Source organism: Stegostoma tigrinum, chromosome 35 (assembly GCF_030684315.1).
Source record: "Stegostoma tigrinum isolate sSteTig4 chromosome 35, sSteTig4.hap1, whole genome shotgun sequence".
In the NCBI taxonomy this organism is placed as follows: domain Eukaryota; kingdom Metazoa; phylum Chordata; class Chondrichthyes; order Orectolobiformes; family Stegostomatidae; genus Stegostoma; species Stegostoma tigrinum.
Genome location: NC_081388.1, coordinates 2,483,416 through 2,554,686, shown reverse-complemented (window position 1 = coordinate 2,554,686; position 71,271 = coordinate 2,483,416). Strand labels below are relative to the sequence as shown.

The 71,271-nt window shown below is 49.0% G+C and overlaps 3 protein-coding genes across 3 annotated transcripts in view; all 3 read right to left on the bottom strand.

Annotated features, from left to right (window-relative positions):
* Positions 1-8,165, bottom strand: part of LOC132206309 (zona pellucida sperm-binding protein 3-like) — an 18,908-nt gene extending 10,743 nt beyond the window's left edge. The window contains exons 1-2 of the mRNA XM_059639901.1: positions 8,116-8,165; positions 5,601-5,697 (exon numbers count right to left, since the gene is read on the bottom strand). Of these exons, the coding sequence (XP_059495884.1) occupies positions 5,601-5,697; positions 8,116-8,165 (147 nt within the window). The remainder of the gene's footprint in view (positions 1-5,600; positions 5,698-8,115) is intronic.
* Positions 8,166-14,357: 6,192 nt separating this feature from the next.
* Positions 14,358-16,887, bottom strand: LOC132206308 (zona pellucida sperm-binding protein 3-like). The gene is made up of 8 exons (XM_059639900.1): positions 16,702-16,887; positions 15,811-15,926; positions 15,613-15,716; positions 15,344-15,521; positions 15,134-15,260; positions 14,966-15,054; positions 14,761-14,882; positions 14,358-14,479 (listed from the first exon to the last, which is right to left on the bottom strand). Exons 1-8 carry the CDS (start codon positions 16,885-16,887, stop codon positions 14,358-14,360), a joined length of 1,044 nt encoding a protein of 347 aa, XP_059495883.1.
* A 33,605-nt stretch (positions 16,888-50,492) lies between these two features.
* Positions 50,493-69,399, bottom strand: LOC132206307 (zona pellucida sperm-binding protein 3-like). Its single transcript, XM_059639899.1, has 11 exons — positions 69,350-69,399; positions 66,836-66,932; positions 53,354-53,545; positions 51,971-52,086; positions 51,778-51,881; positions 51,507-51,684; positions 51,297-51,423; positions 51,128-51,216; positions 50,919-51,040; positions 50,713-50,847; positions 50,493-50,626 (listed from the first exon to the last, which is right to left on the bottom strand). The coding sequence occupies exons 1-11, from the start codon at positions 69,397-69,399 to the stop codon at positions 50,493-50,495; spliced, it is 1,344 nt and encodes a 447-aa protein (XP_059495882.1).
* Between the last annotated feature and the right edge of the window lie 1,872 nt (positions 69,400-71,271).

Sequence of the window (71,271 nt, the reverse complement as noted above, 5' to 3'; positions counted from 1 at the left end):
GCATTCCAACCGGAACTCCATCAACAAACACATTGAGCTGGAGCCAATCTACCATCCCCTGAGAACAAGAACAGAAAATGACATCTGCAATGCAGGAAATGACATCACCAACCTAAGGAAACCTAACAGATAAATAGAAAGCGGGCCGTAACACCAGAGCTTCGTCGGAGGCTCGCTGATGATGTTACCTAGAATGATGACGAAACGTTTGGGAACAAACTGGCAAGCTCAGAGAACCAGCTTACATCTGGAACAAAGTAACGACCCACTCTCTTGTGGGCCGAGAGGAGGAGAGTGCTGTCTTGGAGGTGAAAGGAGGACGTCGGGTTGGCTGTGCACCCTTGCAACCAGTGGTCTTAATGCTGGCTTCAGCCTAACGTTGGTTCAGGGGAGCAGCCAACCTGCAACGATGGCTGCGGCAAGTGCTCGTGCCCCAGGTCAGGGGGTCCGGAACACCATCCGTGTTTCCGTAAAGAAGGTGGATGAAGGTGCACCTGTGGACCGCACCTTCTTCGTGAAGAGGGTCCTGTTGGGCTGTTGTGGGTTCGCTGCTGCGGACATTTACTGCCTGCAGGATTTCCCCGGAGGAGGTTTTTATGACGTGACCTTCAGGAGTTCAAAGCTTTGCGAGCGCTTCCTGGAGGTTTTCAAGGAGAAAGGAGGTGAGGGCCCCCTCTCTGTATTGACCGCTGTCCCGCTGTTTGTGATGCCAGCGCAGAGGAGCCGTATGGTGACTATACACATGTACAACCCGCATGTGCCAGCGGTTGATGTCCTGACCTTCCTCGGAAGGTACGTGAAGGTGGAAGGTGACCGAACTGACATCGTGGACCCCTTTGGCATCTGGACGAGTAAGAGGCAGGTCAAGGTGACGCTGAGTTAGGGTGCAGACGGGAATGTCACACACCCACTGTCCAGCTTCGCGATCAGCGGGAGCAGGGGCTACCTGACCTATGCAGGGCAACCTAAAGTCTGCCATGCCTGTGGTAGGTCAGGTCACATGGCGGCCGACTGCAAAGCCACCATCTGCAGGAACTGCAGGGAGGAGGGACACCTTGCAAAGGATTGCCCACGAGAGAGAAGCTGCAATATTTGCGGGGAAGCGGTCCACTTCTATAAGGCATGCCCGCGGCGGGTTACCACCTACGCCCAGGTCGCCGGCAGGGGAAATGCGGGGCCAGCCCCCCGGAGGAGAGGAAGGCACCAGGGCCCAGCAAGGACCCCACTAATGTGCAGGAGGGCCAGGCCATACAGGAGGGCCGAGCCCTGCAGGATGGGCCCGAGGCCAGCAAAGCACCCCTGCAGGTTCCGATCCCCCCCGACAACCCGGAGCCAATGGAGGAGGCGGCAGGCGACCCAGGGGAGTGGACAACAGTCCGGAAAGCGAGGAGGAAGGTGCGTCAACGGGCCCACGAACCGCAACCATCAGGCGGGAAGAGGCAGCTACAGGGGGGCTATAAGAGCTCCTCTGACGAGGAGGATTCGGAGAGGGCCCACCTGAAGCAGAAGTTAAAGGTCTCGAGGGTGAAGGAAAGCAGCACCCCGCTTCCAGGTGACGTGAGGAGTCCTGAGGCTCCCTCCGACACCAAGTCAAGTGCCGCTGAGCACTGGAGGGCCCCCAGGAACTTCCAGGCGGGAAGGATAAAACAGCGCGTCCCCAGCCTGATCCGGAGCTGGACCCTCCTGCCTCCGCACCCATGGCGGGGGGATGCCAACCGGAAGGCAGCACGGACGGTTTCCTGAGCCCAGAGAGCGTCCAGCAGTTAGCCCGGGCAATGGGCATGGAGGGACAGATGGAGGGGCTGGACCTTGGACTTGGGGAGGGTACTGTGGTCACTGCCTTCAATGGGGGTAAGAGTTGCGAGCATTCATGTGCGCAGCGTCAAGTCAACCGCGAAATGTGTGTACACGTTGGCCTACCTCACCACCATCAAGGCGGACCTCCTGTTTCTGCAGGAGTGCGGGATACCGCACCTCGGCAGGCACGGGAAATGGTCCGGAGCCTGGACCTGTGGGCCTTTGATCTGGTCGGGGGGTAACGACTGTCGCTCCTCGAGCGTGGCTATTCTGCTGCGGGGCGCGACTTCACCATCTCTCAAGTTCAGGAGGTGGTGGGGGGGCGCCTCCTAGTGGCTGACATCACCTACAGAAATGCTCCCCTGAGGCTGGTCAACGTTTACGCCCCAGTGGTACGGCGTGAGCGGTTGGCCGTCCTGCAGCGGCTTCCACCCCCGCTGGCTACGTCCAGGCCGGTCATCCTAGGCGGAGACTTCAACTGCATCATCGATGCAGATGGAAGATCCGGCGTGGGGACAGCGGGTGGGGGGAGTCAACTGGACGTCACGCCCAGATTCCTGATGGGCATGGCGAAGGACGCCAAGCTGCTCGACGTCTTCAGCACCCCTGCAGACGGAGCGCAGCAGAGGTACACCTGGTCGCGGCCAGACGGGTCTATCCGCTCAAGGATAGACTTGCTGTTTGTGTCACGGACGTTCTCGCTGAGGTCCACCGGCGTCGAGCCGGTGTTCTTCTCTGACCACTGCCTCCTGCTGGCCGACTGTCACTTACAGGACGACCAGCCGGTCGGCAAGGGGACGTGGAAGCTCAACACGACTCTGTTGACCCCAGAGAACGTTGAGGAGCTTAAGAGGGAGTTAAGAGCTTAAGCCGGTTGGAGAACCGTGAAACCCCTCTTTGAGTCTCCAGGCGACTGGTGGGAGACGGTGAAGGAGAACATCAAGAGGTTCTTTGTCCTCAAGCGTGTTCGGAAGGCAAGAGAGAGGCGGGCAAAGCTGTCGCGACTCCAGAAAAGGGTGCAGAACCTGCTCCTTCTGCAGTTGATGGGGGTCGATGTCACGGAGGACCCCCGCGAGGTGAGGGGCCAGCAAGCCTCGCTCTTCACCGCGGAGGCCTCCAGGATAATCTTCCGGTCCAGTGTCCGCTCCGTGGAGCAGGACGAGACGTGCTCGCGTTTCTTCTTTCAGAAGGTACACAAAGAGAGCTCTGTGCTTAGCCGGCTGAAGGAGGACGACGGCCCGGTGACGTCGTCGCGGCCTGACATTTTGAGGATCAGCAGATCCTTCTATACCGGACTGTTACACACGAAGCCCACGGACAGCACGGCCTCCGAGTCGTTCCTGTCGTCTATCACGGAGGTCTTAGATGACGGCACGAGGGAGTGGCTGGTCCGGCCGATACCCCCGGACGAGCTGGCCAGAGCCCTCAAGTCCTTGCAGAGGAATAGGACTCCCGGAAGCGACGGCTCACCGGTCGAGCTGTATTCCGCTCTGTGGGTCCTGGTCGGCCAGGACCTGCTGGAGGTGTACAATAGTGCGCTTCGGGCAGGGGAAATGTGCAAGTCCATGAGGAAGGGCATCATCACCCTCATTTACAAGAGGAAGGGGGAGAGGGAAGAAATTAAGAATTGGCGTCCCATTTCACTTTTGAACGTGGACTACAAAATCCTGGCCAAGGTCATTGCCAACCAGGTCAAGTCTGTCCTGGAGTCAGTGATTCACCGTGACCAAACCTGTGCTGTGCCGGGCAGGAAGATTGCTGAGAGCCTCACGCTCATCAGGGATACGATCGCCTACGTACAGGACAGGCGGGTGGACACCTGCCTCGTCAGCCTGGACCAGGAGAAGGCCTTCGACAGGGTCTCTCATGCTTACATGAGGGACGTCCTCTCCAAATTGGGGTTCGGGGAGGGCATCCGCAATTGGATCCGGCTGCTCTACGCCAACATCGTTAGCGCAGTCTCGATCAAGAGTGGGAATCAGACAGTTTTCCTGTTAGATCTGGAGTCAGGCAGGGCTGCCCACTCTCTCCTGCCTTGTTCGTGTGCTGTGTGGAGCCCTTCGCCGCCTCCATCAGGAAGGACGTGAGCCTGAAGGGCGTGACTATCCCAGGCAGCGGAGGCCTTCAGGTCATGACCTCCCTGTACTTGGACGATGTCGCCGTCTTCTGCACCGATCGTCGGTCGGTGAGTAGACTGTTGGACAGCTGCAGCCAGTTTGAACTGGCCTCGGGTGCCAAACTCAATAGGGGTGAGAGCGAGGCCATGTTCTTCGGGAACTGGTACGACCGCTCCTTCATCCCCTTCACCGTCAGCACAGACTACCTGAAGGTGCTGGGTGTTTGGTTTGGGGAGTTGGGGCATGCACTAAGACTTCGGAGGAGCATATCGCCAAATTGAAGCAGAAGCTGGGCAGGTGGACGCTCCGGTCCCTCTCCATCGCGGGTAAGAATCTGGTTGTCAGGTGCGAGGGGCTTTCGGTACTGTTGTATGTGGTGCAGGCCTGGCCTATTCCCCGGACCTGCGCCGCTGCGGTCACCCGGGCAATCTTCCACTTCATTTGGGGGTCGAGGATGGACCGGAACCGCAGGGACACCATGTACAAAGACCTGGGAAATGGGGGAAAGGGCGTACTGAACGCCACCCTCGCCCTGACGGCTACCTTTGTGTGCGGCTGCATCAAGCTGTGTGTAGATCCTCAGTACGCAAACACCAAGTGTCACTACTTACTGAGGTTCTACCTGTCCCCGGTGTTGCGAAGGATGGGCCTGGCCTCGTTGCCGCGGAACGCTCCGAGTAGTTGGACCGTTCCGTACCACCTGTCCTTCGTGGAGAAATTTTTGAAAGGAAACACCTTTGACCACAAGGCCGTCAGGCAGTGGTCAGCACGTAGTATCCTCGGGACCCTTCGAGAAAAGGAGAGGGTGGATCCCGTCGTGTGGTTCCCCACGCAGACTGCCAAAGTCATTTGGCAGAATGCCTCATCGCCAGAACTTTCAAACAAGCACAAGGACATTGCTTTGTTGGCGGTGATAGGGGCTCTGCTAGTGAGCTCCTTTATGCATGCCCGCAAGCTCTGCACCACCGCACGCCGCTCTCGAGGTGGCTGCGGGGGGGACGAGACTGTCGATCACCTCCTTCTGGAGTGTGCCTATGCGCAGGAGGTCTGGAGGGGGATGCAGTGGTATTTGTCGAGGTTCGTCCCGAGCAGCTCCGTGACGCGGGACTCTGTGCTCTACGGGCTGTTTCCGGGGACGCACACCGAGACCAACATCAACTGCGCCTGGAGGACTATCAATGCGGTGAAAGACGCTCTTTGGTCTGCCCGCAACTTGCTGGTCTGCCAGCTGAAAGAACTGACCCCGACCGAGTGTTGCAGACTGGCGCACTCCAAGGTCCAGGACTACGTGCTGAGGGACGCGCTAAAGCTTGGGGCAGCCGCCGCCAAGGCGCGGTGGGGAAAGACCACCGTATGAAACCCCTCGTCCAGAAAAGGGAAAAGAACCCTATCTGGTAACTGGGCCCAGCTGGCGCCTTCCCCAACTGGTCAGGGGGCCAACTGGGTCTGTGCGGGGTGACGACTGCTGGGGCGGTTTCTTTGCTTTGTTTTTTTTTCTCTGTTTTGTTTTTCTTTCCTTTCGTTGGTGTATGTACCCCCGGGTAACCCGGAGCGGCTTGCATGACTGGCTAGGTGTATAAATGTTTTATTTTTTGTACATTCTCTGAATAAAGTATATTTCTTCAAAACAAAAAAAAGTGACGAAACGTCTGAAAATGAACCTTCCAGCTCAACGAGCAAACTCACATCCAGATGGTAAAGGGCATTGAGAGACGTGGACAGGTGCTTCTGCTCACGGCTGGGGCCCTTCATAATTTTCAGGGCCCGAAGGAAGCCAATGACCCTGTGTCTCCCAGAGATTAAACCACACCAGAACCGAGATGCAGTGAGTTACAGCACAGGATGGAAGGTGTGGGCCCGATACGAGGGGAGACATGAGAATCTGTCACATTGGTACCTGGATATCGACATGCGCAGGCAGTCTTTAATTTGACTGAAACAAATACTCCCGAATGGTGCCCACCTCCTGAATGAACAATTGAGCAGGAGTGAGCTTATGATCAACGAGAATAGAAAGGAAAAAAAGACTGTTGGAGTTGGCCAGGGGCAGGATATGCATCAGGAGAGGCAACTGTCAACACCTTGGACACAGCAGAATTACAAAGTCGGATACAATCCCTTCAGCAGAAAATGCAGCTCATTACCGGGGAAAGTAACTTCATCCAGATTCAGACCAACGAGAGAGGTCAGGATCAGTCACAAGTGACCCTGGACTCGGTTGAATGTCTAAAACTTTTACACCCATCGGCCGATGGCGAATACTTTTGAGGAGGCCCACAAGCCCGAGGGGTGTGCCATATACACCAGCTGGACATTGACTAAGCTTGGGGCTGATGTGCGACAACTACATGGTCACAATATCCCAGACAGATGAACAATTAATAAAATGGGATGGGGAAAGTGAAACTCGGCGTTACCTCAGAAGTTTGGCCCTTACCAATAGGGTGTTGTGTACTTGTGACAGAGATAAAGGGACGTATTATGTTAGGGCAGTGATTCATATGCCCCGACTTGAAAATAAACTGAAATGTCCTTTAAAAAGAGTCCATTATTTCGGAAAGCATCAAAGTACTTGGATATCTTTAAAATAAACGACCATTTCAAGCCAAGGTAATGGATGGTGTTGAGAAAGTGTGAGACTTCTCAAAATGTCACCGACGAGAGGATCACTGGGCCTGCCCTGACGAGATAATGAGACAAAGATCTCCAGAGTGCGCTTGCAGCACCTATGAATATTGTTCATTGTCTATTCTCCTGGTGAATAACCCGTCCTTGTTACAATGTGCCCTTGTGGGGTAAACAGACTGCACAGCCACACCAACAATGAATCATACCCAGGGACGGAGACAATTCCCTTTGGAAGCGCACAATGTGGCTATTAATAATGTGATCTCTGATTTGAAGACTGGTGAGCAGGTGCTGCCCCAGCCACTAACTGGTGCAGTGATAAGGGAAAACCTCACGCTCCATCATACAGATACAGAGCAGGACCGACAGAGGTTTGTTCCCCCAGAATTACAACCCATTCCACACCTGACAGCAGATTGGACACGTATAGTGAGGGGAGGCGAGAGAGATAATTCATCAGTGGATGAAACATCTTAAAATAATGAGAACTCATGTGGATAAGGAAATCTGTAACCCAGATTGTAAGACAGCTTCTGGATTGGGGATCCAATGTCCAAATACATCCATGGATCAGAATTCTATTACACATTGCTATTGTGGTGATCCTGGGTGCGTTAATAATTGCCATATTTAATAAATGCCAGCTTAGAAGGTGGAGAGAGGAAATCAAGCCAAGAGTGGACATTGAGGCTATAATGTTACACAAGAAGTGCTGCAAAACGGCAGTGTGACTAAATTATTTGCTTGTTGTTGCTCCTCCTAAGATTTTGTTTGTTCTGTAACATCATTGTCCAAAATATGTTATTCATATTTTCATATATCAACATTTATATGCACTCTCATTTCTGTACCTTATTGTAATGGTATAATAATGTCAATGTGAAAAATCCATGGGGGAGTCACTGACGGTTCCAGTAGCAATTCATAGAAAGGGGCAGAAAATGATCCTAAGATTAGTATCTGGGGTAAACTGCTCACAATTTATATAAGTAACTGAGATGGAGGGATGATAGGTACGGTCAGCAAATTTGTAGATGACACAAAGGTAAGTCATTAGGTTGTGAATAATTCATGAGGAGGCGACAGAGGCTCACATGCATGCAGTGGGAGCAAAGATCAGGCGAATAGACGACAATGTGAGAAAGTGTGATATTATCCTCTTTAGCAGAAAGAATAAAAAATAAACATTTTATCTCAAAAGTAGAGAGATTATGATTCACCAGTGACCAGAAACTGAACTGGGCAAGCCCCTTAAATATTCTGATTACAAGAGCAGCTCAAAGGTCAGGAATACCGTGGCAAGTTACTCACTTCCTGACTCTTCAAACCCTGCCCACTATCAAAAAGGTACAAGTCAGGGCAGTGATAAACTCCTCCTCAGTTACCTAGATCGATGAAGCCTTATGAGGATCGACACCATCCAGGACAAAGTAACCTGTTTGAATTCATGCAATAGTGAAGGGAGTCAAACACAGCTAACTATAGATCGGTTAGCATAATTTCTACGATGAGAAAAATATTACGAGTCTCTGCCAAAGGGAGTCAATTCAATTCGCGCACTGTCTGAGGTTACCATGAAGTTTCCACGTTCTCATCCTGGCCTCTTAACCTGGAGGTCACCATGCCTCACCAATCACCTCTATCTAATGAGACAGCAGCCATGCAGTTCTTTGGGACAATGACAATGTCACCTTCAATTGGAGAACTTTCAGGAATACATTATATGGGCAAACAGGGTCAGCCTGGCTGCGTGAAGGGGGCATTGTTCCTGCTCAAATTTATCGTATTTTGAGAAGAGGATACAGTCAGACTGGATGAAGTGAAATCAGTAGATATAGCATATATTGGGATTTTTAGAAGGTTTTGACAAGCTACATGTCAGGCAACTTAATAAGAGTCTATACTGTTGGGGATAGCACATCAGCATGGATAGAGGATCGGAGAACTGATAGAAGACAAGGGGTGAACTAAAGGGAAACTTTCAGGATGGAAATCTGTTTCTCGTGTCGTGTCACATGGGTCAGTGCTGGGTTCACAATTATTTAAATTAGACATTATTGACCTGGTTTTGGAAAGTGAAAGTATTTTAGCCCAGTTTGGAGATGACGCAGAAATAAGTGGGAAGGTAATCGGTTGGGATCATGCATGGGAATCGTCGAGCAATATAGATACGTTAGGTGAGCGATCAAAAGCCTGCGGTTATATTTTCGGAGAAGGAATAGACAATCTGAATATTGTTTGAGTGGAGAAAGACTGCAGAAAGTTACTACACCAAGGGATTTGGGAAACCTCCTTCATGAATCACAGAAAGCTTTCAGCCATCAAGTAACTGGAAAGGCAAAGGAAATGTTATTCTTCGTTTGAACAGATAAAAATTTGCAACTCTTGCTGAAAGAGTACGAAGTCACACGTAAAATACTGAACAGTTTTGGTCTCATTATCTGAGGAATGATATGTTGGCTTTGGAAGTTGTCCAGAGAAAGTTCACCAGGCTGATAAATATGAAAGCATTTTCTCATGAAGAGTTGAGTTCAATAGGCTTCCACTCATTTGAATTTAGAGAATGAAGAACTTAATGAAAAATAAGAGACTATTAGGAAAATTATCAAGATAGCTGCAGGAAGGTTGTTCACCCTTATGTCATAGCCTAATAGCAGAGAACACACTCAGCAGCAAAGAAACACAGAAACATAGCAAGTAGGAAAAGTGGTAGTCCTTTTGGACCTTTGAACTTGCTCTGCCATTCACTATGATTGTGGCTGATCATCCAATTCATCCCTGTCCCCATTTTCTCTCTGTACCGTTTAACAGAAATAAAGGGAATTACAGTGAAATGGGGACAGATTGAGGAAAGTGGAACTTGTCTGACAGAATAGCAGGAATGACAGTAAGAAAGCAGAGGCAGAGATTTCAGAATGTAATTCATGGCCCGCAGTAATACTACATCCCAGTAAAGAGGAAAAATTCTGTGATCACAAGGTGTAGAACTGGATGAACACAGCAGGCCAAGCAACATCAGAGGAGGAGGAAGGCTGACTTTTCAGGCTTAGAACCTTCTTCAGAAAAGGTGGAAGGGAAGGGGTTTCTGAAATATATAGGGAGAGAAGGGATGAAGAGAAGATGGACAGAGGAGAAGATAGGTAGAGGGAGACAGACAGGTCAAAGAGACAGGAATGGAGCCAGGAAAGGAGAGCGTAGGTGGCGAGTTAGGGCAGGGATAGGTCAGGATAGACAGGTCAAGTGGGTGGGATGAGGCTGGTAGGGAGGAGATAGGGGTGCAGCTTGAGGTGGGAAGAGAGTTTTGGTGGGCAGAAGGATAGGTGAGGGAGACGAGACAAGCTGGGCTGGTTTTGGGATGCAGTAGGGGGAAATGGGAGATTTTGAAGCTTGTAAAGTCAACTTTGATACCATTGGGCTGCACTGTTCCCAAGCGGTATATGAGTTGCTGTTCCTGCAACCTTCAGGTGGCATCATTTTGGCACTGCAGGAGGCCCAAGGTGGACATGTTGTCTGAGGTAATGGGAGGGAGAGTTGAAGTGATTTGCGACTTGGAGGCGCAGTTGTTTCGTGCGAACCGAGCGTAGGTGTTCTGCAAAGTGCTCCCCAAGCCGCTGCTTTGTTTCCCCATACAGAGGGGGCCACATCAGGAACAGCGGATGCAATATACCACATTTGCAGATGGGCAGTCAACATCTGCTCAATGTGGAAAGTCTTCTTGGGGCCTGGGATGGGGGTGAGCGGGGAGGTGAAGGGGCTGGTGTAGCACTTTCCCCTGCAGCCGCAGGAAGTGCTGAGGGTGGTGGGGCAAGGGAGCGCGGAGCCGACAAGGGTGTCACAGAGAGAGTGGTCCCTCTAGAAAGTAGACGGGGCGGTGATGGAAAAGCGTCTTTGGTGGTGGGGTCGGATTGCAGATGGCAGAAGTGTCAGGGGATGATGTGTTGGATCTGAAGGTTGGTGGGGTGGTATGTGAGGATGAGGGAGGTTCTGTTTTGGTTCTTGTTGTGGGGAGGGGGTGTGAGGGAAGTGTGGGAGACACGGTAGAGGGTGTTCTCCACCACTGAGCGGGGGTGGGGGTCGGCAAAGTTGTGGTCCTTAAAAAATGTGGACGTCTGAGATGTCTGGGAGTGGAATGCCTCATCCTGGGAACCAGGTCTCCATACCTGTGCTGCAGGTCCATGAATTGGGAATAGGGAGTAGCATTTTTGCTGGAGGGAGGACGGACGTTTATTCTAGGTAGCTGTGGGAGTCGATGCGCTTGAAATTGATATTGGTTTCTTGGTGGATTGCAGAGATGGAAGCAGAGAGGTACAGGAAGGAGAGAGAGGGATTAGAGATGTTCCAGATGAACTTAAGGTTGGGGTGGAAGGTGTTGGTGGTGAAGTGGATGAACTGTTTGAGCTCCTCATGGGAGCACGCGACGGTACCGAAACACAGTCCATGTAACAGAGGAAGAAGTGGGGATTTGGGCCAGTTTAGCTACGGAACAGGGATTGTACTACATAACCTACAAAGAGACAGGCATAGCTTGGGCCCATGCTGGTACCCATGGCCACCCCATCTTCCATATCCGCTCTCAGGTTGAGGCATTCCACTCCCGTACACCTCAGCCGTCCTCGATTTTCAAGGATGGCATCTCCCCCTCACCAGTAGTCGAGAAACCAAAGTTGATCAACCAAGGAAGTTGAGGAAGGGTGAGGTATCAAGTTGTGGGCAAAAGCATTTTGGAGATTAAAAATCAGTGATAAATTCAAATGAGTAAAGGAGGACTAAAAGCACATTAAAAAGACAACAGAAAAATAACCTGCAAAGGAGGAATTTAGCAAGCAGTTCAAAGAGAAAATAAAATTCTCTTTGCACGTAATTTTTTTAAAATCAAGTGAAGATACACCACTGATAACGAACCTTCCAGGTCTGTTACGGGGAGCCAGGAGATGGCAGAATAGTTATACAGATATTTGGCATCAGTGTTTCTAGTGGCAGGTACATTGCACATTCCACAAATACTAAGGAACGTGGGACAGGACTTAAGTCCCATCACCATCACGAAGGTAGTATTATACAAACTAATGGCTGAATTATCCCCTGGAGCTGCTGATTTGCATCTGAAGATCCTAAAAGATTCAGCTACAAGGTCATTGGGAATATCCTTGCTGCATTTACTCTGCCTGGTCCTATTACAATATTGCAGGGTTCTATGAGATTTCCCCTTTATTCTTCACATCTATCTGTATCACTTGAGAAGTCACATGATACATGACACCAGGTTACAGTCCAACAGGACACAAAGCTTCAGCTGTTGGAGCGCTGCTCCTTTGTCAGGGCAAGTACACTGGAGAACGCAGCACCACAAAGTGGTTCATTGAAAAAAGCTTGATGGACCGTAACCTGGTGCCTAGTGACCTGACTTTGTCAGCCCCACTCCAACACGAGCACCTCAGCACCAATTAATCTAGTTCTAGCTGGTTCATTCTCTTTCCTCAACTCTGCAGAGCTAGGAATCTTGTGGTAAATCTTTTGGCTGCCTTCCCCGCCATTGCCAGTACACCTTTCCTCAGGAAAGGAGACAATACCTGTGCACAGTACTCCACAGATGACCACGCAGGCCCTGTATATTTGCAACAAGGCAGCTCTAATTCTGTCATTAAACACTGAGGGACCACATACCATTGATTGTCTTCACCTGCTGAATCTTGATGCAGACTTGCAGCAACTGGTGTCAAAAGACACAGGATTCATCACGCCCACCCTTGTTCTCCATTCTATTTCTATTCAGATAGAAACCTGCCTTCCTGTTTTTGCTTCCAAAGTGGATAACCTCATCTCTATCCACGTTGTACTCGCTTTACTATTTACCCACTTATTCTAGTTGTCCAAATCACAAGGAAGAGTGTTATTATCCTCCTTAATAGTTCACCTTGCTAAACTGCTTCCCAAACTAGCAATATAGTTAATAGGGAGACAGTCAAGGGAGCAGTTTGAAACAGCATTATACCAGATGAACACATGCAGTACCTGCTCTTGAACCCTTGTCTGAACAGGGAACGTGGAACTGCACTCTGTACCTAACCTAGTTAGGTGCATTTCCTGGGGATGTTGGAATTCAGTACTGTAGATGGAGCTCAAGTCTGGACAGAAAGGTACCTTCACATTTAAAAAAAGCTTAGACAAAGGATAACTCTGGAGCTAACAGTGCAGTCCCTCTACGCAGAAGACTCAGTGTGGTGCCAGTTAAAGAGGTCCTCCCCATTTTATCATCTCCCTACACACCCCCCGCACCCGCAACTTTTTTGGGCCCACATCTTGCATCCATCCTCCCTTCATTAAAACCGCTGGCCACAACTTCCCCTTCCTGATCTCCATGTTCATTGATGTTCCCCTCATCTCAGGAAATCGCTCTCCAATGTCCCCCAACAACAGATCTGTGGAGCCACCTTGCCCCCAGACCCTCCCCTCTTACTGAGGACCTTGCCACAGGAATCAAAGCTCTCAGCTCAAACCCATGGAATCTGGTACTCAGGCTTTCGTGGAATTTGAACCGCTTCCCTAAAGGAAACAGATTTGTAACCCTCAAATCACTAACAGCCCTCACCCACATCAGACAGACACTTGCTTAACACATGCCCTGACCACAGCTGGCATACTCCGGTCAGACATCAGGCTGCACAACTGAAATACAAAGACAACAACAGTATTGAGGCCTGTAGACCTTGTTTCAGTGCCTTCCGTAAAATGCACTTTCCCAACCCCTCAGATCATGCTGCCAAGAGTCAGAATGCAACATGGATTAAACCCACCAAGTGTCAAACTTCCTCTTCCAAAAGAGAGGCTACCAGGTGAGGGCGGTTAGGTCAGTTATATTAACAGAATGGTGTTTTGGCCACAATTTATCTACTTAGTTGCTGAATATTTCAGGTACAAAACATAGCACTCCATGTCATGGCTACAGTGACACAGGACAACTTGCTCAGTCTCCCACTGACTATGAGCAGTCATTCCATTTAACATCGAGCCCTGAGCAAAAGGGGAGTTAGACGCATTTGGCCAGAAAGCTTTTTCCACTGAGTCTTCAGACACCAGTCAGGGCAGATCAGATACCTGTATTCTCAGCTACACATCACATTGCGTTCATGAGAACTGACCTCCTCAGCATTTCCTACCGAAGTTGAGAATTCGTTTCTCTGAATGCCAACTTGTGTTCACAGTCAGCTACACCCTCCTTTACCACAAGAGGCACAGCAGGCAGTTTCAGATGACCACCAGGGGAGAAGTGTGGCATAGTCACAAAGCCTTCATACCCACCAGCCCTGCCAGGTGACATCAGGGTTCGATTGAGAATAAGCAAGTGCGAGCAGGTTGTGCTCTGCTCAGGAAATCTTGGAAGAAAGATGGGCCCCTCAGGGCAACCTGACAGTTCAGCCTATTTCAGGGTTAAACACAGATGTTTCCCTCAGACAATTGTTTATTGATGTACTCAAGGGCCAAGTGCCATGTGCCCTCCTCAAATTTGGGCATAGTCATAGTTAACACAAGCTTTCCCTAAATACTGAAAAGGGACCAAATACCAGGTGGTTTACAAGTTATTGTTTGCAGTTACAGTTTGATGTAAGCCTTGAAAATAATTCCTCCAAAGCTTAACACAAGAGGTTAAAAGAAAGCTCAATCTCCAGGGGATACAAGAGAAACCTAACTGTGGGAGTCAATGCCAAAATCAGAACTAGAAATCCTCTGTGAATACTAAAAAATTCCGTGAGGATGGAAAAATAAAAAACAAGGTCTGAACAGACAATTCAAAGAATCACTGCTTTATTGGTCATTTCATGAGGTGAAAGGAGTTTGCTTGTGTTTCCTGTAAATGAACAAGGCCATCAACGAAGCAGAGATCAGGGAGACAGCCGTCACTGTCAGGGACAACATCACAACCAGCTCAGACTGCAGACCTACACAACAAGGAGAAACCAATGGTTACTGAGGGAAACTGGGACAAAGAGGGAAACTAGCAGTCAGGCAACTCACCGCCTGGAGACATCTCCTGCATCCTTTGCTCAACCTCAGTCAGGGGCTCAGTTGCCAGGCTGGTCAGCTCAGGATCCAGAATGAGCAGGGGGCCAACTGAGGCCTCACCCTCCCACCTCAATCCAGCTTCACTCTCTGCAGGAACAAACAGTACGGTCAGGGTCAGGGAAAATGGGATATAGCCCCCAGTGGGTCAATGACCTACCAGCTTCAAGTCCAAGGTCTCTCCTGCCTCTGGAGGGAAACGCGATCTCCCTTGTGCTACCACAGTTCCCCACATGGCAACAGGCACAAATGTCACTGGTCGATTCCCCCAGTGGGGTCCAGCTAAACGAGAAACAGCCCATCAACCACATGGTGCATCACATCTCTGCAACATCATGAAGGGACAGGGAGTGGGTGACACTCACATCTTGTGCAGCTTCTGGAAAGTACAAGCTTTGTTCCTGGAATCTCCCTGACCCACTGCAGCAACTCTCAGGTGACAGGTGATGAAAATCTGAGGGACACATTCAGCACAAGTCAGTGTTTGGCTTCTGCCCATTGAGTTGAGTGACTAATCAGCAGCTTGCTCTTACCAAGGAACGCTCATCTCCATAGAAGCGGAAGGCATCCAGGTCAAACCTGAGCTTGTCCGGCTCCCGCCGGTCTCCCGGCAACACAAAGGTTGAAAGGGAGTCCTCAGCTTTGCTGTCCACGAGGCAACTGCAGGTGAACAAAGGTACATGAAGTGAATGGAGTGAAGTCATCGAGATGGAAGCAGCTGGAGAAAGCCGAGAGCTCCTTACCCATTGTAGTCAATGATGCTGTATCTGGGGCTGGAGTCCTTGCCTGGGCTCAGTGTAGCTACACAGCGGTCAATGTACAGCTTCATGGGCATGTGGTTGTCCATTGAAACAGATGCCTCAATGTGAATGAGGTCTCCCAGGGAGTAGACAGTGGAAGTGCGCTCTGTAAGCCAGTCACCTGAAGTACAAGAGGACAAGGGTTGGAGAAAGTGGGTACAACCCCCAGTGAGTGACACCAGGAGATCCCTCCCCAGCCAGCCATCACATACCATTCATTAGACGCAGGGAGAAGGACAGGTGCCCTTCTGCAGACCTGGTGGAGCTGAATGGGATCCAGGTGGGCTTGATGGAGTTACTGCTCACATTGCCCTTCCTGGGGGAAGGGCGACAAGGTAACCATTTTAGGACAAGGTCAGGTAACAACTGTGCTTGGGAATAATATTGATCAAGCGAGTAAAGATTCTCACCTGAAATACCGACACACAATGGGAATGACAGCTCCGTTAGTTCTCACAATGACAGACCCAGGATAGTTTGGGATGTGTGACAAGTGGGTGGTGTAGATCAGAAAATCTCCCATCATCTGAAAGACACCAGGTTAAGGAATGAGCAATGATCTGAAATGAGGAGGGTCAACACAGGGCTCACAATGACATCATCTCTTTTGGGACCCAAGTGCCAAGATGTAGTTTCCTCCTAGCACTGCTGGAGTGCTAGTCACAGGTCAGGAGTCAGTCGTCAGTCATACAGGATCAATGTAACAAGGAACTCCAAATCATTGGAATGCTCTAACAGAGGCTGAACACTCTGGTCAAAGCACTGATTTATTCTGGAGTGAAATCATGATGAGAGACAGGAACATGGGCATTCAGGATGAATGGGGTGCAGTTAAAAGAGAGATCATGAAGAGACAGGCATTTGGGTCCTACCAAGTTAGGACAGAAAAAAGGAAGTGAAGGCACGCATTGGCCGTCTGGAAAAATGGAAGTTGTTCTGTGTCCATATTCCAATCAGTGCATTCATTCCAACATCAGGGACAGTCAACAGTGCAGCACTCAATTCCATGATCATTATTTCAACCCATCTTAGACTCAAGAAAGAACTATTGGGAACTGTATTGAAAGAACTCAACATTCACATGTGTCTTACTGAGGGGAATGAGCTAGAAGCAAAGAGGAAACAGAAGATGGCAGAACACCAAAAATGGACAGCAGCAAAAACCCAATTCCAGTCAGAATATAAGGATAGCTTACAGGTTCTTAAAGTAGGAGACCACTCAAGACCAATTATATCCAAGCAGTGGTTACAGTGAGCATCAGCAACCAGCCCAAACTTTCAAGTATGGGAGGACTCATTACCTGCAGCCTGCTGCCACACTCATGCAGCCCATAGTCAAAGAGAACAGTGTGGTTCTCAGGGTAAATCCTGGTCGGCCGACAACCTGCTGTCCCCAGGGTCAGGTCAGCAGCTTTAATCAGGTGCCTTGTTCCAAATAAATCCAACTGGGCCCTGACCAACAGCTTGTGCTCTCCACACTGCACCATCACGGTCTGCAGTGGAGACACACTCCCACCCTCAGACATTCTGAAACTGGAACCAGTGGGATCCCCATGAGGAGGGACTCTCTCAGGTACAGGAGTGGCTCTCACTATTCTCCATGGATACCTCTGGCTCAGAAACTGTTGCCAAGTTTCAGAGCAACAAACAGCTCCAACTAACACCAGCACTGGAAAAAAACCCCTCACTACAAAATCCCCCATGATCCCAAACAACTCAAGCATCCCTTCCAGCCCCCACCCAGCTCCTTTTATACACACAACCTGCACTCACCTGACACCAATCAGACCAGAAGCAGCAACATTGAACCAATGAACCAGCCCCAGTCACTACAATTTCCAGCACTGACTAAACTCATGGATTTCTGACCAGGAGGGCCTGTTCCATTTGGACCAATAGGAATGCCTGGGAGTTGCTGTGCTGTCACCTGACTGCATTCAGCTCCACAAGTCCTCATGGTGTGGCCCCCTGAGTAAAATCATTAAACATGGATCATTTCAACATTTCTCTGATCTCAGGTGTCTGACAGTGAGAAATACAGAAAGATTGTCTCTGGATGGTGTTTGGAAACTGGGTTTGGCTAGAACAAAAGGAACATTCCTTATATTTTCCTCATGCTGTGCGCCTCCCTGTGTCTGTTTATTTGAGACTGCATGGAGGAGCTTTACTTTGAATTTAAAGAGAGAGTGGCTATCGCACCTCATGCTATTACCTGCCTTGGTCGATTTGGATGCTGACGGTGTAGAGGTAGTTTTAATCTGTATCTAACCCTGTGCTGTCCTCTTCCTTGGAGTGTCAGTGAGGACAGTGTAGAGACAGCTTTACTCTGGATCTTATCCCGCAATGTTCCTGACTATCTATAACAGAGAATGTTTTGAAGCATTGTTTTCTGTTTGAAACAGTAGGGGGAACATTTTCCTGCATCTAACTCTGGGCGGTACACGTCCTGGGAATGTTTGATCAGAACAGTGTGGTGGCAGCTGCACTTTCAGATGAAAGGAGCAGACAAACTTTCACTTTCAGTTTATAGGTGTAGAAGGAGCTGCAATCTTTAACTAATCATGTGCAGTCCCTGACCAAGAACTGTTTCTCAGGACCGTGTACTGTAGCTTTCCTTCCAGTTTAAAAAGTTAGAGGGAGATTTACTTCCAGCCTGCTAAAATAGCGCACTGTGGAAGGAACTTTACCTTGTATCAAGCCCTGAGTTGTACCCGCCTCTTAAATGCCCCTAATGAGACCGGCTCCACTACCCTCTCCGGCAATGCACTCCACGTCTCTACCACTCCCTGAGGAAAGGACCTACCTCTGACGTCTCCTTTGTATCTACCTCCGCGCACTTTAAAACTATGCCCATCATAGTCGCTACTCTGTCTGTCCACTCCATCTGAACCTCTGATAATTTTGTACACTTCTATCAAGTCACTTCTCATCCTTTGTCGTTCAAAAGAAAAAAAACCTACCTCTCTCATCCTTTCGTTGTAAGACCTTCCCTCCATTCCAGGCAACATCCTGGTAATTCTCCTCTGCACCTTTTCCAACACCCCCATTCTTCCCTGTAATGAGGTGACCAGAACTGGACACAATACTCCAGATGTGGGCAAACCAGGCTTTTGTGTAGCTGGAGCATAACTTCACAGCTCTTGAACTCAGTCCCTCCATGAATGAAAGCTAACACAACATAGGCCCTCTCAACAACTCTATCCAACTGGGTGGCAGCTTTCAGGGAACTGTGGACATGAATCCCAAGATCTCTCAGCTCCTCCACACTGCCAAGAATCTTCCTGTTTACCCTGTATTCTGCTTTCAAATTTCTCCTTCCAAAACGAATTACCCCACACTTTTCAGGGAAAATCTCCATCTGCCACTTCTCAGCCCAGCTCTGCATCCTATCAATGTCCCTTTGTAACCTAGAACAGCCCACCGCACTATCCACAACTTGACCGATCTTCATATCATCCACAAACTTACTAATCCACACTTGCACTCCGACATCCAAATCATTTACAAAAATCACAAACAGAAGCGGATCCAGAACAGACCCTTGTGGTACGCCACTTGTAACTGAGCACCATTTTGAATATTTTACGACAACTACCATCTTTTATCTTCTCAGGTTCAGCCAATTCTGAATCCAATCTTCCAAATTTCCCGCATCCCATGCCTCCTTACTTTTTGCATGTGCCTACCACGGGCAACCTTATCAAATGCCTTACTTAAATCCATGTATACCACATCCACTGCTCTGCCTTCTCTACACGTTTGGTCACCTCTTCAAAGATTTGAGTAAGGTTTGTGAGGCATGCTGAATATCATAAATCTATCTGTGTCTATAGAAGCGATCATAAATCCTATCTCTCAGAGCCCTTTCCAATAGGTTGCCCACCACTGAAGTCAGACTAACTGGCCTGTAAATTCTGGGGTTATCTCTATTCCCTTTTTTGAAATGGAAATGGCATTTGCCTCTCTCCAATCTGCCAGCACTAAACCCATGGACAGTGAGGACAAAAAGATTATCACCAAGGGGTCTGTGATCTCTTCCCTCACTTCCCATAGAAGTCATCTTCCTCACGAACATCCACCTCCTCTAGCCTTCCAGCCTGTTTCACACTGTCCTCTCCTACAAATAGTTCCCTCTCAGTTGTGAACACCAAAGAAAAGTATTCATTAAGAACCTCTCCTATTTATGGGGACACAAAGGGTAGACAGTACACTGGATGAGGTGTAGGAAGTGTCCGGGTGTCCTGGAATGAAAGGTGATGGTGAACACTATGTTACGAATTGTCTGATCTGCACACAGCATAACATTATGAAAGGGGCTCACTGACATAGTGGACCAATAGAAGGGCCAAGGAGTAATCTACAAATAGACTATACAGGACCTCGAAACCCAAACTCCAGGAGGATACAAATATGCCCTGGTCATTGTGGATACCTTCACTAAATGGGTTGAAATTTTCCCGACAACAAAAAACACAGCGTTGAATGCAGTGAATATTTTGTTGCAATGTCTATTTACTCATTTGGGTATACCCCAAAATATAGAATCAGACCAGGGACAAATTTTACGCCCAAGTCATGCAAAATGTAACAACTCTTTACTTTTGGATCAAACAGAGATTCCGCACGCCCTGTAGACCACAGTCGAGTGGAATTGTGGTCAAGACTGAATCGGACACTGAAAACCATCATCGCCAAAATAGTGCAGCAGCAGCAGCAGCAGCAGCAGCAGCACAAGACACCCTGGCAGGTTGTTCTGCCTCATGTGTTAATGATACTGAGGAACAGTGTGGCTTCATCTACATCCTTCACTCCTTACAAGCTAATGACAGGAAGGGACATGAGAGGAATGGAGAAGTTGGTCGGTTTGGACTCGATTGAACTCGAGGTAGACAATACTTTTCAGACAAATAGGTACAACAGTTGGTAGAAATGGTAAAAGAAGCAAATGATGTAGCAGCCCACCAGCAAGGGAAGAAGAAGCAGCAAAGTAAGGCCTAGTTTGACACAAAAGCCAGCGTGATAGAATTGAGGCTTGGATAAAGAGTCATGATAAGAGTATACCAGCCCAGTGCATTCTTCAGCCCAAAGCTCACTCGTCCCTGTGAGCAAGCAGATAGAGCTATCACATCCATATGCAAGGCATTAGCAGTTGCCAGGTTAGTGCTGAAGCCAGTAGGTGGGGGTAACAGGATGGCCATACTTGGCACGTGGTGCTCGATGTTAACGATGTTTTGAGTTCCCAAGGTCAGGGAGAGCAGGAACAAGATCAGTTACAGATTCCCAGGGAGATGGGGAGGGCCGAGGAAAACAACAAAAGGAAATGAAAAAGGGTGGAGAAGGTCAGCGGGCAATACAATACATACAATTAGAATCCAAAACAGAGCCAGGGAGGGATGATCTGGTACAGAGTAAAGAAAACATGGGCTTCTCATTAGAAAGAAGAAAACAATTGTCACTAAGAACAGAAATTATACTTGTACGTTGCAGCTTTAACCTCAGATGAGGGGAGTGACACATTCCTATCGGAATGATCATGTTTGGGACGATGTTTGAGCAGGTATTAGAGTCATGGTGACGAGTGAATTTGCCTCAAGGAGTGTCAAGGCTGGAAGGATATTCAGTGATCAAGAATGACTTTGGTCGGCAGCACAAGATAATACGAACTAAGTCAGGAAGCAGAGGGGACTAAAATTTGTATTATACAGGAGCAGATAGGCTGGCATGGATGGGAATGACACTGGGTATACTTGAAGGAACAGGGGTGCTATTTTCATACAACAGGGTTCTCGAGGTGACATTGGCTCTAATCCCAGAAGAAAAATTTCAACATCATTTTATCGGACCATTTATTAAGCAACCATTGGTTAACGGCAATTGAGGTAAAATTATGATTCACCTCTGAATATCGACTGGGGAAATGACAAAGGTATATCGGCTGGAGTGGTTACTCAAAGCAATTCAAATAAATTGGTTGGATCACTATCAATTGTAATGGGCAGAATGGATACAGGAGCGAGATAGATGATAAAGGGCATTGAGAGATGAGGACAAGGCCCTTCATCATTTTCATGACCTGTAGGAAGCCGATGACCCCATGTCTCTCAGAGATTAAAAACACACCAGAACCGAGATGCAGTGAGTGACAGTACAGGATGGAAGGTGTGGGTCTGGTACACGAGGAGGCGGGAGAATCTGTCACTTTGGTACCAGTTTATCGGCATGTGCAGATGGTCGTTAATTTGACTGAAATGACTGCTCCACAACAGTGCCCATCCGCTACAAAACAACTATGTGCCCACCTCCTTGATGAACGATCGAGCGGGAGTGAGCTTATGATCAACTAGAATAGAAAGAAAAGAGGACTGTTGGAGTTGGCCAGGGGGCAGGATATGCATCAGGAGTGGCAACTGTCAACACCTTGGACACAGCAGAATTAGAAAGTCAGACACAATCCCTTCAGAAGAAAATGCAGCTCATGACTGGGGAAGGTAACTTAGACCAGCCAGAGAGGTCATGATGGGTCACAAGTGACGCTGGTCTCGGTTGAATTTCTAAATCTTTTACAGGAATTATTGAGCCTATGGCCAATACTTCTGAGGAGGCCCACAAAGTCGAGGGGTGTGCCATATACACCCACTGGATGTTGACCAAGCTTGGGACTGATGTGCTACAACTGCATGATCACCATGTCCCAGACAGTGTCAGATAAACAATTAATAAAGTGGGTCGGACAAAATGAACCTCTGTCACCTCAGAAGTTTGAGCTTAACCAATTAGGCTTTGTGTACTCATGGCAGAGATAAAGGAAAGTATTATATTGGGGCAGTGTTTCATATCCCGCGACATGGAAATTAACTGAAATGTCTTTACAAAGGGTCCATCCTGTGGGAAAGCATCAAGAAAGACCTTGGACATCTTAAAACGACCATTTCATGCCAAGGTCATGGGTGGTGTGAGAAAGGGGAAGACTTGTCAAAATTCCATTTCAAAAGAGTCTATTACAAATGGAGAAAATTCAATTCCCATGCTGTATGACTTTACCGTGAAGTTTCCACGTTCTCATCCTGGCCTCTTACCTGAAGCATGGTGACCTCCACGTTAAGTTCCCCACCAATCACCTCTATCTAATGAGACAGCAGCCAAGTGGTCCTTCGGGACAATGATAATGTTACCTTCGATTGGAGAACTTTCATGAATACATTACATGGTCAAACAGCATCAGCCTTGCTGCATGAAGGGGGCATTGTTCCTGCTCAAATTTATCATATTTTGAGAAGAGGACACAGACAGATTGGATAAAATGAAATCAGTAGAAATAGAATATTTGGATTTTTAAAATGTTCTTGACAGGCTACAGGTCAGGCACCTTAATAAGAGTCCATACTGTTGGGGATAGCATATCAGCATGGATAGAGGATTGGAGAACTGATAGAAGACAAGGGGTGAACTAAAGGTGAAACTTTGAGGATGGCAATCTGTTTCTCATGTCATGTCACATGGGCCAGTGAAGGACTCAATTATTTGAATTGTTTTATTGACTTTGTTTAGGGAAGTGAGAGAGCATCAGTTGCAAACCTGGCTAGAAGTGAGAGGGCAATCAGTAGGGATAACACTTGGAGTTTGTAGAGCAATATAGATAGTTTTGGTGATTGGTCAAAAATCTGGTGTTACACTTTGGCAGAACGAATAGATAATCTGAACATTATTTAAGTGGAGAAAGACTGCAGAAAGCAACAGCACAGAGGGATTGGGGAGTCCACCTGCATGAATCTCAAAAAGCTTATCGACAAATTCATCAACTAACAGGAAAGGCAAAGGGAAGGTGATTCTTGATTTGAGAAGAAATAAAAATGTGCAACTCTTGCTAAATGATTACGAGGCCACATGTAGAATACTGTGAACAGTTTTGGTCACCTTATCTGAGATAATATATTGGCATCGGAAGCTGTCCACAGAAGGTTCATCAGGCTGATAAAGATGGAAGTATTTTCTCATGAGGACTTGAATTCAACAGGCTTCTACTCATTAGAATTTCAAGAATGAGTGAAGATCTTGTGAAAAATAAGAGATTATAAAGGGGGATTCTCAAGATCGATGCAGGTAGATTGTTTCCCCTTGTGGAATAGCATATTACCAGAGAACATGCTCTCAGTAACAAAGAAACACAGAAGCTGAGCAAATACTGGAAGGGATAAGCCTGTTGGGACCTTTGAACCTGCTCTGCCATTCGCTATGATTGTGGCTGATCATCCACTTCATCCCCTTTCCTGCTTTGTCTCTGAGATACCAAGGTGTAGAGCTGGATGAACACAGCAGGTCAAGCAGCATCAGAGCAGCCGAAGATGACGTTTCTGGCCTCGACCCTTTTTCAGAAATGGGGGAGGGGAAAGGGGATTCTGAAATAAATAGGTAGGAGGGGAGGCGGATAGAAGATGTATAAAGGAGAAGATAGGTGGAGACGAGATAGACAGGTCAAAGAGCTGGGGGTGGAACCAGTAGAGGTGAGTGTAGGTGGGGAGCTAGGGACGAATTATGTCAGTTCAGGGATGGACAGGTCAAGGGGGCAGGATGAGGTTCGAAGGTAGGAGATGGGGGTGCAGCTGGATGTGGAAAGAGGGGATAGGTGAGAGGAAGAACAGGTTAGGGAGGCTGGGACAAGCTGGGCTGGTTTTGAGATGCAGTGGAGGGAGGGGAGATTTTGAAGCTTGTGAAATCCACGTTGATACCATTGGGCTGCAGGTGCCCAAGTGGAATATGAGTTGCTGTTCCTGCAACCTTCGGGCGGCGTCATTGCAGGGCTGCAGGAGGCCCAGGATGGACAGGTCATCTGAGGAATGGGAGGGGTAATTGAAATTGTTCGTGACTGGAAGGTGCAGTTGTTTAATGTGAACCGAGCATAGGTGCTCTGCAAAGTGGTCCCCAATATAGAGGCGGCCCCAATGGCTACAGCGGATGCAGTGTACCACATTGGCAGATATGCAGGTGAACATCTGCTTAATCTGGAAAGTCTTCTTGGGGCCTGGGGTGGGGATGAGGGAGGAGGTTTGGGGGCAGGTATAGCACTTCCTGCAGTTGCAGGGAAAAGTGGCAGGTCTGGTGGGGTTGGAGGGGAGTGTGGAGCGAACAAGGGAGTCACAAAGAGAGTGGCCCCTCCGGGAAGCAGATATGGGTGGGGAGGGAAAAATGTCTTTGGCGGTGGGGTCGGATGGCAGATGGCGAAAGTGTCGGAGGATGATGCGTTGGATCCAGAGGTTAGTGCAGTGATTATGAGGTGAAATGAAAGGTCATAGCGACAATCCAGCAAAGTGGATGTCAGTATCATCAGATCAGCCACAGTCACAGTGAATGGTGGAACCAAGTCACTTACTCTTATTATTTTAGTGGCTGATGAGAAATCAGTCTGATAGGAATCAGTTTGAGACAGATTGCCAGTTTCTGGACTCCATGGTCATTGGAAATATCCTTCCTGCATTTACTCTGCTCGGCCCTGTTACAATATTCTATGAGATTTCCCCTTTATTCTTCAAAACTATCTATATTCACTTGAGAAGTCACATGACACCAGGTTACAATCCAACAGGACTGAAATCTTAAGCGTTTAGAGCACTGCTCCTTTGTCAGGGGAAGTACACTGGAGAACCCTAATCACAAGCTTTTGTGGCGCTGGAAACCCTGTTAGACCTTAACCTGGTGCCTCGTGACCTCTGACTTTGTCAACCCCACTCCAACTCTAGCACCTCAGCACCAATTAATGTAGTTTTAACTGGTTCGTTCTCTTCTTTCCTCAACGCTACAAAGCTAGGAATCTGTCTGGTAAATCTTTTTGCTGCATTCCCTCCGTAGCCAATACACCCTTCCTCAGGAAAGGAGACACTGCCAGTGCACAGTATCCCAGGTGTGGCCGCTCTCAGGCCCTGTATATTTGCAGCAAGGCAGCTCTAATTCTGTCCTTTAACACTGAGGGACGACATACCATTTATTGTCTTCACTATCTGCTGCATCTTCGTGCAGACTTTCAGCAACTGATGTCAAAAGACCCAGGATTCATCACACCCGCCCTTGTTCTCCATTCTATTTCTATTCAGATAGAAACCTGCCTTCCTGTTTTTGCTTCCAGAGGGGATAACCTCATCTTGATCCACATCGTACAGCGCAAGTGCATACACTTCTGGTCACCACATTACCAAAAGAATGTGGATGCTTTGGAAAGGGAGCAGAGGAGGTTCACCAGGATGTTGACTGGTATGGAGGGCACTAGCTATGCAGAAAGCTTGAGTCGGATTATTTTCATTAGAAATATGGAGATTGAGTTGGGGGAGCCTCATTGGAGGTCCACAAAATCATGAGGCATGGACAGCAAGAAGCTTTCTTTCCCCCTTACCCACACCTCCAGAGTGGGGACTCAGTTACTCAGGGTCACGATTTCAAGGTGAAAGGGGAAAAGTTTAAAGGGAGATATACCTTGGAAGTTCTTTACGCAGAGGGTGGTGGGTGCCTGGAACACGTTGCCAGCGGAGGTGGTAGCAGCAGGCACGTTAACGTCATTTAAGATGTATCTAAGCAGATTGATGAATGGGCAGGGAGCAGAGGGATACAGATTCTTGCAAAATGGGGAAGAGGTTTGGATAGAGGACCTGGATCGGCAGAGGCTTCGAAGGCTGAAGGGCCTGTTCCTGTGCTGTAATTTTCTTTGTTCTTTTTGAACTGCCTTTACTGTTTATTTACCCACTCACTCAATTGGTCCAAATCACAACAAAGAAAATTATCCTCCACAACAGTGCACCCTCTGTAACTGTGATTCAGAGAAAGTGCAAACTCCCAATGCTGGAGAATCTGAGATAACAAGGTGTACAGCTGGATGAACACAGCAGACCAAGCACCATTTCATGTTTTCTGAAGAGGGGGTCGAGAACTGAAACACCAGCTTTCCTGCTCCCCTGCTGCTCACCCTTTAACTGTACCAGGTTTCGGAGTGGTAATGAGGAGATCTAGGGAGCATTGAATTTAAAAAGGGCATTACACCATATCTAACATGTAGTAACTGCTCTTGGAACAGTCATCTGCAGTGCACAGAGAACTTTACCCTGTACCTAACCTTGTAACTTGGCATTGCCTGGGAATGTTTGAATGGCACACTGTAGATGGAGCATTATCATAGAACAGCACAGTACAGGCCATACAGTACATACTGTCATCCATATACCTAACTAATAGCTGCTCAAGTGACCCTAATGAGGCCCACTCCACTGCCCTCTCTGGCAATGCATTCCACGCTCCGACCACTGAGTAAAGAGCCTTCCTCTAACGTCTCCCCTCTTTCTACCTCCACTCACTTTAAAACTGCCCCCTCCTAATAGCTACCTCCAACTGAGGAGGGTGTCTTTGGCTACCTATTCTCTCTACCTCTGATCATTTTGTACACCTCTATCAAGTCACTTCTCTTTAGAATGAGAGAGGAGAGAAGCCCTAGCTCCCAACTTTTCCACACAAGTCCTTCCCTCCATTCCAGGCAACATCCTGCTAAATCTCCTCTGTACCTTTTCCAATGCTTCCACATCTTTCCTGTAATGAGGTGACCGGAACAACATTCCAGATGTGGCCAAACCAGGCTTTTGTACAGCTGGAGCGTAACTTCATGGCGATTGAATTCAAACCCTCTGTTAATGAAAGCTAATACCATACACCTCCTTAACAACTCTATCCACCAGGGTGGCAGCTTTCAGGGAATTGTGAACATGAACCCCAAGATCCTTCTGCTCCTCCACACAACCAAGAATCTTTCTGTTAACCCTGTATTCTGCTTTCAAGTTTGCCCTTCCAAAATGAATCACCTCACTTTTCAGGGTTAAACTCCATCTGCCAATTCTCAGCCCACCTCTGCATCCTATCAATGTCCCTTTGCAAACTCAAATATCCCTCCACACTGATCACCACGCAACCCACCTTCGTATCATCCATGAACTTGCTAATCCACCCTTCTACTTCATTGTCAAAATCATTTGCAAAAAATTACAAATAGAAGAAGACCCACAACAGAACCTTGTGGTACACCACCTGTAATTGAGCACCATGTTGAATATTTTCCTTTCACTACCACACTTGGCATTCAGAATGTCTCCCCAGGGTCAGCCCAATCTGCCACATTTCCCCCTATCCCATGCCTCCTTACTTCTGCAGACCCTACCATGGGGAACCTTATCAAAACGCCTTACTTAAATCCATGCATACAACATCCACTGCTCCATCTTCATCCATGTGTTTGGTCACCGCTTCAAAGAGGTCAATAAAGGTTTGTGAGGCATGATCTACCCCTCAAATCCATGCTGACTACCACAAATCAAACTGCACCTTTCCAAGTGATCATAAAGCCCTTTCCAATAATTTGCCCACCACTGATGTAAGACTAACTAGTCTGTAATTTCCAGGGTTATCCCTATTCCCTTTTTTGAAAAAAGGGAATGACGTTTGCCTCTCTCCAAAGTCCCAGCACTATACTCATGGGCAGTGAGCACGAGAAGATCACCAAAGGCCCAGTGATCTCTTCCCTCACTTCATACTGCAATCCTTGGATAAATCCCTTCAGGCACTGTCCTCCTCTGCAACTGGGTCCCTCAGTTGTGAGCATTGAAGCAAAGTATTCATTAAAAGGGCCTCTCCTATATCTCTAGGCTCCATGCACAAATTCCCTTTACAATCCTTGATCGGCCCTACCCTTTCTCTCGTCATTCTCTTATTCCTCATATCGTGTGTAGAAAACCTTGGAGTTTTCCTTGAACTTGTCTGCCGAGGTTTTCTCATGACCCTTGCAGCTCTCCTAAGCCCTTTCTTCAGCTCCTTTCTGGATAAACTGTATCCCGCTAGAGCCTTTTCCATTCCTGGTTTCTTAAACCTTAGGGAAGCCTCCTCCTTCCTCTTGACCAGTCGATCGACCTCTCGAGAACCGAGGCTCCCTCACTTGACCGCATCTTCCCTTGCCAGGGTAAGGTTTTTTTTGCCAGCGACAAACATATCGAGCACATGCAGTATGCATTCCTTCAACAATCTCCACATTTCAGTCGTGCTCTTTCCTGACAGCATCTGTTCCCAGACAAGGTGTAGAGCTGGATGAACACAGCAGGCCAAGCAGCAACGCTGATGTTCCGGGCCTCGACCTCCAAGCTCAAAACGTCAGCATTCCTGATCCGATGATGCTGCTTGACCAGCTGTGTTCATCCAGCTCTATACCTTATCTCAGAGTCTTCAGCATCTGCAGTTCCTACTACTCTGAAGCATCTGATCCCAGTTTGAGACCCAGTTCTTGCCAAACAGAATTATAATTACCCTTCCCCCGATTATAACCTTACCCTGCTATGGACAGATCCTTTTCCATGACTATTGGAGAAGTAATAGAGTTGTGCTCGCTACCGCCAAAATGCTCTCCGACCAACAGGTCTAACACTTGGCCCAGTTCATTGCCAAGCAGCAGATCCAAAAAGTGATCTCTCCTCATGTTGGTCTATCCACGTACTCTGTCAGGAATCCTTCCTGAACGCACTGGACAAAACTCACTCCGTCTAAACTATTAGAACTACAATGTTTACAACCAATATTTGGAAAGTTGAAGCTTCCCATGACTACGATCCTGTGACTTCTGCACCTTTCCAGTATCTGCGTCCCAATCTGCCCCTCCAGTTCTCTGCAACTATTAGGGGGTCTGAAAAAAAAAACCTAACTGACTGCTCCTTTCTTGTTTCTGACCTCAACCCAAACTGACTCTGTCGATATACTCTCAAACTACCTTGCAGTAGCCGCTATACACTCGCCCTGACTAGCAATGCCATTCCCCTTTCACCACCCTCCCTCTTTCTTTTAAAGCATCTAAACCCCAGAAATTCCAACAGCCATTCCTCTCCGAGATTCCCAAGTTTCTGTAGTGGCCACAATATCATCGTTCCAAGTCGTGACCCTTGCTTGAAGTTCATCTGCCGTATTTCTGATACTTCTTGCATTGAAGTATGCACACCTCAAACCATCTGTGGCCACAATTACGCTCCATCAGCCACATGTCTTTATCAACAACCTCACGCCCGGTTGTGTCTGTTGGAAGGCTGAATACCTCATCCTCAATTACAAATCCAATTACCTACTCCCTGCCAATTTAGTTTAAACCATCCCATACAGCTCGAGCAAACTTCCCTCCCAGGATATTTGTGCCCTTCTGGTTAAGGTGCAACCCCTCCTGACTGTACAGGTCACACCTTCCCCAGAATATGCTCTAATTATCCACATAATGGAAGTCCTCCGTCCTACACCAGCCCTGTAGTCACGTGTTTAGCTGCACTCTCTCCCTCTTTCTTACAAGACTATCACTTGGCACTGGTAGTAATCCAGAGATAACTACCCTGTTTGTCCTGGACTTCAGCTTCCAACCTAACTCCCTGTCCTCGTTTTTCACAATCAGTCCTTTTTCTACCTACGTCATTGGTACCGATGTGTACCATGACTGCTGGTTGCTCACCTTCCCCCTTCAGGATCTTGTCTCAGATTGTGCCTTCATCATTGGCCCTGGCAGGCAACATACGCAGAGAGTTTACGCAGAGAGTTGTGAGAGCATGGAATGCGTTGCCAGCAGCAGTTGTGGAAGCAAGGTCATTGGGGTCATTTAAGAGACTGCTGGACATGCATATGGTCACAGAAATTTGAGGGTGCATCCATGAGGATCAATGGTCGGCACAACATTGTGGGCTGAAGGGCCTGTTCTGTGCTGTACTGTTCTATGTTCTATGTTCTATGTTCTATACCATCCACTCATCTCATTCCCATCCATGGAACATCTGTCTGTGCCTCTTACGGTCGCATCCCCCACTACAACTGCTCTCCTATTCTCCCCCTTCCCTTCCGTGCCACAGGCCAGCCTCAGTGCCAGAGACCAGTCCGCTGCAGGCTTCCCCTGTTAGGGGATAGCCCCCACCCCCAAACAGTATCCAAAACTGTTTACTTATTATTGAAGTGAACAGCCACAGGGGATGCCTGCACTGTCTGCCTATCCCCCTTCCCCTTCCTGACAGGCACCCAGCTACCTTTTCCCTGTACCTCGGGTGTGACCACCTCCTTATAACTCCTCTGTATCACCCCCTCAGACTCCCAAATCATCCAGAGTTCATCCGGCTCCAGAACACTAACACTGGTTATGAGGAGCTGGAGTTGAGTGCACCTCTCGCAGGTGAGGTCAGAGCGGACACGAGCAGACACCCTTACCTCCCACATCCTGCAAGAGGAGTATGCAATTTCCCTAGCTTCCATTCCCTCTACTCTAGATTTCCAGAAGAATTTTAAAAAAGCCTAACCTTACCCACCCTCCACACAGACACTTTTGGTTCGAGGAGGTTGGGTAGGAGACACTACATGTGGTGTTTTGGGTTTAGCCAATGCCCGAATATAATCACAGATAATGGGAACTGCAGATGCTGGCGAATCCAAGATAATAAGCCCGAATATATCGGTTTGTTCCTGGCTCGCAGTTTCTCCACACACCCACCGCTGAAAACAAGAGGGCTGCTGCTGCACAAGGTAAGCTTTCATACTCCAGAGTGGGGGAAAAACATGCAAAAACAAAACTTACCTTCCCATCAGTGCTCTGGCTCACGCTGCTGCTGAAAACTGCTGGGAAGTTAACAATGTAGCTTTACAATCAGTTTGAAGAATTAGAGGGAGGATAACTCTGGAGCTAACAGCGCTGTCTTTGTGCTTACATCATTTTTAGTGTGGTTCTAATTAAAAAGATCCCTGATATCCCATGAACTTCCATCACCCGCTCCATCCCAGGCCTGCTCCCAGCTTATTTCGCCCAAGCCTTGCACCCACTCTCCCTTCATCTTGTGGGCACTAAACAGCTGGCCGCACACCTTCCCTTCCTGGCTTCCGCATTCATTACATTTTCTCTCATCTCAGATATTGTTCTCCAATGTCCCCAACACCATCAAGCCTGAGCCTCCAATTCAACTCGTGATCCTTCCCTCCTAACTACCTTTCCACAGCAGTGAAATGTTTCATCAAGACAATGGAATTGGGAACCTCTTTCCCTGGAATTTGAACTGCTTTGTCAGATTTGTCTCCCTGAACCACGAACTGCACAACCACCGTCAGCAACATGGGACAAACACTTCCCTCCCACATGCCCTGACCACACTCAGCTCGGCCCCTGTCTCAGGCATCAGGCTGTACAGCTGATGTCCTGCACTGATAACACTATTGAGATGATTGCAGACATTTAACTAAAGGGATTGAAGACAAAGCATTATCCAACCCAACAAGTTGTGCTCAAACAAAAGGGGAATCTGATATGGACAAAACCCACCAAATGTCAACTCCCTTTTCCAAAGGGAGTATATTGGCACTAAAAAGGTGGCTCAGTCAACAGTTATATTGAGCAGCATGGCTTTTTGGCCCTTGATTAACTGGATAATTAAGGACCATTTGAGGTGCTAAAGCTAGCACCCAATGTCATGGACACAGGGACACATGGCAAAAACCATTCAGTCACGCAGTGAGGACAAGCTTTCACTCCAGTGACCATACACAGCCCTCAAAATGGGAGGAATATGCATTTGGCCAGAAGGCATTTTCCACTGATGCACCTGTTGGTTTGAAGAGCATCAGATATCTGTATGCTCAATTACACATTACACGATGGCATTCATGAGAACTAACTGACTCTCAGCATTTCCTAATAAAGTTAGGATCATTCATGTCATGGAATTCCAACTCATGTTGGCCAAGTCAACTACACCCTTCGTTACCACAAGATGCATTGCAGACAGTTCCAGACAAGCACAACACAGATGTGGCAGGGACCTCTCAACCACATCCCATTTTCAACGTCACGGTGGAATGGAGAAGCAGCAAGGGAGCCGGTCAGGCCCTGCTCAACAAGTCTTGGGATTAGGAAGCCTCATGGCAAACTCACGGTTCACCAAGTATTTCAGGAGTTAACATTGACAGATTGGCATTCCTTATGGAAGTGTTTATTCATGTAATTATGGGGGCTAGTGCCATGTGCCCTTCTCATATTTGGGCACACCAGTCACAACGGTTAACACAAGCTTTCCCAAAATACTGAACTGGTGCAAATAACAGGTGGTTGACAAATTTGTTTGCAGTTGGATATAAAACTTGAAGCTTCACACAAAGGTGAAAGAAAGCATGATCACCAGTGGATATATTAGACTTAACTGTGGGAGTCAACACAAAGCCAAAATCAGAAATTGAAAATCATCCATAATGATAGACACTAATAAATTCCATGAAGACTGAAAGACAAAAACAAAAACCAGGTCTGAACAGACGATTCAAAGCATTAATGCTTGACTGGTCATTTTGTTAGTTGACTGGAGTTTGCTTGTGTTTCCTGTACAGGAACAAGGCCATCAAGGAAGCAGAGATCAGGGAGACAGCCGTCACTGTCAGGGACACCATCAGGACCAGCTCAGACTGCACACCTACACAACGAGGAGAAACCAATGGTTACTGAGAGAAACTGGGACAAAGAGAAGAACTAGCAGTCAGGCAACTCACCGCCTGGAGACATATCCTGCATCCTTTGCTCACCCTCAGTCAGGGGCTCAGTTGCCAGGCTGGTCAGCTCAGGATCCAGAATGAGCAGGGGGCCAAGTGAGGCCTCACCCTCCCACTTCACTCTGTAGGATCAAGCATTCTGGTCAGGGTCCAGAAAAAAAAATACAGCCCCAGCAGATAGGGTCAGTGACCTACCAGCTTCAGGTCCCAGGTCCCTCCTTCCTCTGGAGGGAAAGATGATCTCCCCTGTGTGACCACAGTTCCCCACATGGCAACAGGCACAGGTGTCACTGTTGATTCCTCCCGTGGGGTCCAGCTAAACAGGAGAAACAGCCCATTAACAACATGGTGCATCACCTGTTCCCCAACAACATTACCAAGGGACAGGGAGTGGGGGTGGAAAAACACACAGATCTTGTGAAGCTTCTGGAAAGTACAAGCTTTGTTCCTGGAATCTGCTTGATCCACTGCAGCAACTTTCAGGTGACAGGTGATGAAAATCTGAGGGACACATTCAGCACAAGTCAGTGTTTAGTCACTCCCACCCTGTGGGGAGAAGCCAATCAGCAGCTTCCTCTTACCACGGAACACTCAGCTCCATAGAAGCGGAAGGCATCCAGGTCAAAACTGAGCTTATCCGGCTCCCGCTGGTCTCTCGGCATTACAAAGATTGAAAAGGAGTCTTCAGCTTGGCTGTCCACGAGGCAACCCCAAGTGAACAAAGGGCCATGAAGTGAATCCATTGAGATGGGAGCAGCTGGAGAAAGCAGAGATCTCCTTACCCATGGTAGTCAATGATGCTGTATCTGGGGCTGGAGTCCTTGTCTGGGCTCAGTGTAGCTACACAGCGGTCAATGCACAGCTTCAGGGGCACGTGGTTGTCCATTGAAACAGATGCCTCAATGTGAATGAGGTCTCCCAGTGACTAGACAATGGAAGTTAACTCAAACCCAGCCACCTGAAGCACAAGAGGACAAGGGTTGGAGACAGGGGGTGCAACCCCCGGTGAGTGACACCAAGATATCCCTCCCCAGCCAGCCATCACATACCATTCATTCGACGCAGGGAGAATGACAGATGCCCTTCTGCAGACCTGGTGGAGCTGAATGTGATCCAGATCGGCTTGATGGGGTTACTGCTCACATTGCCCTTCCTGGGGAGAGACAGGGCAATCATTTCAGGACAATGTCATAACAGCTGTGGTCAGGGAATAATTTTGACAAAATCAAATGAAGACTCACTTGAAATAACAACACGCAATGGGAATAACAGCTCCATTGGTTCTCAATGACAGACCCAGGATATCTTGGGATGTGCATGAGGTGGGTGGTGTAGATTAGGAAATCTCCAGTTATCGGAAAGACACCATATCAAACAAATGAGGAATTGATCTGAAGTTAGAAGGGTCAACAAAGGGCTCACAATAACTTCATCACATTGGACACATTCTTTTGTGACACTGACAGTGTCATAGCCAAGATATTGTTTCCTCCCTGCAATGCTGGGATAACTTAGGTCACAGGTCAAGGGTCACTCACAGAGGATGAATGTAACAAGGAACTCCAACTCATTGGAATGGAGTTGGAAACACTAAACACAATGGGTCAAACACCAAATGGTTAGAGAGCTCAAGTTGAGAGATAGGAAAGTGTCCATTCAAGAGAGGAATGAGGATAAGAATGAAAGAGATCATGGAGACACGGGCATCGGGTTCCCAGTGACAGTAAGAAATGCAGCAGTGAAAGTGAACAGTGGTAGTTTAGAATAGTGAACGCAAACAGTTTCCATTTCACAAGTAGGGCAGGAATACCCAAAACAGGGACAGCCCACACTATGAAGCAAACCAATAATCAACAAGTTGATCCACTATCAGGTGCTGGAAAGGACGGTTGAGGACCAGAATGAAAGAGAACGCCACATTCAAAAACATCTGAGCAAGGGGAATGAGCTCAAAGCAGACATAACAGGAATCAGAGAAGGCTCTAAAACATTTGGTGTAGACAGCCGTAAAACTAAAGCCTCAATCATTATCTAGGACTAGCTCGTGGGTAGGTAAAGCCAGAGAGCATTCCTAATATCAATGATATCTCAGACAGCATTAGATAGAAACAGTGCACAGCCCAAGCTTCCAGCAGTTATGGAGGACTCTATCTGCAGCCTGCTGCCACACTCAGCCCACAGTCAAAGAGAACAGTGTAGTTCTCAGGGTAGATCCAGGTTGGCCGACAACCTGCTGCCCCGAGGGTCGGGTCAGCAGCTTTAATCAGGTGCCTGGTTCCAAATAAATCCAACTGGGCCCTGACCAGCAGCTTGTGCTCTCCACACTGCACCATCACAGTCTGCAGTGGAAACACACACCCGCCCTCAGACATTCTGAAACTGGAACCAATGGGACCCCCATGAGGAGGGACTCTCTCAGGTACAGGGGTGGCTCTCACTATTCTCCATGGTTACCTCTGGCTCAGAAACTCCTGCCAAGTTTCAAAGTGACAAACAGCTCCAACTAACACTAGCACAGGGAACAAACCCCTCACTACAAAATCCCCCATGATCACAAACAACACAAGCATCCCTTCCAGCCCCCACCCAGCTCCTTTTATACACACAACCTGCACTCACCTGACACCAATCAGACCAGAAGCAGAAACGTTAAGCCAATGAACCAGACCCAGTCTCTACAATTTTCACCAATAACTGCTCATGGGCTTCTTACCAGGAGGGCCTGTTCCATTTGGACCATCAGGAATGGCCGTGAGTTGCTATGCTGTCACCTGACTACATTCAGCTCCACATGTTCTCACAGTGAATGTGCTCCTGAGGACAATCATCAAACATGGATCATTGATTCAGGAGGGTGATTGGTGAGTCTGACAGTGAGCCATACAGAGAGATCGTCTCTGGAAGAGACTTCGACTGGACAACTGAATCTGATGAAGAGTCTAGGCCCGAAACGTCAGCTTTTGTGCTCCTGAGATGCTGCTGGGCCTGCTGTGTTCATCCAGCCTCACATTTTATTATCTAGGATTGTACCTGTCCTGGGAATATTTGACAGGGACAGTGAAGCGGGAGCTGTACTCTTAATTTAAAGAAGCGGAGTTGTACTTGTCCTGGGAGTGTTTGGTGAAGATACTGTGGAAGGCACTTTACATTTTATTTAACCCCACGTTGTTCAGGGAGGGTTTGACACAGCACAAGGGAACATTACTCTGTATATAATCACTCACTGTACATGCCCTAAGACTATTTTCCGTGGAGAGTGTAGAACGAGCATGACTCTGCAGCTAAATCTCAGCTTTCTCTGTGGATTTGATTGGGATAAAATCAAGTGATTTGGCACAGTCTTTAGATGTTGTGAATCCTTCAAATGTAGTTTCCTTTTGGTTAAAATTTTGGATGGAATGTGCTCCTCGTCACTCCATTCACTCCCCTCAAAGCTGCACTGTTGTTCTGTTACTTGCCTGTTTAGTTTTATTGGCTACGGTGTGGTTATGTGGAGTCCTGGAGAGGCCAACATTTTAATAGCCATCTCCCAGCTTTCCTTGAGAAGGTGGGAATCCTCCTCTTAAAACTGTCAGCCAAGGGCAGGAGAGAAAGGGAAGGGTCAAGGGGACAAGCTGCTGACATTGCTGCCTGGGAGATGCTGGCCATAATCTGCAGAAATGTGGAGACGGGGGGGTACCAGTCACTAAGACTAGATTTCTGATGTTAACACAACGCTGAATGATTGGAATGCTGACAAGAAGTTAAGGCAGAGAAGGTAGAGAGGGAAAGATTGTGAGGAGGGGGACTGCCTCAGTGACAGAGTAACCAAGCTGCAGGGACAGAAGAACATGGGACTTGGTACGGACGAACCACGACCAGGTGCAGTGTGAGAAACTGCTCACAAGAAGAATAAGTGAGAGGGAAAAGGCTCAAACAGTTAAAGCTGAAATGGAAAAATGGAAAGAAAACATAATGATTTAAAAGCTGCAATGAACTTGGTCCAGAGAGATGTTCAGGAAATGAGAAGTGCTGCAGATCACACTAAGTGTCAGAGACAGAGAGAAAGGCTGCAGGGTCAGCTCGCTGCACACAGAGACATAATGTGTGTCCTTGTGTCTGTGAGAAGTGGGGGAGGCAGTGAAGGGGATGTGGGTTGGGATGATTTAACAGACGGAGCTGCTGGACATGGTCATGATGAAGGGGAACCTCCTCCAGAGCATCCACTGCCAGCTTATGACCCAGTTTGAGAGATTCCATTGGTTCCCGTCGTAATGGGCCACCCCACCGCCCCCCCGACCAGCCCAGAAACCACTAGAAGGGGATTGGAGGACGATGGTCAGGTGGCAGAGGTAGGAGGGCTGTTTATTATACCCCATTGGGGGTGCAGCAGTTGAGGGACATTGTGAACGATATTTGGAAGTGAGCGCCTCGGGCAGTCTTAGGGATCTGTTCCGAACGGTCAGGATAACACTGAGGAAAGGATATCATGAATAATATGCCGGCACCCACATCTACACTCTGTCTTACCATAAGAGCAGAAAGTTAGTCGAGGCACAACTCAGGCTTTAAAAGACCAGGAGTTAAATATCACAGGCACTAACAGAGGGGACCCAGTGGAGACGCTGACAAACAGTTAGCAAAGGAAAGGCGAACAGCCCACTGCATTTACTGCACGCCTTTGGGCAGTGTTTCAGCGGGTATATGGTACAGCCTTGGATAGGAACAATCTCGAGGCAGTGGGTGGGAATCTGAGGGAGTGAATGTTGGTGTTACATGGCACTGAGGAGACCAGGAAGGCATTGGTGCAGTTTGATCCGACTGAGGAACTGCACACTGAGGCCTGGGTCATGAGGAAGATTGTTCGAGCATGGGAAAAAGAAAGGACAGAACTTTTCAAGGCCTCTGGGGTACAGGATGACACCTGTTAAAGATCAGGCAACAATAGACAATAGACAATAGGTGCAGGAGTAGGCCATTCAGCCCTTCAAGCCAGCACCACCATTCATTATGATCATGGCTGATCATCCACAATCAGTTACCTGTTCCTGCCTTATCCCCGTAACCCTCGGTTCCGCTATCTTTAAGTGCTCGATCTATCTCTTTCTTGAAACTATCCAGAGACTTGGCCTCCACTGCCTTCTGGGGCAGAGCATTCCATATATCCACCACTCTCTGGGTGAAGAGGTTTTTCCTGAACTCTGTTCTAATTGGCCTACCCATTATTTTTAAACAGTGTCCTCTGGTTCTGGACGCCCCCATCAACGGAAACATGCTTCCTGCCTCCAGAGTGTCCAATCCCTTAATAATCTTGTACGTCTCAATCAGATCCCCTCACATCCTTCTAAACTCAAGTGTATACAAGCCAAGTTGCTCCAATCTTTCATCATATGATAGTCCCGCCATTCCGGGAATTGACCTCGTGAACCTACGCTGCACTCCCTCAATAGCCAGAATGTCCTTCCTCAAATTTGGAGACCAAAACTGCACACAATACTCGAGGTCTCACCAGAGCCCTGTACAGCTGCAGAAGGACCTCTTTGCTACTACACTCAATTCCTCTTGTTACAAAGGCCAGCATGCCATTAGCTTTCTTCACTGCCTGCTGTACCTGCATGCTTGCTTTCATTGACTCATGTACAAGAACACCTAGATCTCGTTGTGCTTCCCCTTTACCTAACTTGACTCCATTTAGATAGTAATCTGCCTTCCTGTTCTTGCCACCAAAGTGGATAACCACACATTTATCTACATTAAACTGCATCTGCCATGCATCCGTCCACTCACCTAGCCTGTCCAAGTCACCCTGTATTCTCATGACATCTTCCTCACATTTCACCCTGCCACCCAGCTTTGTGTCATCAGCAAATTTGCTAATATTACTGTTAATACCTTCACCTATATCATTAATGTATATTGTAAACAGCTGTGGTCACAGCACCGAAGCTCGTGGAACGCCACTGGTCACTGCCTGCCATTCCAAAAGGGACCCGTTCATCATTACTCTTTGCTTCCTGTCAGCCAGCCAATTTTCAATCCAAGCCAGTATTATTCTGCCAATACCATGTGCCCTAATTTTGCTCACTAATCTCCTACGTGGGACTTTATCAAAGCCTTTCTGAAAGCCCAAGTATACGACATCCACTGGCTCTCCCTTGTCCATCTTCATAGTTACATCCTCAAAAAATTCCAGAACATTAGTCAAGCGCGATTTCCCCTTTGTAAATCGATGCTGGCTCTGACCTATCCTGTTACTGCTATCCAAATGATTTGTAATTTCATCTTTTATAATTGACTCCAGCATCTTTCCCACCACTGACGTCAGGCTAACCGGTCTATAATTCCCTGTTTTTTCCCTCCCTCCTTTCTTGAAAAGTGGGACAACATTAGCCACCCTCCAATCCGTAGGAACTGATCCTGAATCTATAGAACATTGGAAAATAATGACCAATGCGTCCACGATTTGTAGAGCCACCTCCTTAAGTACCCTCGGATGCAGACCATCAGCTCCCGGGGACTTATCAGCCTTCAGACCTAACAATCTATCCAACACCATTTCCTGCTTAATATAAATTCCTTTCAGTTCATCCATTACCCTTGGTCCTTCAGCCACTATAACATCTGGGAGATTGCTTGTGTCTTCCCTGGTGAAGACAGATCCAAAGTACCTATTCAACTCTTCTGCCATTTCCTTGTTCCCCATCATAAATTCACCCGTTTCTGTCTTCAAGGGCCCAATTTTAGTCTTAACCAGTTTTTTTGCTTTTCACATCCCTAAAAAAGCTTTTATTATCCTCCTTTGTACTTTTTTGGCCAGTGTGCCTTCGTACCTCATTTTTTTCTCTGTGCATTGCCTTTTTAGTTATCCTCTGTTGCTCTTTAAAACTTTCCCAGTCCTCCGGCTTCCCGTTCAGCTTTGCTATGTTATACTTCTTTTCTATCCTTATACAGTCGTTAACTTCCCTCGTCAGCCACGGCCGGCCCTGCCTCCCCTTCGGATCTTTCTTCCTCTTTGGAATGAACTGATCCTGCACCTTCTGCATTATATCCAGAAATACCTGCCATTGTTGTTCCACTGCCATCCCTGCTAGGGTAGTGAGCCATTGAACTTTGGCCAGCTCCTCCCTCATAGCTCCATAGTTCCCTTGATTCAACTGCAATACTGACACTTCTGATTCTCCCTTCTCCCTCTCAAACTGCAGATTAAAACTTATCATATTATGCTCACTACCTCCTAATGGCTCCTTTACTTTCAGGTCCCTGATCAAATCCGGTTCATTGCACAACACCAGATCCAGAATTGCCTCTTCCCTGGTAGCTGTTCCAAGAATCCATCTCTGAGGCACTCCACAAACTCCCTTCCTTGGGGTCCAGTACCATCCTGATTTTCCCAGTCTACCTGCATGTTGAAATCCCCCATTACAACTGTAGTGATACCTTTGAGACAGGCTAATTACAACTCCTGATTCAACTTACACCCTACATCCAGGCTACTGTTTGGGGGCCTGTGGATAACTCCCATTAGGGTCTTTCTACCCTTAGAATTCCTCAGCTCTATCCAACTGACTCTACATCTCCTGATTCTATGTCCCCCCTCGCAAGGGACTGAATATTAGTCCTCACCAACAGGGCAACCCCACCCCCTCTGTCCGTCAGTATGTCCTTTCGAGAGCACGTATCGCCTTGAATATTCATTTCCCAGGCCCTGTCCACTTGAAGCCACGTCTCAGTTATCCCCACAACATCGCACCTGCCAATTTCCAACTGAGCCTCAAGCTCATCCACCTTATTTCTTATGCTTCGTGCATTCAGATGTAATATTTTTAATTTGTTACTCCCTTCACCCTTCTTATCAATCCCAACAATCTGGAGAACTGAAGGGGGAAGATCTACTGGGAGGACTCACCCTTCAGACTATTCAGTGTGGGAAGAGGGAAAGGTGGAGGGAATGTCTTGTGGACTGGGAGAACTGACGGCGGGGTGTCTAGGTGCTACAATTGTGGCCAGGAGGGGCATTTTGTTGGAAAATGCCTGAATATGAGACGTGAAAATGTGGGTTCAGGGTGTTGGTGCCTACCTGTAGACGGACCTAGTGGGCCTAACCCTCAATGTGATGTCACGGAGACACTACCGTCTATGGGGATGGATTCTGAACTGCAAGGAGAGTCACAGGCCTCTCTGTTATGGATGTGATGTGCGGTGGGCCAAAACAGGGAGACCCAGAGTGAACAGAGGGGTCGGAGGCTGCTGTATTACATTCCTTTGGGACACTGAGTGATCCCGAACCACCGTCAATACCATGCAGTTCAATGACCCACGTTGGCAAATTCAAACTTCAACCATTTTAAATAGATTTACGGGACATTTACAAGAGGGACATGTTGGTGCTCAGTGTGGGAGATGTAGCATTAGATCATTCAGTATTTCTTCTTAATTAGCCCAGTGAACAAGAACATGTTTTGGGGAGCGATTCCATGGTAAAAGCAGGACACTGTTTCGATCCTGCAGTTCCCAGTATCACTGTTTCGATACTCTTTACTGCATGATTTGGTAAATACCTGTCGGTACGAGCAGCGTAAACAGCACACTCATTGCTGATGGGGAATTTCAGCACGGGATTGTACAGAGATAACAAAGTGTGGATAAAGCCAGAAGAGGTGAATGACGATCATGAAGTGTCACTGCTCATTGTCCCGCAATCTGCAGTATGAGCCCGACATAAACATGACTGTGGGAAGATGGCTGGGAGTGCGTGTACACAGGGCCCAGACCCCAATCCACAGGAGCAGTATGGTATTCCGAAACAGGCACAGGAAGAGGTAGGGAAGGTGATACTGAGTCTGACACAAGGGATAGTTAGACCGGGAGCTTCCGCTAATACCTCACCGACTTGGCTATTGAGGAAACCGAATGGAAGCTTACTGAACATGAAACAACGCCCCATTAACCACCCCCACGATCGCGATTACCCAGAAGCAGGTGTCAAGGACTGGTTCACGCTTTTGGACATAAGCAACAGGTTTTGGTCCATGCCACTGGAAAAGGGGTAACCATACCAGCTCTCTGATAAGGGTCTAGGCCTGAAACGTCAGCTTTTGTGCTCCTGAGATGCTGCTTGGCCTGCAACGTTCATCCAGCTCCACACTTTGTTATCTTGGAGTCTCTAGCATCTGCAGTTCCCCTCATCTCTGACCCCAGTACCAATACAAGTATGTGTTTATTCTCCAAGGCCAGAAATATATATGGACCGCCCTGACACAGGGATTTCATCATTCTTCATTCACATTCCACCAGCATCCAAACGAAGTGGTAAAGGGATTTCAAAACCTCACTGTTTAGTTCAGTCAGTCAGAATAGAATCGCAAGGAGGACATGTTGTTACATGGAAGGGATATCACTGTGAATGGAGTAAAAGCCATTACTGTGTCAGCAGATAACAGTGTACCAGGGAGAGAAACAGGTGTCAAATGTTGATAGAAATGCACCTTTGGGACCATTACCCATCAAAACAAAAAGAAGGGTGTAAGAGAGGATCTGAAAGCAGGCAGGTACAGGAAAGGAAGATTCCCATGTGAAAATTTTGTGGATGGCTCTTCATCAGTACAGGACGAGAAGAGGAGAGCTGGGGTTGGGACATACGTCGAGGATGGGAACAGACAGGAAAGATACAGTGCGGCTCTTCAATTACCTCAGACCATGAGTGCACAGGCAGCAGAGTTCGTGGCCGTAACATATGTGGTTGGTCACCAGGAACTCCTTCCACCCGGATCAGTGATGTACTCTGACAGCCTGTCAGTTTGTAACATCCTCACGGAATATTTGCTCCCATGGAAGATGGCAGGGTCAGTCTCAGCAGATGGGAAGCCCCTTTGATCAGCTGCACTGTTACAATATATCCTTGAGGAAGCACAAGGGACAGAATGTGGGATCAGGAAGGTAAAAGCTCATTCCCAGGGGCAACCAGAAGGTGATGATTTAGCGAAACAAGGTGCTGTAAATGGGCAGGAACGGTGACCACCAACTGAAGAAATCGGGGACCGGGAAGAGAAACCGGTCGAGGTAATGGATTTAACAGAGAAACAAAAGAAAGACAGGAAATTGAAAAAACAAACCGATGGAATAGAATCAGACACATATAAAGCAGACAAGGACATTTATGTTCAGGATAGAGCAGTTTTACATCAGAAAAATTTGTGGTTCTGGTGTGTGGCAATGGTACGACATCAAAGGTCAGGAACACTGCGGCAAGTTACTCACTTCCTGACTCTTCAAACCCTGCCCACAATCAAAAAGGTACAAGTCAGGCTTGTGATAAACTCCTCCCCAGTTACCGAGATCGATGCAGCCTTCTGAGGATCGACACCATCCAGGGCAAAGTAACCTGTTTGAATTCATGCAACAGTGAAGGGAGTCAAACACAGCTAACTATAGATTGGTTAGCATAATTTCTCTGACGAGAAAAATATTAGACACTCTGCCAAAGGGAGTCAATTCAATTCCCACACTGTCCGAGGTTACCATGAAGTTTCCACGTTCTCATCCCGGCCTCTTACCTGAGGCATGGTGACCTCCAGGTTAAGTTCCCCACCAATCACCTCTACCTAATGAGACAGCAGCCGTGCAGTTCTTTGGGACAATGACAATGTCACCTTCAGTTGGAGAACTTTCAGGAATACATTATATGGTCAAACTGGGTCAGCCTGGCTGCATGAAGGGGGCATTGCTCCTGCTCAAATTTATCACATCTTGAGAAGAGGACAGACAGATTGTATGAAGTGATATCAGTAGATATTGTACATTTGGATTTTTAAGAAGGTTTTTTGACCAGCGACACATCAGTCACCTTAAGAGTCCATACTGTTAGGGATAGCAATATCAGCATGGACAGAGGATTGGAGAACTGAGAGAAGACAAGGGGTTAACTCAAGGTGAAACCTTCAGGGTGGAAATCTGTTTGTGTCGTGCCACATGGGTCAGTGCTGGGTTCACAATTGTTTCAATTAGACATTATTGACTTGGTTTTGGGAAGTGAAAGTATTCTAGCCCAGTTTGGAGATGATGCAAGACCAAGTGGGAGGGTAAAGGGTCAGGATAACACATGGGTATTGTCGAGCAATAGGGATAGGTTTGGTGAGTGATCAAAAGTCTGGGGTTATATTTTGGGAGAAGGAATAGACAATCTGGATATTATTTGAGTGGAGAACGACTGCAGAAAGCTCCTACACCAAGGGATTGGAGAAGCTTGCTGCATGAATCACAGAAAGCTTTCATACATCAAGTAACTGGAAAGGCAAAGGGCATGTTATTCTTTGTTTGAACAGAAATAAAAATTTGCAACTCTTGCTGAAAGAGTATGAGGCCACACACAGAACACTGAACAGTTTTGGTTTCTTTATCTGTAAAATGATATATTGGCATTGGAAGCTGTCCAGAGAAAGTTCACCAGGCTGATAAATATGGAAGTATTTTCTCATGAAGAGTTCAATAGGCTTTCACTTATTAGAATTTAGAGAATGAATGAAGATCTTATTGAAAAATAACTATTAGGGAGATTATCATCAAGATAGCTGCAGGAAGGTTGTTCACCCTTATGTAACAGCCTAATCGCAGAGAACATACGCTCAGCAACAAAGAAACACAGAACCTTAGCAAATAGGGGAAGGGACAGTCGTTTTGGACCTTTGAACGTGCTCTGCCATTCACTATGATTGTGGCTGATCATCCAATTCATCCCTGTACCCATTTTCTCTCTGTACCGTTCAACTTAAGGGAATTACAGTGAAATGGGGAGTGATTGAGGAAATTGGAACTTGTCTGACACAACATCAGGAATGACAGTAAGGAAGCAGAGGCAGAGATTTCAGGATGTAATTCATGACCCGCAGGAATAATACATCCCAGTAAAGAGGAAAAAATTCTAAGATAACAAGGTGTAGAGCTGGATGAACACAGCAGGCCAAGCAACATCACAGGAGGAAGTCTGATGTTTTGGGCCTAGACCCTTCAGAAGAAGGCGGACGGGAAGGGGTTTCTGAAATGTATTGGACGGGGGAGGAAGTTGAATAGAGGAGAAGATAGGTAGAGTGGAGACAGACAGGTCAAAAAAAGAGGTGGGGATGGAGCCAGTAAAGGTGAGTGCAGGTGGGGAGTGAGGGCAGGGATAAGTCCGGACAGACAGGTCATGGGAGTGGGACGAAGCTGGTAGGTAGGAGATGGGGGTGCAGCGTGAGGTGGCAAAGAGAGTTTTGGTGGGTGGAAGGATAGGTTAGGGAGATGGGATGAGCTGGGCTGGTTTTGGGATGCAGTCGTGGGGCGGGGGGAGGTTTTGAAGCTTGTGAAATCAACCTTGCTACCATTGGGCTGCACTGTTCCCAAGTGGAATGAGGTGCTGTTCCTGCACCCTTCAGGTGGCATCATTGTGGCACTGCAGGAGGCCCTGAGTGGACATGCAATCTGAGGAATGGGAGTGGGAGTTGAAATGGTTCACAATGGGGAGGTGCAGTTGTTTAGTGTGAACCAAGTGTAGATGTTCTGCAAAGCGGTCCCCAAGCCTCCACTTGGTTTCCCGGATGTAGAGGCCACATCAGGAACAGCGGATGCAACATAGCACATTTGCAGATGGGCAGTGAACATCTGCTTGATGTGGAAAGTCTTATTGGGGCCTGGGATCAGGGTGTGTGGGGAGGGAAAGGGGCAGGTGTTGCACTTCCTATAACCGCAGGAAATGCAGAGGGTGGTGGGGCTGGAGGGAGTGTGGAGTGGACAAGGGTGTCAGAGAGGGTGGTCCCTCTGGAAAGTAGACAAGGGTGGTGACAGAAAAGTGTCTTGGGTGGTAGGGTCAGATTGCAGATGGCCGAAAAGTGTCAGAAGATGATGGGTTGGATTTGGAGGTTGGTGGGGTGGTGTGTGAGGACCAGGGAGATTCTGTTTTAGTTCTTATTGAGGGGTGGGTGTGAGGGGGAAATGTGGGAGACATAGTCAAGGGTGTTCTTGACTGAGCAGGGGGTGGTTGGGGAAGTTGTGGTCCTTAAAACATGGACATCTGAGATTATATAGTGGAATGCCTCATCCTGGAAGCAGATGTGCCACAGGTAAAAGAATTGGGAATAGGGATGGCTTTTTTTGCAGGAGTTTGGGTGGGACGAGGCGTATTCTAGGTAGCTGTGGGACTCGATGGGCTTGAAATGGATATTGGTTTCTCGCTGGTTGCCAGAGATGGAAACAGAGAGGTATTGGAGATGGCCCAGATGAAGTTAAGGTTGGGGTGGAAGGTGTTGAAGTGGATGAACTGTTTGAGCTAGTCATGGGAACATGAGGCAGCACCAAAACAGTCAACGTAACAGGAAGAAGTGGGGTTTAGGACCAGCGTAGCTACGGAAGAGGGATTGTTACCTGTAACCTGCAGAGAGACAGGTATAGCTTGGGCCCATGCGGGTACCCATGGCCACCCCCTCTTCCGTATCTGCTCCGAGCATGAGACAGTCCACTCCCGTACTTCTCGATGTCCAATTTTAAAGGACGCCCACTCCCAACACCACCCCCCATCCAAGGTGTCAAAAAACCAAACCTGAATAACCCAGGAAAGTTGGTGTCAAGTTTTGCATTAAAAAAAAACCATTTCAGGGGATTAAAAAGTGGTAAATTCAAACTTGAGCAAAGAACAACTAAAAGCATAGTTGAAACAAAGAAAAATAAACTACCAAGTGTAATTTAGCAAACAAATGGAAAGACCATTCTCTTTGCATGTGATTGTTAAAACATAAAATGAAGATACGCCACTGATAACAGACCTGGAAGGTTCATTATGAGGAGCCAGGAGATGGCAAAATAGTTACAGATATTTTGCATCAGTGTTTCTAGTGGAAGGTACATTGCACATTCCACAAATACTAAGGAACGCGGGAGAGGATTTCAGCCCCTTCAACATCACTATGTATCATTATACAAATTAGTGACTGAAATATCCCCTGGAGCTGCTCATTTGCATCCGAGGATCCTAAACGATTGAGCTACAGGGACAATGGATGTGAGAGTTGACATTTTTCAAAAATCCTTACCTTCTAGCAAGTCAGCAAAAGATGGGAAAATTGACAATGTGACACCCCTGTTGAGAGCATTAGGAGAGGCTGGTAAAACTGTTTTAAGAGGGGAACTTGAAAGGCATAGCTAGCTTTGTTTCTAAGATTATTTGAGGAGAACTGTCTCAACTCGGCTGAGGAAATGAGAGGGTGGAGAGTCATGCATGTAATATCGGTGAGGTAAATTTCAAATGAGATGTGATGTGCAAGTTTATATGCTCAGAGTGGGAGGAGTCAATGAGCTGCAGTGGTAGAAAAAGGTGCATTTAAGCAACTGTTAGACAAACACTAATCTACAATGAATCAATGATTGTCATAGACCAAATGCAGGCAGAAGGAATTAGTTTAATCTGGCGTCATGTTTGTCACAACATTGGCAAACAGCCTGCTGTGGTTCTGTACTCAGTTCTGCATTGTGTACGTCTAAATGCAAGTAGTCAGGGGCTAATTAACACAGCACATTGCTGGAAGTGCATTGCAATCATTTGACCATTACTGGAAGAACATTTTCAGAATCTTCATCGCAAGCAAACAGGCAGCATAGCTTTGAGAGAGCCGATTTTAAGTTTGAGGGAGTCTGAAGCGGGGTTGAAAGGCAGGTGAAACATTACGTGTTGTATTCAAGTGTCCAGAAGGTTCTGGACAACAACAACTCACAAAAGGTAAAAGTCATAAGACTAAGATGGAGAGAACTTGTTCCCTCAGAGGGTACGATGTCCTTCGATCTCCTTGCCATAGTGAGCTGTGTGGGCAGAGTCCTTGTCTATAGTCCAAGGTTGAACTATATAGATTGTTGGCCAGGAGTGGGAAAGAAGGGGTTGAGGAAGATCTTGGAAAGTGGATGTCACGAACACCAGATCAGCCAGAGTCCTACTTAATGGTGGAGCAAGATTGAGGGCCCTAACAACTTACTCTTGTTACTGTTTCTTACCGTCTGGCAGTCCATGATTTCTGCAATCTGGTCCCTAAGTCGGTGATTCCAGTTTCTGGACTCCATGGTCATTGGGAAATATCCTTCCTGCATTTTCTGTGCCTGGTCCTATTACAATATTGCAGGGTTCTATGAGATTGCCCCTTTATTCTTCAAATCTATCTATTTTGACTTGAGAAGTCACACGATACATGACACCAGGTGACAGTCCAACAGGACTGAAAGCTTCAGCTGTTGGAGCGCTGCTCCTTTTATCAGGGGAAGGACACTGGAGAATGCAGCACCACAAAGTGTCATTGGAAAAGCCTGTCAGACTGTAACCTGGCACCTCGTGACCTCTGACTTTGTCAACCCCACTCCAACACTAGCACCTCAGCACCAGTTAATCTAGTTCTAACTAGTTTGTTCGCTTCTCTCCTCAACACTGCAAAGCTCAGAATCCGTCTGGTAAATCTTTTGCTGCATTACCCCCATAGCCAGTACCCCCTTCCTCAAGAAAGGAGAACAAGACCCACGCACGGTACTCCAGGGGTGGCCATTCAGGCCCTGTATATTTGCAGCAAGGCAGCTCTAATTCCGTCCTTAAACACGGAGGGACAACATACCATTTACTGTCCTCACCACCTGCTGCATCTCCATACAGACTTTCTGCAACTGGTGCCAAAAGACACAGGATTCATCACACCCACCCTTGTTCTCCATTCTATTCAGATAGAAACCCATGGTCCTGTTTTTGCTGCGAGTGGATGAGCTTATCTTGATCCACATTGAACTAGCTTTACCATTTGTTTACACACCCATTCAACTTCTCCAAATCACAAACAATGTTATTATCCTCCTCAATATTTCACCTGGTGTAACTGTAGCTGGTTTGGGAAGAAGTTAATAGGGAGGCAGTCAAGGGAGCAGCTTGAAACAGCATCACACCATATCTAACATGCAGTACCTGCTCTTGAACCCTTGTCTGAACAGGGCACATGGAACTGCACTCTGTACCTAACATGGTCATGTGCATTTCTTGGGGATGTTGGAATTTAGTACTGTAGCTGGAGTGCTAGTTTGTGGAGAGAAAAGTACCTTTACATTTAGAGGAATGAGGGAGGATAACTCTGGAGCTAACAGTGCTGTCCTTCTACAGAAGAAGGATTGTTAATTGAGGTTTCCCCTCCACTCAGGCATTGCTCTCCAAGGTTCCCAACACCAAATCTGAAAACCCACCTTGACCCCAGACTCTCTCCTCCTACTGGTGACCTTTCCACAGGAATGAAAGCTTTCATCTCAAACCCATGGAATTTGGTACCCAGCTTTCTCGGATTGTGAACTACTTGAAAGTCAGATTTGTAAGCCTGAGATCACTAACTCCACAACTACCCTCAGCCACATCAGACAAACACTTGCTCACCACATGCCCTGACCACAACATGTATACTCCAGTCAGACATCAGGCTGCGCAACTGAAATAGAGAACACTATTGAGGCCTGCAGAACTTGTTCCAGTCCCTGCACTAAGAATCATTTCCCAACCCCTCACATCATGCTGCCAAGAGTGAGAAAGCCATAGGGACAAAACCCACCAAGTGTCAAACTTCCTATTCCAAGAGAGGAAGTCAAGGGAGGGTGGGAAGGTCAGTTATGTTACACTGAAATGGTGTTGTGGCCACTGATTTAATCTTGTTAATGAATATTTGAGGTACAAAACATAGCACTCCATGTCATAGCTACAGTGACAGGACAAGGCTGCTCAGTCTCCTGCTGAGCATGAGCTGTCATTTCATTTAACATACAGCCCTGAGAAAAGGGGAGTCAGATGCATTTAGCGAGAAGGCTTTTTCCACCGAGGCCCTGACTGGTGTCTGAAGAACATCAGATAACTGCATTCTCACCTACACATCACGTTGTGTTCTGAGAACTGACCTCCTCAGCATTTCCTACCAAGGTTTGGAATTCAGTGAAATGAATTCCCACTCGTGTTCAGAGTCAGCTACACCCTCCCTCACCATAAGAGGCACAGCAGACAGTTTCAGATGAACACCAGGGAAGAAATGTGGCATAGTCACCCTGCCTTCACACCCACCAGCACTGCCTGAGGACAACGTCAGGTTTGAATTGACAAAAAGCAAGAGAGCAGGTTGGGCTCTGCTCAAGAAATCTTGGGATGAGGAAAGGTAGACCCACGTGGCAACATGACAGTTCAGCATATTTCAGGGTTAAACACAGATGTCTGTCTCACAATTGTTTATTGATGTACTCAGGGGGCAAGTGCCATGTGCCCTTCTCAAATTTGGGCAGAGTCACAGTTAACACAAGCTTTCTCCAAATACTGAAAGGTCCAAATAACGCATGGTTTGCAAGTTGGAGGTTGAAGATCAAAAATTCTGAAGCTTAGAAGAGGTGACAGAGAGCTCAATCTCCAGGCGGTTACAAGAGAGGCCTAACTGTGGGAGTCAATGCCAAATGAGGACGAGAAATCCTCCTTGGAAATACTAGAAAATTCCACGAAGGTAGAAAAATAAAAACTAGGCCTGGACAGGAAACTCAACAAATCACTGCTTTATTGGTCATTTAATGAGGTGACAGGAGTTTGCTTGTGTTTCCTGTACAGGAACAAGGCCATCAACGAAGCAGAGATCAGGGAGACAGCTGTCACTGTCAGTGACACCATCACAACCAGCTCAGACTGCAGACCTACACAACAAGGAGAAACCAATGGTTACTGAGGGAAACTGGGACAAAGAAACTAGCACAAAGAAACTAGCAGTCAGACAGCTCACCGCCTGGAGACATATCCTGCATCCTTTGCTCAACCTCAGTCAGGGGCTCAGTTGCCAGGCTGGTCAGCTCAGGATCCAGAACGAGCAGGGGGCCAACTGAGGCCTCACCCTCCCACTTCAATCCAGCTTCACTCCCTGCAGGAAGCAACAGTACGGTCAGGATCAGGGAAGGAGGGTATAGTCCCCAGAGTGGGGCCGTTACCTACCAGCTTCAGCTCCAACATCTCTCCTTCCTCTGGACGGGAACACGATCTCCCCTGTGCTACCACAGTTCCCGACATGGCAACAGGCACAAACGTCACTGGTCGACTCTTCCAGTGGGGTCCAGCTAAATAGGAGAAACAGCCCATTCAACCACACGGTGCATCACCTCTCCAACAACATCACTAAGGGGCATGGAGTGGGGGACACTCACATCTTGTGCAGCTTCTGGAAAGTGCAAGCTTTGTTCCTGGAATCTCCCTGATCCACTGCAGCAACTCTCAGGTGACAGGTGATGAAAATCTGAGGGACACATTCAGCACATGTCAGTGTTTAGCCACTCCCACCCTGTGGGGAGAAGCCAGTCAGCAGCTTGCTCTTACCAAGGAACGCTCATCTCCATAGAAGCGGAAGGCATCCAGGTCAAACCTGAGCTTGTCCGGCTCCCGCTGGTCTCTCAGCAACACAAAGGTCGAAAAGGAGTCCTCAGCTTGGCTGTCCACGAGGCAACTGCAGGTGAACAAAGGGCCATGAAGTGAATGGAGTGAAGCCATTGAGATGGAAGCAGCTGGAGAAAGCAGAGAGCTCCTTACCCATTGTAGTCAATGATGCTGTATCTGGGGCTGGAGTCCTTGCCTGGGCTCAGTGTAGCCACACAGCGGTCAATGTACAGCTTCAGGGGCACGTGGTTGTCCATTGAAACAGACGCCTCAATGTGAATGAGTTCTCCCAGGGAGTAGACAGTGGAAGTGCGCTCTGTAAGCCAGTCACCTGAAGTACAAGAGGACAAGGGTTGGAGAGACAGTGGGTGCAACCCCCAGTGAGTGACACCAGGAGATCCCTCCCCAGCCAGCCATCACATACCATTCATTAGACGCAGGGAGAACGACAGATGCCCTTCTCTAGACCTGGTGGAGCTGAATGGGATCCAAGTGGGCTTGATGGGGTTACTGCTCACATTGCCCTTCCTGGGTAGAGACAGGGCAGCCATTTTACAACACAAAGACAACCACTGTGGCTGAAAATAAATGTTGATCAATCAAATGAAGACTCTCACCTGAAATAACGACACACAATGGGAATGACAGCCCCATTGGTTCGCACAATGACAGACCCAGGATAGTTTGGGATGTGGGTCAGGTGGGTGGTGTAGATCAGGAAATCTCCAGTCATCTGAAAGATACCAGGCTAAGGAATTAGGAACTGATCTGAACTGAGAAGGGGCAGGACAGGGCTCACAATGGCTTCATCCCATTGGATGCATTCTTTAAGGACCCAGACAAGCAAAGCTACAAGCAACTCCAAATAACTCGAATTCTCTATGAGAGAGACTAAACAGACTTGTAAAGAACCAAGATTTGTGGGACAGGGGTAGAAAGATCTGAGGCATAAGCATGAGTGTTCAGGGGCAATAAGTCAATGAAAAGTGGCCTAGAAGGGGTTAACACTCGGAAGGTGTTCCTGTTAGGCGGCGAGACTAGGACCTGTGGGCACAGCCTGAAAATTAGAGGGGGTAAAGTCGAAAATGAAACAAGACAACATTTCTTCAGCCAGAAAGTGGTGGGCTTGTGGAATTCATTGCCATGGAGTGCAGTCGAGGCCAGGACATGGCAGATCTCAGAAGGAATCAGGGGCTACAGGGAGAGAGAGCAGGGAAGTGGAGTTGAAGTGCCCACCAGCCATGATTTAAATGGCAGAGTAGACTTGATGGGCCTAATGGCCTCACTTCCACTCCCATGTCTTATGGGACTATGGCTGTCTGGAATACAGAAACAGAAGTTACTACTTTAGAAATATTACACAAATGCTAATCAGTCAACAGTTTGGAGCTCAAATCAATACAGCATCTTGCTGTCAGTAGAGCATGGTTGAGAACTGAATTGAAAATACCACATCCAAACAAATCTGACTGAGAACAAGCTGGAAGTACACAAAGAAACAGAACATTTCAAAACATCTAGAACAGACAGAAATTCAAGCAGAGGCCAAGCACAGCCTAAGGCCAGATTGTGGATTAATACAGCTAGAGACCATTCATGTCACCGCAGCCAGGGTTACACAAGTTGAACAACACCCAGACCAAGCTACCAGCAGGTATAACAAAGTGTGGGGCTGGATGGACACAGCAGGCCAAGCAGGATCTTAGGGCCCCAAAAGCTGACTTGGCTGAAAAGGCCAAGACTCTTCATCAGAAGAGGGGATTGGGAGGCAATTCTGAAATAAGTGGGGAGAAGCAGGGAGACAGACTAAAGATGGATAGAGGAGAAGAGCAGAGTATGGGTGGGGAGGTAGGAAGGGGATAAGTCAGTCTGGGGAGGATGGACAGATCAAGGGGGTGGGATAAGGTTAGTAGGTAGGAAGTGAAGAAGGTGCAGCTTGAAGTGGGAAGGTAGGAGGGGGGAAGAACAAGTCAGGCAGGCAAGTACAGCGGACTCATTACCTGCAGTCTGCTGCCACACTCATGCAGCCCGTAATCGAAGAGGACGGTGTGGTTCTCAGGGTAGATCCTGGTTGGCCGACAACCCACTGTCCCCAGTGTCAGGTCAGCAGCTTTAATTGGGTGCCTGGTTCCAAATAAATCCAACTGGGCCCTGACCAGCAGCTTGTGCTCTCCACACTGCACCATCACAGTCTGCAGTGGAGACACACTCCCACCCTCAGACATTCTGAAACTGGAACCAATGGGACCCCCATGAGGAGGGACTCTCTCAGGTACAGGAGTGGCTCTCACTATTCTCCATGGATACCTCTGGCTCAGAAACTGTTGCCAAGTTTCAGAGCAACAAACAGCTCCAACTAACACCAACAGAAGGAACAAACCCCTCACTACAAAATCCCCCATGATCCCAAACAACACAAGCATCCCTTCCAGCCCCCACCCAGCTCCATTTGTACACACAACCTGCACCCACCTGACACCAATCAGGCCAGAGGCAGCAACATTGAACCAATGAACCAGCCCCAGTCTCTGCAATTTCCACCAATGACTAAACTCTGGCATTGATCACCAGGAGGGCGTGTTCCATTTGGACCATTAGGAATGGCTGGGAGTTGCTGTGCTGTCACCTGACTGCATTCAGCTCCACAATTTCTCATGGTGAGGGGGCTCCTGAGGACAATCATCAAACATGGATCATTGGTTCAGGCGGGTGTTGGTGGGTTTAACCTTTCCTGACCTCGAGTGTCTGACAGTGAGCCATACAGAGAAGTGTCCCTGGATGGGGATTGGACAGGACAAAAGAAGTGTTCTTCAGGTTTGTCTCATGTTCCATGCTCTATCCTAACCCAGCGACCACCGCTCCCCCGGTCAACTCCCAACCCACTGCATCCCAGGAATGTTTAATTGAGGCAGTGTAAAGGGAACCTTTCTTTCAGTTTAAAAGAAAGAGTAAGTTTATTCACTATCTTGCTCCATACTATTACCTGTCCTGGTACCGTTTGAAGGTCACCTGTATTCGGTATCAAACCGTGCGCTGTCCCTTTCCTTGGAGTGTCAATGCGGGCAGTGTAGATACAGCTTTACGCTTTATCTGCAGCTGTCCAGGGAGAGTTTGATACATCGTAAGGGAACATTACTCTGTATATAATTCCACAATGTACCTGTCCTGGGAGTGTTCTATGTGGAGAGAGCAGAATGCGCTTTACTCTGCAGCTAAACCTCAGCAATCCCTGCCACTGTGGATTCAATTGGGATGAAATCAAATGCGTTGGCATCCACCAGCAGTGGTGAATCCTGTCTTCACTTTTCCTTCAAATGTATTTTCACCTTGGCTTCAATTTTAGATGGAAATTACCCATTGTCGTTCCATTCACTCCCCTCAAGGGTCCTCCCTTGTTTTGTTACTTGCCCGCTTAGTTTTATTGGTAATGGATGTGTCGTCCTGGAAAGGCCAACTTTTTAATATCCGTCTTCCAACTGTCCTTGAGAAGGCAACGTTCAGTCCACATCTTCACACCGTTAGCCAGAGGCTGCAGAGGGGACAGGGAGAGGGAGGGGGAATAGGAATGGAAAGACAGGAGAAGGGGACAAGCTGCTGACATCGCTGCCTGGGAGATGCTGACCAGAAGCTGCAGGAAGAAAGGTGCAGACGGGGGGTACCAGACACTGAGACTAGATGGCTGATGTTAACACAATGCTGAATGGATGGAAGGCTGACAGCAAGTTAAGGCAGAGAAGGTAGAGAGGGAAAGACTAGAGAAAGAGGACAAGAGACTCTGTGAGGAGGGAGCCTGCCTCAGTGACAGAGTAACCAATCTGCAGGGACAGAAGAATATGGGACTTGGTACAGATGAACCAGGACCAGGTGCAATGTGAGAAACTGCTCACAAGGAGAATAAGTGAGAGGGAAAATTCCAAACAGTTAAAGCTGAAATGGAAACATGGAAGGAAAACGCAATGATTTAAAAGCTGCAATGAACTTGATCCAGAGAGATGTTCAGGAAATGAGGAGGAGTGCTGCAGATCTCACAAAATGTCAGAGACAGAGAGAAAGGCTGCAGGGTCAGCTCGCTGCACACAGAGACATAATGTGTGTCTTTGTGTCTGTGAGAAGTTGGGGAGGCAGTGATGGGGATGTGGGTTGGGATGATTTTTTTTTATTTGAAGAAATATACTTTATTCATAACAGGTACAAAAATAAAACATATTTATACACCTAGCCAGTCATGCAAGCCGCTCCGGGTTACCCACGGGGTATATAGACCAACTAAAGGCAAAAAATAAAGAAGGCAAAAAAAACAAAGCAAAGAAAACACCCCGGCAGTCGTCTCCCCGCACAGTCCCCGTTGGCCCCCTGACCAGTTGGGGAAGGCGCCAGCTGGGCCCAGTTACCAGATAGGGTTCTTTTTTTCGATTCTGGACGAGGGGTTTCATACGGTGGTCTTTCCCCACCGCGCCTTGGCGGCGGCTGTCCCAAGCTTCAGCGTGTCCCTCAGCACGTAGTCCTGGACCTTGGAGTGCGCCAGTCTGCAACACTCGGTCGGGGTGAGTTCTTTCAGCTGGCAGACCAGCAAGTTGCGGGCAGACCAAAGAGCGTCTTTCACCGCATTGATGGTCCTCCAGGCGCAGTTGATGTTGGTCTCGGTGTGCGTCCCCGGAAACAGCCCGTAGAGCACAGAGTCCCGCGTCACGGAGCTGCTCGGGACGAACCTCGACAAATACCACTGCATCCCCCTCCAGACCTCCTGCGCATAGGCACACTCCAGAAGGAGGTGATCGACAGTCTCCTCCCCGCTCCGCAGCCACCTCGAGGGCAGCGTGCGGTGGCGCAGAGATTCCGGGCATGCATAAAGGAGCTCACTAGCAGAGCCCCTCTCACCGCCAGCCAAGCAATGTCCTTGTGCTTGTTTGAAAGTTCTGGCGATGAGGCATTCTGCCAAACGACTTTGGCAGTCTGCGTGGGGAACCACACGACGGGATCCACCCTCTCCTTTTCCCGAAGGGTCCCGAGGATACTACGTGCTGACCACTGCCTGACGGCCTTGTGGTCAAAGGTGTTTCCTTTCAAAAATTTCTCCACGAAGGACAGGTGGTACGGAACGGTCCAACTACTCGGAGCGTTCCGCGGCAACGAGGCCAGGCCCATCCTTCGCAACACCGGGGACAGGTAGAACCTCAGTAAGTAGTGACACTTGGTGTTTGCGTACTGAGGATCTACACACAGCTTGACGCAGCCGCACACAAAGGTAGCCGTCAGGGCGAGGGTGGCGTTCGGTACGCCCTTTCCCCCATTTCCCAGGTCTTTGTACACGGTGTCCCTGCGGACCCGGTCCATCCTCGACCCCCAAATGAAGTGGAAGATGGCCCGGGTGACCGCAGCGGCGCAGGTACGGGGAATAGGCCAGGCCTGCACAACATACAACAGGACCGAAAGCCCCTCGCACCTGACAACCAGGTTCTTACCCGCGATGGAGAGGGACCGGAGCGTCCACCTGCCCAGCTTCTCCTTCAATTTGGTGATACGCTCCTCCCAAGTCTTAGTGCACGCCCCAGCTCCACCAAACCAAACACTGAGCACCTTCAGGTAGTCTGTCCTGACGGTGAAGGGGATGAAGGAGCGGTCGTCCCAGTTCCCGAAGAACATGACCTCGCTCTTACCCCTATTGACTTTGGCACCCGAGGCCAGTTCAAACTGGCTGCAAATGTCCAATAGTCTACTCACCGACCGACGATGGGTGCAGAAGACGGCGACATCGTCCAAGTACAGGGAGGTCTTGACCTGAAGGCCTCCGCTGCCTGGGATAGTCACGCCCCTCAGGCTCACGTCCTTCCTGATGGAGGCAGCGAAGGGCTCCACACACCACACGAACAAGGCAGGAGAGCGCGGGCAGCCCTGCCTGACTCCAGATCTAACAGGAAAACTGTCTGATTCCCACCCGTTGATCGAGACTGCACGAACGATAATGGCGTAGAGCAGCCGGATCCAATTACGGATGCCCTCCCCGAACCCCAATTTGGAGAGGACGTCTCTCATGTAAGCATGAGAGTCCCTGTCGAAGGCCTTCTCCTGGTCCAGGCTGACGAGGCAGGTGTCCACCCGCCTGTCCTGTACGTAGGCGATCGTATCCCTGATGAGCACGAGACTCTCAGCGATCTTCCTGCCCAGCACAGCACAGGTTTGGTCAGGGTGAATCACCGACTCCAGGACAGACCTGACCCGGTTGGCTATGACCTTGGCCAAGATTTTGTCGTCCATGTTCAATAGTGAAATGGGACGCCAATTCTTAATTTCTTCCCTCTCCCCCTTCCTCTTGTAAATGAGGGTGATGATGCCCTTCCTCATGGACTTGCACATTTCCCCTGCCCGAAGCGCACTATTGTACACCTCCAGCAGGTCCTGGCCGACCAGGTCCCACAGAGCGGAATACAGCTCGACCGGTAAGCTGTCGCTTCCGGGAGTCCTATTCCTCTCAAAGGACTTGAGGGCTCTGGTCAGCTCGTCCAGGGATATCGGCCGGTCCAGCCACTCCCTCGTGCCGTCGTCTAAGACCTCCGTGATAGACGACAGGAACGACTCGGAGGCCGTGCTGTCCGCGGGCTTCGTGTCGTACAGTCCAGCATAGAAGGACCTGCTGATCGTCAAAATGTCGGGCCGAGACGACGTCGCCGAGCTGTCGTCCTCCTTCAGCCGGCTAAGCACAGAGCTCTCTTTGTGCACCTTCTGAAAGAAGAAACGCGAGCACGTCTCGTACTGGTCCACGGAACGGACCCTGGACCGGAAGATTATCCTGGAGGCCTCTGCGGTGAAGAGCGAGGCTTGCTGGCCCCTTACCTCGCGGAGGTCCTCCGTGACATCGACCCCCATCAACTGCAGAAGGAGCAGGTTGTGCACCCTTTTCTGGAGTCGCGACAGCTTTCCCCGCCTCTCTCTCGCCTTCCGAACACCCTGGAGGACAAAGGACGTCTTGATGTTCTCCTTCACCGTCTCCCACCAGTCGCCTGGAGACTCAAAGAGGGGTTTCACGGTTCTCCAACCGGCGTACTCCCTCTTAAGCTCCTCGGCGTTCTCTGGGGTCAACAGAGTCGTGTTGAGCTTCCACGTCCCCTTGCTGGCCAGCTGGTCGTCCTGTGAGTGACAGTCGGCCAGCAGGAGGCAGTGGTCAGATAAGAACACCGGCTCGACGCTGGTGGACCTGACCGAGATCGCCCTTGACACAAACAGGAAGTCTATCCTTGAACGGGTAGACCCGTCTGGCCGCGACCAGGTGTACCTCCGCTGCGCTACGTCTGCAGGGGTGCTGAAGACGTCGAGCAGCTTGGCGTCCTCCACCGTGTCCATCAGGAATCTGGACGTGACGTCCAGTTGACTCCCCCCACCCGCTGTCCCCGTGCCGGAACTTCCATCTGCATCGATGATGCAATTGAAGTCTTCAATGTGGACACACATCTTGCGGTGGACTTGACACTGCGCACATTAATGCTCGCAACTCGTACCCCCATTGTGGGCAGTGACCGCAGTACCCTCCCCAAGTCCAAGGTCCAGCCCCTCCGTCTGTCCCTTCATGCCCATTGCCCGGGCTAACTGCTGGACGCTTTCTGGGCTCAGGAAACCGTCCGTGCTGCCTTTCGGGTGGCATCCCCCCGTCAGGGGTGCGGATGCAGGAGGCTCCCCTCTGGGTCTGGCTGGGGACGCGCTGTGTCCTCCTTCTCGCCTGGAAGTTCCGGGGGGCCCTCCAGTGCCCCAGCGGCACTTGACTTGGTGTCGGAGGGAGCCTCAGGACGCCTCCCGTCACCTGGAAGCGGGATGCTGCTTTCGTTCTCAATCGAGATCTTTAACTTCTGCTTCGTGCGGGCCCTCTCCGAATCCCCCTCGTCAGCGGAGCTCTTTCGCCCCCCTGTAGCTGCTTCTTCCTGCCTGATGTTTGTGGTTCGTGGGCCCGTCGACGCACCTTCCTCCTCGCTTTCCGGACCGTCGTCCACTCCCCTGGGTCGCCTGTCGCCGCCTCCATCGACTGCGGGTTGTCGGTGGGGAGCGGAGCCTGCAGGGGCGCTTTGCTGGCCTCGGGCCCATCCTACGGGGCTGGGCCCTCCTGCACAGCCGGGCCCTCCTGCACATTGGTGGGGTCCTTGCTGGGCCCTAGTGCCTTCCTCTCCTCCGGTGGGGCTGGCCCCGCAATGCCCCTGTCAGTGACCTGGGCGTAGGTGGTCCCCCGCTGCGGGCATGCCCTATAGAGGTGGCCCGCTTCCCCGCAAAGGTTGCGGCTTTTCTCTTGTGGGCAATCCTTTGCAAGGTGTCCCTCCTCCCTGCAGTTCCTGCAGATGGTGGCTTTGCAGTCGGCCGCCACGTGGCCTGACCTACCACAGGCATGGCAGACTTGAGGTTGCCCTGCATAGGTCAGGTAGCCCTTGCTCCCGCCGATTGCGAAGCTGGACGGTGGGTGTACGACATTCCCGTTCGCGCCTGTCCTCAGCATCACCTTGACCTGCCTCTTACTGGTCCAGATGCCAAAGGGGTCCATGATGTCAGTTAGGTCCCCTTCCACCTTCACGTACCTTCCAAGGAAGGTCAGGACATCAACCGCTGGCACATGCGGGTTGTACATGTGTATAGTCACCATACGGCTCCTCTGCGCTGGCATCACAAACAGCGGGACAGCGGTCGATACAGAGAGGGGGCCCTCCCCTCCTTTCTCCTTGAAAACCTCCAGGAAGTGCTCGCAAAGCTTGGCACTCCTGAAGGTCACATCATAAAAACCTCCTCCGGGGAAATCCTGCAGGCAGTAAATGTCCGCAGCAGCGAACCCACAACAGCCCAACAGGACCCTCTTCACGAAGAAGGAGCGGTCCACAGGTGCACCTTCATCCACCTTCTTTACGGAAACACGGATGGTGTTCCGGACCCCCTGACCTGGGGCACGAGCACTTGCCACAGCCATCGTTGCTGGTTGGCTGCTCCCCTGAACCAGTGTTAGGCTGAAGCCAGCATTAAGACCACTGGTTGCAAGGGTGCACAGCCAACCCGACGTCCTCCTTTCACCTCCAAGACAGCACTCTCCTCCTCTCGGTCCACAAGAGAGTGGGTCTTTATTTTGTTCCAGATGGAAGCTGGTTCACTGAGCTTGAAGGTTTGTCCCCAGATGTTTCAGAACCATTCTAGGTAACATCAACAGTGAGCCTCCGATGAAATGCTGGTGTTATGTCCCACTTTCTATTTATCTGGTTAGGTTTCCTTGGGTCGGTGATGTCATTTCCTGTACTTGTCCTCAGGGGATGGTAGATTGGCTCCAGCTCAATGTGTTTGTTGATGGAGTTCCGGTTGCAATGCCATGCTTCTCGGAATTCACGTGCGTGTCTATGTTTGGCTTGTCCTCGGATGGATGTGTTATCCCAATCAAAGCGGTGTCCTTCCTCATCTGTATGTAAGGATACGAGTGATAGTGGGTCATGTGGTTTTGTGGCTAGTTGATGTTCATGTATCCTGGTGTGGACCTTTCTGCCAGTTTGTCCAATGTAGTGTTTGTCACAGTTCTTGCAAGGTATTTTGTAGATGACTTTCGTTTTGTTTGTTGTCTGTAAAGGGTCTTTTAAGTTCATCAGCTGTGAAGTTAGTGCTAATGAACTTAAAAGACCCTATACAGACAACAAATAAAACGAAAGTCATCTCCAAAACACCTTGCAAGAACTGTGACAAACACTACATTGGACAAACTGGCAGAAAGCTAGCCACCAGGATACATGAACATCAACTGGCCACAAAACCACATGACCCACTATCACTCATATCCTAACATACAGATGAGGAAGGACACCGCTTTGATTGGGACAACACATCCATCCTAGGACAAGCCAAACAGAGACACGCACGAGAATTCCTAGAAGCGTGGCATTCCAACCGGAACTCCATCAACAAACACATTGAGCTGGAGCCAATCTACCATCCCCTGAGAACAAGAACAGAAAATGACATCTGCAATGCAGGAAATGACATCACCAACCTAAGGAAACCTAACAGATAAATAGAAAGCGGGCCGTAACACCAGAGCTTCGTCGGAGGCTCGCTGATGATGTTACCTAGAATGATGACGAAACGTTTGGGAACAAACTGGCAAGCTCAGAGAACCAGCTTACATCTGGAACAAAGTAACGACCCACTCTCTTGTGGGCCGAGAGGAGGAGAGTGCTGTCTTGGAGGTGAAAGGAGGACGTCGGGTTGGCTGTGCACCCTTGCAACCAGTGGTCTTAATGCTGGCTTCAGCCTAACGTTGGTTCAGGGGAGCAGCCAACCTGCAACGATGGCTGCGGCAAGTGCTCGTGCCCCAGGTCAGGGGGTCCGGAACACCATCCGTGTTTCCGTAAAGAAGGTGGATGAAGGTGCACCTGTGGACCGCACCTTCTTCGTGAAGAGGGTCCTGTTGGGCTGTTGTGGGTTCGCTGCTGCGGACATTTACTGCCTGCAGGATTTCCCCGGAGGAGGTTTTTATGACGTGACCTTCAGGAGTTCAAAGCTTTGCGAGCGCTTCCTGGAGGTTTTCAAGGAGAAAGGAGGTGAGGGCCCCCTCTCTGTATTGACCGCTGTCCCGCTGTTTGTGATGCCAGCGCAGAGGAGCCGTATGGTGACTATACACATGTACAACCCGCATGTGCCAGCGGTTGATGTCCTGACCTTCCTCGGAAGGTACGTGAAGGTGGAAGGTGACCGAACTGACATCGTGGACCCCTTTGGCATCTGGACGAGTAAGAGGCAGGTCAAGGTGACGCTGAGTTAGGGTGCAGACGGGAATGTCACACACCCACTGTCCAGCTTCGCGATCAGCGGGAGCAGGGGCTACCTGACCTATGCAGGGCAACCTAAAGTCTGCCATGCCTGTGGTAGGTCAGGTCACATGGCGGCCGACTGCAAAGCCACCATCTGCAGGAACTGCAGGGAGGAGGGACACCTTGCAAAGGATTGCCCACGAGAGAGAAGCTGCAATATTTGCGGGGAAGCGGTCCACTTCTATAAGGCATGCCCGCGGCGGGTTACCACCTACGCCCAGGTCGCCGGCAGGGGAAATGCGGGGCCAGCCCCCCGGAGGAGAGGAAGGCACCAGGGCCCAGCAAGGACCCCACTAATGTGCAGGAGGGCCAGGCCATACAGGAGGGCCGAGCCCTGCAGGATGGGCCCGAGGCCAGCAAAGCACCCCTGCAGGTTCCGATCCCCCCCGACAACCCGGAGCCAATGGAGGAGGCGGCAGGCGACCCAGGGGAGTGGACAACAGTCCGGAAAGCGAGGAGGAAGGTGCGTCAACGGGCCCACGAACCGCAACCATCAGGCGGGAAGAGGCAGCTACAGGGGGGCTATAAGAGCTCCTCTGACGAGGAGGATTCGGAGAGGGCCCACCTGAAGCAGAAGTTAAAGGTCTCGAGGGTGAAGGAAAGCAGCACCCCGCTTCCAGGTGACGTGAGGAGTCCTGAGGCTCCCTCCGACACCAAGTCAAGTGCCGCTGAGCACTGGAGGGCCCCCAGGAACTTCCAGGCGGGAAGGATAAAACAGCGCGTCCCCAGCCTGATCCGGAGCTGGACCCTCCTGCCTCCGCACCCATGGCGGGGGGATGCCAACCGGAAGGCAGCACGGACGGTTTCCTGAGCCCAGAGAGCGTCCAGCAGTTAGCCCGGGCAATGGGCATGGAGGGACAGATGGAGGGGCTGGACCTTGGACTTGGGGAGGGTACTGTGGTCACTGCCTTCAATGGGGGTAAGAGTTGCGAGCATTCATGTGCGCAGCGTCAAGTCAACCGCGAAATGTGTGTACACGTTGGCCTACCTCACCACCATCAAGGCGGACCTCCTGTTTCTGCAGGAGTGCGGGATACCGCACCTCGGCAGGCACGGGAAATGGTCCGGAGCCTGGACCTGTGGGCCTTTGATCTGGTCGGGGGGTAACGACTGTCGCTCCTCGAGCGTGGCTATTCTGCTGCGGGGCGCGACTTCACCATCTCTCAAGTTCAGGAGGTGGTGGGGGGGCGCCTCCTAGTGGCTGACATCACCTACAGAAATGCTCCCCTGAGGCTGGTCAACGTTTACGCCCCAGTGGTACGGCGTGAGCGGTTGGCCGTCCTGCAGCGGCTTCCACCCCCGCTGGCTACGTCCAGGCCGGTCATCCTAGGCGGAGACTTCAACTGCATCATCGATGCAGATGGAAGATCCGGCGTGGGGACAGCGGGTGGGGGGAGTCAACTGGACGTCACGCCCAGATTCCTGATGGGCATGGCGAAGGACGCCAAGCTGCTCGACGTCTTCAGCACCCCTGCAGACGGAGCGCAGCAGAGGTACACCTGGTCGCGGCCAGACGGGTCTATCCGCTCAAGGATAGACTTGCTGTTTGTGTCACGGACGTTCTCGCTGAGGTCCACCGGCGTCGAGCCGGTGTTCTTCTCTGACCACTGCCTCCTGCTGGCCGACTGTCACTTACAGGACGACCAGCCGGTCGGCAAGGGGACGTGGAAGCTCAACACGACTCTGTTGACCCCAGAGAACGTTGAGGAGCTTAAGAGGGAGTTAAGAGCTTAAGCCGGTTGGAGAACCGTGAAACCCCTCTTTGAGTCTCCAGGCGACTGGTGGGAGACGGTGAAGGAGAACATCAAGAGGTTCTTTGTCCTCAAGCGTGTTCGGAAGGCAAGAGAGAGGCGGGCAAAGCTGTCGCGACTCCAGAAAAGGGTGCAGAACCTGCTCCTTCTGCAGTTGATGGGGGTCGATGTCACGGAGGACCCCCGCGAGGTGAGGGGCCAGCAAGCCTCGCTCTTCACCGCGGAGGCCTCCAGGATAATCTTCCGGTCCAGTGTCCGCTCCGTGGAGCAGGACGAGACGTGCTCGCGTTTCTTCTTTCAGAAGGTACACAAAGAGAGCTCTGTGCTTAGCCGGCTGAAGGAGGACGACGGCCCGGTGACGTCGTCGCGGCCTGACATTTTGAGGATCAGCAGATCCTTCTATACCGGACTGTTACACACGAAGCCCACGGACAGCACGGCCTCCGAGTCGTTCCTGTCGTCTATCACGGAGGTCTTAGATGACGGCACGAGGGAGTGGCTGGTCCGGCCGATACCCCCGGACGAGCTGGCCAGAGCCCTCAAGTCCTTGCAGAGGAATAGGACTCCCGGAAGCGACGGCTCACCGGTCGAGCTGTATTCCGCTCTGTGGGTCCTGGTCGGCCAGGACCTGCTGGAGGTGTACAATAGTGCGCTTCGGGCAGGGGAAATGTGCAAGTCCATGAGGAAGGGCATCATCACCCTCATTTACAAGAGGAAGGGGGAGAGGGAAGAAATTAAGAATTGGCGTCCCATTTCACTTTTGAACGTGGACTACAAAATCCTGGCCAAGGTCATTGCCAACCAGGTCAAGTCTGTCCTGGAGTCAGTGATTCACCGTGACCAAACCTGTGCTGTGCCGGGCAGGAAGATTGCTGAGAGCCTCACGCTCATCAGGGATACGATCGCCTACGTACAGGACAGGCGGGTGGACACCTGCCTCGTCAGCCTGGACCAGGAGAAGGCCTTCGACAGGGTCTCTCATGCTTACATGAGGGACGTCCTCTCCAAATTGGGGTTCGGGGAGGGCATCCGCAATTGGATCCGGCTGCTCTACGCCAACATCGTTAGCGCAGTCTCGATCAAGAGTGGGAATCAGACAGTTTTCCTGTTAGATCTGGAGTCAGGCAGGGCTGCCCACTCTCTCCTGCCTTGTTCGTGTGCTGTGTGGAGCCCTTCGCCGCCTCCATCAGGAAGGACGTGAGCCTGAAGGGCGTGACTATCCCAGGCAGCGGAGGCCTTCAGGTCATGACCTCCCTGTACTTGGACGATGTCGCCGTCTTCTGCACCGATCGTCGGTCGGTGAGTAGACTGTTGGACAGCTGCAGCCAGTTTGAACTGGCCTCGGGTGCCAAACTCAATAGGGGTGAGAGCGAGGCCATGTTCTTCGGGAACTGGTACGACCGCTCCTTCATCCCCTTCACCGTCAGCACAGACTACCTGAAGGTGCTGGGTGTTTGGTTTGGGGAGTTGGGGCATGCACTAAGACTTCGGAGGAGCATATCGCCAAATTGAAGCAGAAGCTGGGCAGGTGGACGCTCCGGTCCCTCTCCATCGCGGGTAAGAATCTGGTTGTCAGGTGCGAGGGGCTTTCGGTACTGTTGTATGTGGTGCAGGCCTGGCCTATTCCCCGGACCTGCGCCGCTGCGGTCACCCGGGCAATCTTCCACTTCATTTGGGGGTCGAGGATGGACCGGAACCGCAGGGACACCATGTACAAAGACCTGGGAAATGGGGGAAAGGGCGTACTGAACGCCACCCTCGCCCTGACGGCTACCTTTGTGTGCGGCTGCATCAAGCTGTGTGTAGATCCTCAGTACGCAAACACCAAGTGTCACTACTTACTGAGGTTCTACCTGTCCCCGGTGTTGCGAAGGATGGGCCTGGCCTCGTTGCCGCGGAACGCTCCGAGTAGTTGGACCGTTCCGTACCACCTGTCCTTCGTGGAGAAATTTTTGAAAGGAAACACCTTTGACCACAAGGCCGTCAGGCAGTGGTCAGCACGTAGTATCCTCGGGACCCTTCGAGAAAAGGAGAGGGTGGATCCCGTCGTGTGGTTCCCCACGCAGACTGCCAAAGTCATTTGGCAGAATGCCTCATCGCCAGAACTTTCAAACAAGCACAAGGACATTGCTTTGTTGGCGGTGATAGGGGCTCTGCTAGTGAGCTCCTTTATGCATGCCCGCAAGCTCTGCACCACCGCACGCCGCTCTCGAGGTGGCTGCGGGGGGGACGAGACTGTCGATCACCTCCTTCTGGAGTGTGCCTATGCGCAGGAGGTCTGGAGGGGGATGCAGTGGTATTTGTCGAGGTTCGTCCCGAGCAGCTCCGTGACGCGGGACTCTGTGCTCTACGGGCTGTTTCCGGGGACGCACACCGAGACCAACATCAACTGCGCCTGGAGGACTATCAATGCGGTGAAAGACGCTCTTTGGTCTGCCCGCAACTTGCTGGTCTGCCAGCTGAAAGAACTGACCCCGACCGAGTGTTGCAGACTGGCGCACTCCAAGGTCCAGGACTACGTGCTGAGGGACGCGCTAAAGCTTGGGGCAGCCGCCGCCAAGGCGCGGTGGGGAAAGACCACCGTATGAAACCCCTCGTCCAGAAAAGGGAAAAGAACCCTATCTGGTAACTGGGCCCAGCTGGCGCCTTCCCCAACTGGTCAGGGGGCCAACTGGGTCTGTGCGGGGTGACGACTGCTGGGGCGGTTTCTTTGCTTTGTTTTTTTTTCTCTGTTTTGTTTTTCTTTCCTTTCGTTGGTGTATGTACCCCCGGGTAACCCGGAGCGGCTTGCATGACTGGCTAGGTGTATAAATGTTTTATTTTTTGTACATTCTCTGAATAAAGTATATTTCTTCAAAACAAAAAAAAGTGACGAAACGTCTGAAAATGAACCTTCCAGCTCAACGAGCAAACTCACATCCAGATGGTAAAGGGCATTGAGAGACGTGGACAGGTGCTTCTGCTCACGGCTGGGGCCCTTCATAATTTTCAGGGCCCGAAGGAAGCCAATGACCCTGTGTCTCCCAGAGATTAAACCACACCAGAACCGAGATGCAGTGAGTTACAGCACAGGATGGAAGGTGTGGGCCCGATACGAGGGGAGACATGAGAATCTGTCACATTGGTACCTGGATATCGACATGCGCAGGCAGTCTTTAATTTGACTGAAACAAATACTCCCGAATGGTGCCCACCTCCTGAATGAACAATTGAGCAGGAGTGAGCTTATGATCAACGAGAATAGAAAGGAAAAAAAGACTGTTGGAGTTGGCCAGGGGCAGGATATGCATCAGGAGAGGCAACTGTCAACACCTTGGACACAGCAGAATTACAAAGTCGGATACAATCCCTTCAGCAGAAAATGCAGCTCATTACCGGGGAAAGTAACTTCATCCAGATTCAGACCAACGAGAGAGGTCAGGATCAGTCACAAGTGACCCTGGACTCGGTTGAATGTCTAAAACTTTTACACCCATCGGCCGATGGCGAATACTTTTGAGGAGGCCCACAAGCCCGAGGGGTGTGCCATATACACCAGCTGGACATTGACTAAGCTTGGGGCTGATGTGCGACAACTACATGGTCACAATATCCCAGACAGATGAACAATTAATAAAATGGGATGGGGAAAGTGAAACTCGGCGTTACCTCAGAAGTTTGGCCCTTACCAATAGGGTGTTGTGTACTTGTGACAGAGATAAAGGGACGTATTATGTTAGGGCAGTGATTCATATGCCCCGACTTGAAAATAAACTGAAATGTCCTTTAAAAAGAGTCCATTATTTCGGAAAGCATCAAAGTACTTGGATATCTTTAAAATAAACGACCATTTCAAGCCAAGGTAATGGATGGTGTTGAGAAAGTGTGAGACTTCTCAAAATGTCACCGACGAGAGGATCACTGGGCCTGCCCTGACGAGATAATGAGACAAAGATCTCCAGAGTGCGCTTGCAGCACCTATGAATATTGTTCATTGTCTATTCTCCTGGTGAATAACCCGTCCTTGTTACAATGTGCCCTTGTGGGGTAAACAGACTGCACAGCCACACCAACAATGAATCATACCCAGGGACGGAGACAATTCCCTTTGGAAGCGCACAATGTGGCTATTAATAATGTGATCTCTGATTTGAAGACTGGTGAGCAGGTGCTGCCCCAGCCACTAACTGGTGCAGTGATAAGGGAAAACCTCACGCTCCATCATACAGATACAGAGCAGGACCGACAGAGGTTTGTTCCCCCAGAATTACAACCCATTCCACACCTGACAGCAGATTGGACACGTATAGTGAGGGGAGGCGAGAGAGATAATTCATCAGTGGATGAAACATCTTAAAATAATGAGAACTCATGTGGATAAGGAAATCTGTAACCCAGATTGTAAGACAGCTTCTGGATTGGGGATCCAATGTCCAAATACATCCATGGATCAGAATTCTATTACACATTGCTATTGTGGTGATCCTGGGTGCGTTAATAATTGCCATATTTAATAAATGCCAGCTTAGAAGGTGGAGAGAGGAAATCAAGCCAAGAGTGGACATTGAGGCTATAATGTTACACAAGAAGTGCTGCAAAACGGCAGTGTGACTAAATTATTTGCTTGTTGTTGCTCCTCCTAAGATTTTGTTTGTTCTGTAACATCATTGTCCAAAATATGTTATTCATATTTTCATATATCAACATTTATATGCACTCTCATTTCTGTACCTTATTGTAATGGTATAATAATGTCAATGTGAAAAATCCATGGGGGAGTCACTGACGGTTCCAGTAGCAATTCATAGAAAGGGGCAGAAAATGATCCTAAGATTAGTATCTGGGGTAAACTGCTCACAATTTATATAAGTAACTGAGATGGAGGGATGATAGGTACGGTCAGCAAATTTGTAGATGACACAAAGGTAAGTCATTAGGTTGTGAATAATTCATGAGGAGGCGACAGAGGCTCACATGCATGCAGTGGGAGCAAAGATCAGGCGAATAGACGACAATGTGAGAAAGTGTGATATTATCCTCTTTAGCAGAAAGAATAAAAAATAAACATTTTATCTCAAAAGTAGAGAGATTATGATTCACCAGTGACCAGAAACTGAACTGGGCAAGCCCCTTAAATATTCTGATTACAAGAGCAGCTCAAAGGTCAGGAATACCGTGGCAAGTTACTCACTTCCTGACTCTTCAAACCCTGCCCACTATCAAAAAGGTACAAGTCAGGGCAGTGATAAACTCCTCCTCAGTTACCTAGATCGATGAAGCCTTATGAGGATCGACACCATCCAGGACAAAGTAACCTGTTTGAATTCATGCAATAGTGAAGGGAGTCAAACACAGCTAACTATAGATCGGTTAGCATAATTTCTACGATGAGAAAAATATTAGAGTCTCTGCCAAAGGGAGTCAATTCAATTCGCGCACTGTCTGAGGTTACCATGAAGTTTCCACGTTCTCATCCTGGCCTCTTAACCTGGAGGTCACCATGCCTCACCAATCACCTCTATCTAATGAGACAGCAGCCATGCAGTTCTTTGGGACAATGACAATGTCACCTTCAATTGGAGAACTTTCAGGAATACATTATATGGGCAAACAGGGTCAGCCTGGCTGCGTGAAGGGGGCATTGTTCCTGCTCAAATTTATCGTATTTTGAGAAGAGGATACAGTCAGACTGGATGAAGTGAAATCAGTCGATATAGCATATATTGGGATTTTTAGAAGGTTGTGACAAGCTACATGTCAGGCAACTTAATAAGAGTCTATACTGTTGGGGATAGCACATCAGCATGGATAGAGGATCGGAGAACTGATAGAAGACAAGGGGTGAACTAAAGGGAAACTTTCAGGATGGAAATCTGTTTCTCGTGTCGTGTCACATGGGTCAGTGCTGGGTTCACAATTATTTAAATTAGACATTATTGACCTGGTTTTGGAAAGTGAAAGTATTTTAGCCCAGTTTGGAGATGACGCAGAAATAAGTGGGAAGGTAATCGGTTGGGATCATGCATGGGAATCGTCGAGCAATATAGATACGTTAGGTGAGCGATCAAAAGCCTGCGGTTATATTTTCGGAGAAGGAATAGACAATCTGAATATTGTTTGAGTGGAGAAAGACTGCAGAAAGTTACTACACCAAGGGATTTGGGAAACCTCCTTCATGAATCACAGAAAGCTTTCAGCCATCAAGTAACTGGAAAGGCAAAGGAAATGTTATTCTTCGTTTGAACAGATAAAAATTTGCAACTCTTGCTGAAAGAGTACGAAGTCACACGTAAAATACTGAACAGTTTTGGTCTCATTATCTGAGGAATGATATGTTGGCTTTGGAAGTTGTCCAGAGAAAGTTCACCAGGCTGATAAATATGAAAGCATTTTCTCATGAAGAGTTGAGTTCAATAGGCTTCCACTCATTTGAATTTAGAGAATGAAGAACTTAATGAAAAATAAGAGACTATTAGGAAAATTATCAAGATAGCTGCAGGAAGGTTGTTCACCCTTATGTCATAGCCTAATAGCAGAGAACACACTCAGCAGCAAAGAAACACAGAAACATAGCAAGTAGGAAAAGTGGTAGTCCTTTTGGACCTTTGAACTTGCTCTGCCATTCACTATGATTGTGGCTGATCATCCAATTCATCCCTGTCCCCATTTTCTCTCTGTACCGTTTAACAGAAATAAAGGGAATTACAGTGAAATGGGGACAGATTGAGGAAAGTGGAACTTGTCTGACAGAATAGCAGGAATGACAGTAAGAAAGCAGAGGCAGAGATTTCAGAATGTAATTCATGGCCCGCAGTAATACTACATCCCAGTAAAGAGGAAAAATTCTGTGATCACAAGGTGTAGAACTGGATGAACACAGCAGGCCAAGCAACATCAGAGGAGGAGGAAGGCTGACTTTTCAGGCTTAGAACCTTCTTCAGAAAAGGTGGAAGGGAAGGGGTTTCTGAAATATATAGGGAGAGAAGGGATGAAGAGAAGATGGACAGAGGAGAAGATAGGTAGAGGGAGACAGACAGGTCAAAGAGACAGGAATGGAGCCAGGAAAGGAGAGCGTAGGTGGCGAGTTAGGGCAGGGATAGGTCAGGATAGACAGGTCAAGTGGGTGGGATGAGGCTGGTAGGGAGGAGATAGGGGTGCAGCTTGAGGTGGGAAGAGAGTTTTGGTGGGCAGAAGGATAGGTGAGGGAGACGAGACAAGCTGGGCTGGTTTTGGGATGCAGTAGGGGGAAATGGGAGATTTTGAAGCTTGTAAAGTCAACTTTGATACCATTGGGCTGCACTGTTCCCAAGCGGTATATGAGTTGCTGTTCCTGCAACCTTCAGGTGGCATCATTTTGGCACTGCAGGAGGCCCA

Excerpts from the sequence above, each read along its gene's own strand:
- LOC132206308 (XM_059639900.1), bottom strand. The coding sequence starts at position 16,887 with ATGGTGCAGTGTGGAGAGCACAAGCTGTTGGTCAGGGCCCAGTTGGAT. Across the intron at positions 15,522-15,612 it reads CTCCCTGCGTCTAATGAATG|GTGACTGGCTTACAGAGCGC; the intron begins GTATGTGATGGC and ends CTTGTACTTCAG. Across the intron at positions 15,261-15,343 it reads AGCATCATTGACTACAATGG|TTGCCTCGTGGACAGCAAAG; the intron begins GTAAGGAGCTCT and ends GTTCACCTGCAG.
- LOC132206307 (XM_059639899.1), bottom strand. The coding sequence starts at position 69,399 with ATGGTGACCTCCAGGTTAAGAGGCCAGGATGAGAACGTGGAAACTTCA. Across the intron at positions 52,087-53,353 it reads AGTGTGGCAGCAGACTGCAG|ATGACTGGAGATTTCCTGAT; the intron begins GTAATGAGTCCG and ends GGTATCTTTCAG. Across the intron at positions 51,217-51,296 it reads ATGGAGATGAGCGTTCCTTG|ATTTTCATCACCTGTCACCT; the intron begins GTAAGAGCAAGC and ends TGTGTCCCTCAG.